The sequence below is a fragment of the Fulmarus glacialis genome, unplaced genomic scaffold, assembly GCF_000690835.1.
Source record: "Fulmarus glacialis isolate BGI_N327 unplaced genomic scaffold, ASM69083v1 scaffold29803, whole genome shotgun sequence".
Classification (NCBI taxonomy): domain Eukaryota; kingdom Metazoa; phylum Chordata; class Aves; order Procellariiformes; family Procellariidae; genus Fulmarus; species Fulmarus glacialis.
The window spans coordinates 1-59,115 of record NW_009201600.1 but is presented as its reverse complement, the minus strand read 5'-3'; the positions used below and the strand labels follow the sequence as shown (position 1 = coordinate 59,115).

General features: G+C 40.9%; 1 protein-coding gene across 1 annotated transcript; it reads right to left on the bottom strand.

Annotated features, from left to right (window-relative positions):
* Positions 1-31,106: 31,106 nt before the first annotated feature.
* Positions 31,107-58,336, bottom strand: LOC104072099 (plexin-B2-like; the record flags this gene model as incomplete). Its single annotated transcript, XM_009573996.1, has 18 exons — positions 31,107-31,401; positions 34,322-34,396; positions 35,837-35,912; positions 36,633-36,697; positions 37,198-37,345; positions 37,944-38,104; positions 39,618-39,772; positions 45,336-45,420; positions 46,320-46,420; positions 47,415-47,571; positions 50,905-51,051; positions 51,165-51,231; positions 52,007-52,188; positions 53,188-53,417; positions 55,684-55,784; positions 56,849-56,988; positions 57,451-57,627; positions 58,109-58,336. Coding segments are annotated over 18 exons (2,400 nt in total), but the record flags the coding sequence as incomplete, so codon positions are not given.
* Positions 58,337-59,115: the final 779 nt, after the last annotated feature.

Sequence of the window (59,115 nt, the reverse complement as noted above, 5' to 3'; positions counted from 1 at the left end):
CCCTTGGGAACAGACCCGCTGGCATCGAGAGCGCGCCCGCTTTGCCTGCGCTGCCTGCTGCACCCAGCGAATTGCCAGCACTGTGTGTGGTGCTTACCAGGGTTAAGTAATTACGCAGTTAAAAGAAAAACACACCATAGGATTGGCTTGAAGTCTCTCTCGACCACCAAATTGTACTTTTTAATGCAACTACAATACAAAAGGTGGTAAATCACAATGACAGAAAAGCATTTTTTAACCTACTTTAAACATATTTTACTGCTGTAAGTGTGGCATTTTACACTAGAAATTTTTAAATAATTTGGGATTTTTTTTCACTCAAGTAGTACAGTCTTAGTAGTGTCTATTTTTCACTTTGCCAGGAGAGAGAAGAATTTCCTGGGAATGCAAGAAGCTATTCGGCCTACTGGTTTATGTCCATTGGTAATATTTTATCAACTTGCAGCATTTTTCCTGTCTCATACAGAGGGGAATTCTAGCCAGGGAGTTTGGGAAGTGTGCTCGGTTTACTTTAGTGTTTGTAATATTTTTGCAAACTGTGTGCTACTCATTGGAGAAAACAGCAAAACCAAAATGAACCCCAAAGCAGTTGGAACGAATGCAATAGGAGAAAAAACAGCACCAGCTTGCTTTTGTGACCAAGGTCAAAAAGGAGAAACTGAAGGAAAATAACAGTGTAGAAATGTTCCAGAATGTAGTAGTTTTAATTTTCTTAGCATTAAGCTAAGGCTTCAGGGAACTGATGCAGCCTTTCTGATAGAAGTGATTTAGTGTCAGAAATCTGAGATAAAACTGAGTTTGTGTGGGAGGGAAATAGATGGAGGTTTAACTGAAGAACATTTCTTACAAATTAGGACAACTGAGCAGAACGGCAGCAAGGACCTAGTTCTGGTGGTTGTGGTTCTGCTGAAATACCGAGTTTTTTCTGTAAAGGCAAAGGAAAAACATCCTAATTAATTAGATTTATTTACAGCAACCGGGTTTGGGATCAAAATAATTGCCTTGAGACTGAAGTGCAGCTGCAACACACATTCCAGATGTGAAATGTAACACTGTGTTATGGCCGACCTTATTTTCTGATTTTAAACCCAGAATTGGTTAGTACTGGTAAGTGAATAAATTCATACCATCCTCTGTCACATTCCCCAAATAATCAGATGTGTTTTGGGGACAGGCAGGGAAATAGCTTCCTGCCAGATGAAAGGTCACCCAGAAAAAAGGTCATCCACTTGGGTCTGGGAGGTAGGAAACTGCTACCCCCTGGGGCATGTACGCTCACAAGATCTTAGTTTGCGTTGCGGTTTGAAGCTCGACTCAGCAACAGCTTACCACCTCGCTCCTTCAGGCGAGGGAGTCTGCCAGGAATCCCCCCCACTCCTGGGGAAAGCAGCCAGGTGTGCGCTGCCTGCTGCTGCACTTCCCCTGCAGAGAGCGCGCACGTCCCGCTTGTCCTTTTTTTATTCTCCCATAGTTCAGACCATTTTTATATTAGGCCACTGAGAGACATCATGTGAACAGCTTAGCGAAAACAAAAAATGATAAAATGAAAGAATTTGTAGAAAAGCTAAGCTTTGCCACTTTCCTCAGGCACCTAATGAGACTTCATGTTCACAAGAGCATTGAACAAGCTTTCCCATGACTCTCCCAGCTTCTTTTCCAGCAGATGGTGATGACGAGTGAGTATCTGTTTTTCTCAGTAATTTTTGAAGGAAATTGGTTATGCTGTCCCATGCTTAATACTTATTTCAAACTGAGACAATTACTCAATCTAATTAAACTGATACGTGTAATTTTTTTCATTCCTTTGTTACTCTTTCCTCAGCATAGCTGGTCAGAAATATTGCAAGCATGTGATGTACCTCCCCAGTCTACTATGATTTTTTTACCTATCAGAAATGGTTTTCTTTAAAACTCCAGCTGGCTTAATTCTTCTGAAGTGTCTTTTTACATCCGTTTTAGGTGTCTGATTGAGATATGCTGAGTAGGCCAGACTTTTAGAGGCATAAGTGCCTGAATTCCTCAGGAAAAAAAGGCAGGCCCCTTTGAGAAGCCTTTGTTTTGGAAGCAAAATTCGGTGTGTGTTTCATAGGAGGCAGCCTGGGCTTAGTGTAGACAAAACCTCCCACAGTTCATTAAGTTAGGGAAAACCGTACAAGAAACTCCAAAGTTAGCTGAAATGTACTTTATTTCCTCCTAACTTGTGCTATCAGATGTCAAACTTTCTTATAACAGGAAAGGATTTCTTTTGGCATAGGTCACTGTACTGGGTCTCCCTTCTGTAAAAATTTCAGTGCTGCCTCAGCATCACTGGGGGCTCAGAGGAGCAGGGGTTGCTACGTTCAGGCATGAACATTCAGCAACGCGTTCAATAGTAGACAGCCTGAGAGGGTAAAATGAGCCATTTTGAGCACTAACTAATGAATGATCCTTCATGAAGAAGAAAAATAATTCCTACAAGAAATAGTCCAGGTCTCCACATTACCTGCCCCAGCTTATGATTTCTCCATTAGTAGAAATGTCAAACAAGTTTGAGATGTTCCCTTAGGTGGTTTTAAACATTAGCTTTCTGGCGGAAGCCCAGGCTGGGTTGTAAGGTATTGTATAGTGCTAGGCGATGGACCAAATTTCATTCCAAGATAGACAAGGATGTTATGGAAAGGAATGGTAGTGTTTATCCTTGAATAAACAAGCTTTTTCATTTGCTCCTTAATATGTCAGAAACAGCTGTTTTACCTTTCTGTGAGCCTGAATTCTCAAACAAGGACATATCGGGGACGATATAAGAAATGGCACAGAAAAAGTAGCACAATGGTAGAATAGCCTAGCGGGAGAAAGCACGGAGTATTATTGTTCTGTTTGAGATATGGTAATTTTCTTGGTGTATTCATTTTTCAGCTATAAATACTTGTATCATGGTAACTTTAGAGATAGAATTTAATTAATGCTCTTCATGTAATGCTTTTGCATGTATAGGTGTAGTTTTAGGGCATGTGTATTCAAAACATCAGAATTAGTGAGTTTACCCAGCAGTGATATCAGAAAGTTGGGATGGTTTCTGTCTCCTGTGTGTCTCTGTCTATCCTATGTCTGTGCTGCGAGTTGTGCGAATACCTGATTTTCTCAGCCAAAAAAAAAAAAAATTAACATCAGACTAAGAACCTTCACATCATTGTGCAGAGAAGTTAGCCCAGTAGCCTGTCTGTCACAGTGACTATGGCACTTCGGCCGTAATGCTCAGAGAAAGAATAAGAGAGAGTATGTGAACAGTGATCTATCCTCCCCTGCTTTCCTGAGTCAGAGGTTGAATTAAGACTACTGTTTTGTTTTTTAATTAATTTTTACCAGTGGACCAGCCATCCCTGAATTTCTCTAATGACTTTTTGACTTCTTCTACACTTTTGGCCTGCACGGCAGCCTGTGACAATATAATTATGCACTATGCAAAGAAATACCTGCTCTCTCCTCCTAATTTGACACCTGATAATTTCAGTGGGTGCCCTGTAGTTTTTGTGTGGTGCGACGCAGTGAATAATCATTACCTCGTCACCTCTTTGGCACCATTCATTGTTTGTAGCCTTCCTCATTTGTCTTTTTCCAACCTGAAGACTCCTCATCTGTTTGGTAGTCTCTTATACAGAAACTATTCGCTGCCTTGGACCATCCTTACTGCCTTCATCTCTGCTTTTCCACTTCTACTCCCCCTGAGGTGAAAGGTCCAGACTGCATGCAAAGGCTTATCCAGCATAAACAGGTTTTTGTCAAAATAAAACACGAGAATAGATTATAACCTTGTTTTGATTTGTTCCTGAACAGGTCTGATAAAATCAAAGGGTTTGAGTCACAAAGTGGGAGAAATGGTAGTGATGTCCCTTACATATACATCTCAGTTGTCATGATGGCATGACATGACGGCATAAGTCGTGAAAGGAATGAAATCTGAGTTCAGATCCTTTCTGCCTACCTTTGAGAAGGGAACTGAACTAGTGCCTGCGCTACAGGCTGATCTAGACAAAGTCTCTTTTGTTTTAGCTGCTCTGGTTTTGCTCAGAGCTCTTTGAAAGCTGCTGGAGTAGGGACTGAACCCCATTTCACTTCCCAGTCATGTGCCTTTAACACTCGGTTAAGGAAATAGTTCCTTGCTCATGCTCTTCTCTGCGCGCCTTTGCTATGAACAGCAAACTATCAAACACCCTTAATAGCTATCAGTTTATTTCCTTGAATAAGTTTGGGCTGATGTCCTCAAGGACACGGGTTCAGAATCCTAATGACTCAGGGCTGTTTTGTCAAACAACTGCAGTTGCTGAGGGTGTAGTTGCTAATTACTGAGCTGGTACTGCAACCACCTGAGCAGTGCTAGAAGCGGCTGTTCAGGAACAGCATATCTTCATGGTAAAACAGTCACGGCACTGGCCTTTCTTTGACTACTCAGAAAAATTTCTTTGGAAGTTGAGAAGGAGGCATTGCCGGAGCTCAGCCCAGCTGCCCACACGCTCCTACCAGGAGAGGTGCTTTCATTGATCAAAGGAAGGACAGATGTTTCTTAGACAACACTTAGGCAGCAGAGAGCGTGTCAGCTTGGAACTTTCTCTTCAGCTTGAAAACTAAAGATAAAATTTCTGCTGGGTGTGGAGTCCAGCAGCTTCTGGTCCAAGCAACACACAGCTTCTGTGATATATCTGGCCTCAGTGCTGAGCCCTCCCCATGCTTCTCCCTGCTCTTGGCCCCGTCCCTCCAGGCTTTTGGAAACACAGCCACAAAGGTCCCTTACAACAAAGAAGAAAAAACATCTTTTAACATATTGCCTTTTAACTTATTAAGACAATGTCTTTTAACTTATTAAGATAAAAAAAGGACATGTGGCCTATTTTGACTGTACAAGCCTTTTAGTTAGGTGTAATTAGAGACAGCGTTGTTGGCTTCCATTAGGCTTAATTAGATGAGGATTGGTAGGCAGCTCTCTCTCTGGCCAGTACCACATGGCTCTTCGTGCCATGGAAATATTTAGCAGCAACACTCAGTGCTGTTTTCTGGCCTCTTTTAGGCCTGGAGGTTTTCACAAAATGCACGTGCTTGATGGCAGTTCACCTCATTAACAAGGAGCTGTTTCTGTACTGGCATGCCTGGATGATCTCTGGTCACTCTAGCCAGAATGGGAGATGCTAGATTTTCCAGTTCTACTTGTCCTCACAATGGTCTTTAAAAACAAACAAACACAAAACAGTGTTTGCAGCATGAAAGATGGGAGAAAGAAAAACTTGTTGGCAATTGCCTTTTTGCTTCAGGAAAAGGTTTGCATTTGCATTTAAAAGCGCAACCTTGTCTGCAAACCCAACCACCAACGCGATGTCACAGGTTGTTTGGGGACACAACATTTGACCCGTACGTGACTCAGGGTTCATCTGCAGTGCAAGAGGAGCTAGCTGAGGTTTGCACATCACCCTGACACATACCCTCTGGACATATAATTCATATCTCTGCATCTGCTCTATCATCCCTAACTTGGCAGATGAATCCAAACAATGTTGCAAGGTGCGTGTTACTCTTTTCCTCTCCTAAGAAAATCCTTGGCAAAATATAAGGATCTAAATGGTGTACAGGTGAGCAGTGTGAGCTGGTCTGAAGTCAGTGCTCCATAGAAACACCTGAAAGGCAGTATGCTGAGCTTATGACAATTGCTTCCTATATCCTCTTCTTTTATTAATAAAAGCCCAGGCTCTGCTCATCCGGACATTTAAAACATACTAATTCCCGCCCAATCTGTTTCAAAGAGTTGTTGAGAAACTGAAACCAAGAGCACTTCAGGGGTAAGATTGATGGCACAGGCATAGCTGTTGCAAAATCAGGTTGCCAGCTACCGTGTGCTGTTGTTTCAGCCTCCAAAAGTATTTCCTCTCATTGCGGGTACATGCTTAGATTCATCCTGGTGAAGTTTGGAGCTTGATGTAGATGTCTCATAGGAGTATAGCTGGAGTGGGTTCCTGCTGTGATAAGAGCCGTATTTGCAGGGCAAGTCAGATAGTACATGGGTTGAATCACTCTTTAAATATGCCTGGTTTTCCCCCTGTTGATTGTATTTTTAGCAAAGGAAGCCGTGTTCCTGATTTAGTTGCCCTGGTGAAGTGGTCACGGTCCTGCTGTTGCAGTGAGCCCTGTGCTGAAGCAAGCGCTGAAGTACGTATTGAAAGCACCCAGAGCAACGTGACATTTGAACAGAAAGAAAAGGAAATAAAGCCGTAACCATTTTAAGATGACAGATTGGTTTGCCTACCTAACATGCCAGCATTGAGCACTGTGTAACAGATAAAGTGATACAGTATTGCCCAATGTGGAATAAAATTATTCTTGCGATAATAGCTTATTTCCCAGTTGATACAGTGACATGGAAAAAAGCCATGAACCCCAGAGCTGGAACAAGGAAGGGAGGCAGAGAAGAGAGGGAAGGAAGAAAGGAGAAGGGAAGGAACATGGCAAGTAGAGAGGAAAAAAAGCTTTCCACCTTTCAACAGTGATGAGCCTTTGATTCATATAATGAAACCATCCCCACAAGGACCCTACCTGAGATGTCTTTACTTTTGTCTGTTTGAGCTCATGATAAACACTTACATGAGATTTTTTTTTTTCCACCAGAGAAACAGAATAGAGAGCAGAATGATTTTTATTGATCCAGAAAATCAAACTGCAGAGGACATTGAAAAGCGTAGTAGAAAAAGTTTAAAATCTCCACTGAGAGTATCTTACTCTGCATTTTGTTTTATCCAGGCAGATATGATAGCTCTTTTCCGATATTTTTTGTGAATTTTGCCATTCAGAAAATAAAATACAGCCATGTGGAGAAACTCAGGAGATTGCAATGCATGGACAAAAGCTTACCAGATAGAGAAAAACTGATATCCTATCACTTTTTTCCCTAATATTTCCTGCTCTATGCTATTTTGTTTTTACCAAGAGCATTTTCCCATAGCTATAATCCTAAAAAAAAATACATATGGTAAGTAGTAGAAGAAAGAATTATCAGCTACTGTGAACACATTACAGAAGAAAATAGGTGATATTTGTTTACCTGGTAGTAGCGCATCCAGGACTGGAAGTGCTACACCAGAGACATGGCAGGAACATTGTTACTGTGAAACTTTCAGTTTGTGCACTAAAGCAAATGATACTTAAGGTTGGGAAAGACCTCACAATATCAGTTTAACTGCCAGTTTTAAATAAAATTTAGCTGTGGGGAGGGGATAAGTGTTCTGTATCACAAGATCAGGGGGAGCTGTGCTCCAGAAAGCCTCTTTCTCCATCCCTTCACCCTGGGACTTGTATTTAGCCTAGCAGGTGATTCATTTTTGAAGTGACTAAAAATCCTGATGTAAATAAGTCAGTGAAAACAGGAACACAAGACTGTTTATATTAAAGGAGAATGCAGCAAGCCTGGGAAGCAATAGCATTTGTATCACATATAGCCTGACAATAACATTACCTTTGGGATAGTTACATGTATGAGTACTCCTTTACACCAGTAATTCAACTACTGCCTTGTAGCAATGTAATTACCCTGCTTTCTCTTTGAAGGCTGGCTGCGGTTTCAATTCATTTACATTCTAAAGAAATCAAATTTTTTAATAACAAAAAAAGTCTTCTCCAGGTCTTAGCAGGTCTGGAGATCTCTGCTAGGCCAGTTGCTGGCCTGAGAATTGTGGACAAATGTGATGCTCCTAAAAAGAACCAAACAGGCAATTTAAGTCCTCTGTCTGATCCACGTATTCAGAGCAACCTGCTATAGGCGGCTGTGCAGACACCCACCCAGTCGGAGATGGTTTTGTGGGAGGACAAAACATTCCCAACTGCTAGCCTGTATTCAGCCTTCTCTCAGGGGTGTTGTAGTGCTGGTTTTGCCTGGACGCTTGGAAATCGGTGGTGGGAAACAGCATCCTGCCACCAGCTGGTACAAACTGTGATGGCTGCTGTAGGTCGGAGACAAGAGCTCTGCCTTCCATTGGCAGGTTGCTGAACACCTGACATGCGAGTTTTTGGCTTCTCCCCTCAAAAATGCCAACAGTCCCAGTAATGAGAACGTGGACGACCCAACTCAATGTGGGTTTGGATGGTGTGCAGCCGAGAAGTCCTGGGCAAGAAATGTTTTCTGAATGGATTAGGGAAATACGTTGAGCAGGTGCCTGTTCAGCAAAGGCTGTGCATTCTGGAAGCAGGAGGGTCTGTGGAAAAAATGCAAATGTGAAATATGTGGAATGTGAATGTCAGGAGTGTAAAATGACTCCATACAAAAGCTGCAAATCTTTCTACCTAACTTGAGCCGTACAGAAACTGCTGTCTAGTCTAATCTAATTCCTTATAATCCCACTGTGGATCTCTGTCACCCCATCTGGTCATGTCTGTCCTCCTCCCAAGTTGTAGAGGGACTGTAGAAGAGTAGATAAGGCTGGAGAGAAACTTTTCGATAGCTTGTTAGATGATATGAATTAGAACTATATCCCACAAGTCAAATTAATGCTGTTATGGATAGCTTGAATTCTGGTATTTCCCAAGATTGCTGTAGCTCTTTCAAGAGATTTCCTGGATGCATATGGAAGGGTTCCATCAACTCCCAGATTGCATCAAAATAATTTACACACAGGCTACACAGAAAGCTGAACTCTCTAGAGATCACAGAAGTGCTAAAATGTTCAATTTCTTCTAATGTAACATTTCCAGGTGAAAAAATAAGGCATGTCCACCGAGACTTGATAACCTCAATGACCCAACAGTTTGATCTGTTCTCACTGCAATCTCTCTGTTGTTTTAACAAAGATTTTTCACATTTATGAAGGTGTCACAAGCATGATGTGGAATGAACTTGCAATATATGATTTTGAATGGTGTCTTTCATTGCCTAGGGACCTTTAAAACAGGCCCTCTGTGTCCGCTTATGGCAGTTGTATTGAAGTGGAGATGATTTTACCTAAGCAAAAGAAGAAAGTAAAATCTAGGCACGAATGCTGTTCCTGAGTCTGAATTATATTTAGCGCTAACTCCTTGCAGGCTCTATTTTCACTCTGTCAATAACAGATGTGCTGTTTGCAGTGTATGGCTGAACAAATCTATTTTCAAACGTCTCCTTGACTCCTTCACAATCTGTTGCATTCCACTGATAGTACAATAAGCTGCTCAGTTGGGAGAAGAAATATGGAAGATGGGAACAAACTTGACTTTATTATTTTGGAAAAAAAAAAAGGAAAAGAAATAAAAAAGAGGCTTGGGTTCTTTTTATTTATTCATGAATAAGTCAAATTAGGAAATCTAGTTTTGTAACTTCTGGCTCCAGGAATGGCGATAGGAACAATAATAAATATTAGTTCTTATTAGTGGAGAACTCTCTTTTGATTACTTACAACTACTTATTTGCATACACTGTTTAAATTCTACCCACACCAGAAGTGCCTTTTTAAGCAAGCACATGTGGTCTTTCTCAAGGTCTCAAGGCACTGCAACATTTAAAATTATGTACCACAAATACATGCATTAATTCTCACTTAGCACAATTATAATAAATCAAATTTTTACTCTGAAAATAAAGAAACAGATTTTATGTTAATAATTAAATGACTCATTGATATTGACAAGAACAGTATGCAGTGCTTAGAAAAATGGAAAGTATTTTTTGCCCAAGAACATTAAAATTTAAGATACAGGATTAGTTCCAAGGAATAGCTCTGCTTTATCTGACTGGGGTTTAATGATTGTCCTTTCAATGTCAGGGTAAAAACCTTCTGAAAGAGCTTTTAGAGAATGACGGAGACTTCTGAAGCACAGCACTGAAAGCTGGATTCCTAGGGCCTTCCAGATGGGCACTTCAATAATTTGGTCAAGACAAAAAAAAATTAGAAAGCAGGCTGAAGTTATGATACTTATCCAAAAATAAAACATGAGGGTTTTCCTTTTATTAAGCTTCTGAATTTTAAACCTAACAATTAGTGCTTCACCATTGGCACTGATTTGTGGGGCTGAAGCTTAGAAAGGGGTACAGTATTTCCACAAAAGCCCAAAATAAACTGGTATAAATAAATTTTGCTCCATTCCCTTCAGCTAAATGTATTGGTTAGCGCCGGGTGAGGGTGTAGCTAATTTTATTAACCCTATAAATGCAAATACATGTTTGTTCACCTGGACTAATTCCTGAGGACAATGTGGGTATGTCATTGACAGCAAACTCAGTGTGCCCAGGGTTGGTCTCTGACACTGAGATCAACTGGTATGAAACAGGCTATGTCAATACCATTAAACTCTCTTATCTGCCAAAACTGAGTCAACTCACACAGTTTGCCTCTTGGGAGTGGTATGCTAATGCCTGAATTATGGCCGAGAATTATGTGGAGGAGTGTTTCTTGGCCCCGGCCAGCAGTGTGCCAGTGCTGGTCTGAGAATTTAATGAGTGAATGTTGACCTAGCCCATGTGCCCTCAGCTGCATGCTGCGAAAGAGACCGTACACTGCACATTTTGCTGCACCTCTCGGGAAAGACCAAGGAGGAAAAGGAAGCCACTTGACCTTGCCCTGGTTCTCTCCAAACATGCAGAGTTGCTCCTCAGGCTCCCTTCTGACACTTGATACCCTAATGGTCAAAATGTGTGTGGTGGGTTGGTCCTGGCTAGCAGCCAAACTCCCACCTGGCTGCTCAGCCCCTACCCTCAGCAGGACAGGCTGAGGGGAAAATAGGAAGAACAGGAGCAAGTAAGCTCATGGGTCAAGATGAAGACATTTGGTATCCCCTCAGCTATTTCTCACACTTTTTGCTCCCTCCTTGTCCTCTGCCTGTCTGGTATTGCCTCCCCTTTCTGAAATACATTATCACAGAGGGGCCAGCTGTGTCCTGCTGTGGGTCTGTTTGAGCTGGCTGGAAATGCCTGTGTCTGGCACAGGGCAGGCCCTGGCCTCTTCTCACAGAGGCCACCCCTGCAGCATCCTGCTCTGCCAAAACGTTGCCATGGACACCCAAGACAGTGTCCTGGAAGGGCAATGGCAGAAAAGCCTGGTCTGGGGCATGCTGTCCAAGCTCTGAACACGCCTAGTGAGGTTGTGCTTAACAGTCCACGAGATGAAACTAAGAAAACAAAGGGATCATTAGTAGGATTAAATGTGCCTTTTCTCTTGGAAAAGACTTTTCCTCTCTGCCGTGTTAACAATATGCAAATAGTGATTCTCAGAAGCATACAATTTGGTCAAACATAGATGTTTTGTGGTCAGCAGAAGACAGTTTTCCTGTGCCATATTTCACACTCCTGCTCTAGACCGTAAAGGCAAGAGGCTTCCTCAGCGTGTCAACTCAAAGAAAACATCAGACCATTTTTGCCATGCATGAAGTGACTGTAGAGAAAGGAACCATGAAACACATACTTAGTTCATATTTTTTTTTCAACTTATGTCTGGCAAAATTTTAACTAGGAGGAAATCGTGCCTAATACAAGGTTTTGAGCAAATTTAACTTAACCATTGATCTCAAAACTACCAACAACTATTTACAAATATCTTACGGGACAGGAGAGGTTCTTAGATCATTTGATGTGGCTTCCCATGTGTCACAGACAATTAAGGATACCCTATACTGAAGTGATAATAGTTTCTTTATGAATGTATATTTTGTTTTCCACTAAAAGCCATGTTTGAGAAAGCATGTAGACTTAATTTGGAAACCCCAAATGATGAAGAGTAAACCTTTTCATTTGGTAGTTTGTTTCAATGGTTTATCACCTGCTTTTTCAAACCTAGTTCTACAGCTGATCTATCTCCTTGCTTGACTCCATCCCTTCGTCCCTCCTTTTTTCCCTCCCTTTTCCCTTCCTTCCTTTTCTTTCTTTCACTGCTGGTTCTTGATAGATTTTTCACTGCTGGAATTAGAAATTGTGTTACTACTCAGTATTTTCGTCCTTTGAAAGTGCTCACTTAACCACGCCTTGGTCTTCATTTTGGTAAGCTAAAAGAGACCAGGCTTGTTATCTTTGTCACTCCAGCTCTCCAAAAATTTAGTTGCTTTATCTTCTCCAGTTTGTCAACATTCTTTTTAAAAATGGGCCCCAAACCACACACAGTATTTCAGTCTTCACTCACCAATACCTATAGCATTTAAGCAGTTTACTAATCCTCTTCAACCTTCCCCGAGCTAATGTAACCTGGTTTTTGTTTCTACAGTTTTGGTCTACTTTTCTTGCATCCTTTCCCCTATTCGGTAAGTCTAGCCTTCCCTTCACCTTTCTAAAAAGGAAGAATATCCTTTGGCTATCCCGGTTTCTTTGAATTGGCTCAGATTACTATGCAATCAGAGGGTTTTGTCTGCTCTGTTCTCCATTACTGTTTACCACTTTTTCAGTCTTTGTCCCTAGAATTACAATTTACTCTTAGATCACTCGTGAAAACAGTCAAAGTCCTGATTAGTGAAACTTTCCCACAATCACTGATGGTACTCTATATCGGCAATGATGTTTTCCACAAATATGGTTAACTTTCTACCTTATTGCATTTATGTTGTATAGCACCAATTTTTAGATCAGTGTAATGTTACATAAATTCAACAGATCTATAAAAGTAAAAGATAACTGTGGGGCTATGACACATTTAATCAAAGTTGTAATATCATTTTAGAAGTAGTTCAGGTTTATTTGACAAGAGCTATTTGCGCCAAGGGAGGTTTAGATTGGACATTAGGAAAAATTTCTTTACTGAAAGAGTGGTCAGGCCTTGGAACAGGCTGCCCAGGGAAGTGGTTGAGTCACCATCCCTGGAAGTATTTAAAAGACGTGTAGATGAGGCGCTTAGGGACATGGTTTAGTGGGCATGGTGGTGTTGGGTTGACAGTTGGACTCGATGATCTCAGAGGTCTTTTCCAACCTTAATGATTCTATGATTTCCCTAAAACCATGTTGACGAGGGTCTATTACATTCCTATCCTCTAAATCTTTTTAAAGTCAAACCAATGAAAAAGGGTATTTACTGATCCCAGAAGGAAGGTAAAAGAAAGAATTTCACAGAAGGAGGTAAGTGGATGCTCATGGTACAGGAATGAGGGCAATATGGCACTGATGGTTTAGTACAGGGAAAGATAGCAATACTTCTTTAGCAACCCCTGTTCTGGTTCTTTTTGCTACCTGCAAGAAGGACTTAAGTCTCCAGATCACTTAAAGAAGGTGAGAGCATAGTGATGGGAGGTTTCTATTCCAAGTCTCCAAAAAAAAAAAAAACCAAAACCAGAGTCAAGGCATTATCTAAAATTGTTCATACAAGTAAAGAAAGGGTTGAAGAGAAAAAGATGAGATTAGCAAAACCCAAGGTTCTCCTTGCTATCCCCCAAAGGCTCTGTTTGATAAATAAGACAAATGTGAAATTGGGAATTAATGAACAAAATTTTATGTGCTGCATGCTGGGTCTAATAATGAAACATGGGCGGCTGGGCCTATCCACATTTGTGGGGCTATAAATATCAATGACAGGAGAGCAGATGGACTGAAAGGAGCAAGCTTTACTGTGGTGACTGCCACATTCCCACCTTTAGGGTTGTGGGACCCACAGTGACAACCCTGCACCTTCAGAAGCCCAGAGGTGTCACCCGCTCAGACAGCCAGAACCTGACTAGATCACATCCACTATGTCTTTCCTGAATATCACCTTTTTTCAGCTTCCTTGTCTTCTTTGTTCTCTTTCCTTATCTGGTTGTTTATGCCTTCTCTTTAATGGAAGTCTGGTTCAGCTGACTAAGCTTGAATCCTTTGCAATGTTATTCTAAGCCTATGGCCAAAAAGGCAACTAAAAGAAAAACTTGAAACAACCTGATGCTTGTATACATCTGTGATTGATAAGGCTATGCGTGCATCTGTCATTCTTCAGCAGAGAGTTACACCAGAAACAGAGGCTGCATTTATTATCTCTTGCTTTTATGTGACTTTCTCTAATTTGTGTTCAGGAAAGCCAAATCAGACTCCAGCAGAAAAAAAGCAAAATGACTCCCAGCTCCTCTCTAAGTTTTTCTCCCCTTTCCTCTTCCCCTTGCCTTTCCCCTTCTCTGCCATCTCCTCCATCTCCTGACAATGGTTCTTATCTTTAGCACCATCTCAAGTGTTGCCAAATGGAGAAAGCATTGGTCCTTTATATAATTTTTGTGAAGTTAAAAGAAAGGGGAAAAGGGATAATTCTCAAATAAAAGCTTCTGTTGATGCTTTTAAGTGCTCAACTGGTGGTAATTTTTGGTTTTCTTTTTTTTTTATCCTTAGTTTAAAAGTTTTAATGGTGCTATTCTGCCGTAGGAAAAAGTTCTCACGAAATCTCTGCACTTCAAACTTCAAACATCATCTATTTGTTTATATCTATACAGAGACAGGTTCATTCAGTACATTTGTACTCTGGACCAGTTAATAGGAAATGAACATGGTTTATTTTTATTGAGAATCCTCTGGCTTGTTACCTGGGAGGCTGAAATACTTCTTCATAAATCACAGAATCATAAGAATGGTTTGGGTTGGAAGGGACCTTCAAAGATCATCTAGTCAAGCCCCCCTGCCATGGGCAGGGACATCTTTCACTAGATCAGGTTGCTGAAAGCTCCATCCAACCTGACCTTGACTGTTTCCAGGGATGGGGCATCTACAACCTCTCTAGGCAGCCTGTTTCAGTGTCTCACCACAGTTATCGTAAAAAATGAGTTTTGTTCAGAAGCTTAGTAAGTTCTTTTCTCCTTCACAACAGACCTGTGTCATGTAGGACTATTTGGTCTTTAAAATACTGCAGTTAGCCCTTCAGCTAACTGTTGTAGCGTGCAGCTCACTCAGGGCCAGATCATCTTTTCCCGCTCATGTGCACTGATCCGGAGAATTTGGGAGGAGAAAAAGACATCTGCACAAAACAAAGTAAAAAAGCATGGAAAGGTGAGAAAGTTCCTTTCTGAGTGGGATATTTCTGATGGGCCCCTGGTTCTGTGAAAGGTCAAAGTCAAGGAAAAGGTGCCAGTCTAAAGACTTCACGCTCCTCCTCCAAACAATCAGCAAGGCTTAAGGTGATCTACTAGGAGGGCCTCTCCTTCTCCACTCCAGTCTGGTTGCATCCTTCTCTAAAGGAGAACAACAGACACCACTGCTGTAAGAACCACCCATTGGGATCAATAGGGATCATCATACGGCTCCTTCATGGGTATCATTATGGTTCACTCGTATCATTACAGGAACACACAGCAAAAATCAGATTCTCAATCCAGCCTTCTTGTACTGTTAGGCAATTTTCTTTCTTTTTGAGTATTCTCCAATGTAAAACATTCAAACCACTACTGCCTGCCAGCCTCTAAGGTACGACAGTCTGGAGGCAAACAATGAAAGTGCTTCTGGGCGTATCCACTTTGTATAATAGCACACATGGCTTTGGCTAGACTGTATTTCACAGTCTATTGCTACAGCAAGCCCAGCACTGAAAGCGGCATAACTAGCTCGGAGTATTAACGAGAGAGAATAAGTAGCGCTGAGAAGCAGGACAGGGTGGGTCGGGCATGGTGCCATGCTGTACGCAGGTTCAAACTAGTGCCATCTAATGATTCACCTCTGTAGGGGCATCCAGCTGTACTCAAGGAGTAACTGGTCTTCAGATCCTAGACCATACAAGTGCTCATCCTAGGGGTCCTTTGTAACAATTCATAGCAGTAGATAATTGAATAACTATTCTACCAGGCCTCAGAGAAAGGAGAGGATGTCACAAATAGTTGCAGCATAACTTAAGACAATATCAGTTTGTTGGAGAAGACCCAGCACCTACCATGTGTCTTCAATTCAAATTTCTGCTAGAGAAATATAGAAGCAAAATATCGCTTAGTGGAACTTATCACTGGCTATGTCTAAAACCTCCTGAGCTTCAAAAGCCCTGAAAGAACATGAATCCCACAGCTGCACCGTTTCCCATGTATATCTCCCAAGCAGGCTGCTCTTCACAGGGTTCCCTGGGGTGTCATTCTGGATCCCTCTAACGTGTTTCTCCTGGCTAGTCATGAGGCTGAAGCTTGCTCATTGCTGGAGGGTATCTTTGAGAGTTAGGAGCTTCTCATGAATGCTGTGCTTTTGCCTTGTGCTGACTAGCGAAGAAGACTTTTTAGAACTTCATTTTCATTGACTTTGGTATACAGAACATATATCTACTGAAGCATTTCACTTTATGTATTCTTTATTATTTCATCACAGTCTTCATTTTATTTCTTCATTTGTTATATTCCTTTTTTTTCTCTCATCCACTTGCAGATGTGTGTGGATGACTGCCATTCAAGGTGGCTTTTCGTTCTTTAAAGGACATAAGAAATCCACTAGGTCCAAATAACCCTGCATCTGCTCTGCGCAGAGCATGAAAATAGAGGGTATATGGAATCTAACTCCAAGTTCAGCTTCTTGGTAAAGCTTGTCCTTCAGATTTAATTGGTGCCCTAGAGGAACATGAAGGCCAGAGTCAACTTTGAGGACTGAAGTAACCAGCCTTTGGAGTTAACCTCCCTAACTATGTGTGAAACCACTATTGTGATTTCAAAGTCTCATTAAGTATTAAATATAGAGCATGCCAGAAGTGATTTTGCAGTTAATAAAAATGTTCATCCATTTAAATAATCAGACTGTAGTCTCATTACAGCTGTATTGCATGCAACATTATTTGTAGAGAAGAGTTCTTAATCATCCACTTCAATAAAATTTATAGGGAAACCAGCTTTAGTGGGTGAGTTAATTTCAAAGAATAACATGTTTGGTCTTGGATTATTCTTTCACAGCTGAAAAGAAAATCAAAGTGTTTTGAAAATTATTCTGAAAGAACAGAAAATTATAAACAACACAGAGTGAATGACTTGTAACTGCCCCTTTGCAAAAGAGAGGAAAACAGAGAACTCACAAAGCCGATCCTGCCTCCAGTAAAACTGATGTACCGACAACCCTCCTCCCCAACATAGGAATTAGACACCAAAGACTTTAAGGAACAAAAACTCAGAGAGACTTTCAAACCTTCCAGATGGAAGATTTTACCCTTTTACCCAAAGATCCTTTTACCCAGGAGACAGTGTTGACATTGCTAATGAGAGATGGCAAATATCTTTTTAACTCTCTCTGTGGTCTTCTGTGCTATTGTAAACAATATACCTAATAACAGCAGAAAGAAAGTCTTTGATGCTGTTACTGGCTGGGAGGGGGTGGATTTCAGATGACTGATGTACCGTGTTAGTAACAGATATTTTCACATTAATATGTATAGATTTGTAGAATTAAAAAGAAATCTTTTAATTTTCTAAGTAGTGCAGGCCAGGGAGTGCCATCCAAACAAAATGACGTGTTCTTCTGGCCACAAGCTCATCCTGGGAGTTAATGAAATGGGTGTTTGCCCATGGCTGTTGCCTTTTATCCTCCTGCCATGTCCTGCTATGAAGAGCCTGTCTCTGTGTTCCTGATGACCTCCTCTTAGGTAGTGGGGGGCTGCTGTTGGGTCTGCCTGAAGCCAGGCTGGACAAGCCCATCTCCCTCAGCCTCCCCTCCCAGGGCAAGTGCTCCAGCACTCAACCGTTGCCACGGCTCTACACTGAACATGTTTCACTTAATAGAGGTCTTTCTTGCACTGATTGGGACAGACGGAGTGGGCACAGTACTCTAGATGAGGTCCAACAACTTCTAAGTAGAGAGGGATAATACCTTCCTGAATTCCTTTCCAACCTGAATTACCCCATGATCCTCTGAAATGGGTGGTGGCTAGGAGGTCTAAGAGGCATAAGATAATAAGGGTGCAGGAGGTAAATAGACTTTGTGTGAGAGTAGGTGGGCTGTGTAAGGTGTGTGGGGGGGATGAAAAGATGAGGGGTGTTATAGGAGAGAAGCTGTAGAGGCAACAAGGGAGAAGTCACAATAAATAGTGCTAGAAAAACTCACCTCCAAAAGTTCAGTGAAAGGGTCCAAGGTTTTGCTAGAAATCATGGCAGTCTTCTGCAAATGGAGCTGATGAAGTGATTAACCTCAGAAGAAAATTCCTGAAACAGAACCTGGTGATTTTAGAGTATAAGATAGTGCAGGAACTTGTGCTCACTTGAGGTCTGTTTTTTATTACTATTGCTTTCAAATGCAAACACTGAGAGGAAGAAATGGGTACAAGAGTGCCTGCAGGCTTCTTGGTTTCTGGGCATGCTTTAGTGTGGCAGTCCGTGGCAAAAGCCCTCCCTCTTCTCCTGGCTGAGAAGAGAACATGAGAAAGCAAAGGGGAGGGCAACAAGTGAAACCATTCTGCTCCTCTGAGCTGGAGACCAGGCTTGTCACCAGCTGGTCAGACTGCATCCTAAGCCTCAGGATATTTTGTTTTCTTAAAGCTCGAGTTGCTGGAACTGAGAAGTGAGCCCTTTCGGTTTTAGAGAACACCTAGAAAAAATTGAGGATATTGCAAAGTTTAGGGCCTAGAGAGTAAATACTGCCAACCCTCTGTTTCACACTTTTCTCTTTCCTTTTTTTCCCCTAGCCTCAGGAGTAGTTGATCAAACTGGCCACCGTAACGGCATCTCTACCTCCTGGGATACTAATGATTGAATACACGGTTTGGGCAAACCTGTGGTGAACACGGGAGATGTAGTCTCTGGGTTTTAAGCTCTCTTTTTACCTGCTGACAGTGAGGAGCTGTGGATACTCATTTGTGCTAGGGCAGATGGTGGAGGAGGTGGGTTCTAGGCTGTTAGGGAGCTGTGGCAGTCCAGCCCCCAGGTGCCCATCTCCTGCCCGGTCTTCAGGGGCTCTATGCTGGAGAAAGAGGAGGAGGAGGAGATTTTTGCTTTCACCACAGCCATGGCATAGGACTGGAGGAAACACCTACTGGATTTGGAGCTGTTTCCTACCACAGGCAGTCTTTCTTCTCTCATGTCACTGGCTACATGCATCAACATGCTGGCCTACAAAGACGGTACAAAGGAGCGGGTGTGTGAGGTGCACTGAGAAACCGGGATGGGGCACCTGCGATGCCCCACAGAGCCACTGGCTCAGTGGGTATGTGACTGGACAAAATTATCCTTTTGTAGTGAATCATCCCTGAGGGGAGAAGGTGAGAAACACGACGTGCCCCAGCTCTGAAGGGTCGTTAGCGCAGCAAGCTCCTCGTCCTGATTCCAATGACGAACATGTTTGACTTGAGTCGTGCAAAATCTGCTTTAAAAATTCACATTTCCTTTTTCTTCCTGCCCCTAGTAGCTCTGTTGTGCTGTTTGAAAAATGACTCACCTCTCTCTGAGACCGCTTTATATTCAAACAGCTAAACTACTGCTGTTAACCAATGTTTTGTTGAAATATTGCCCCCGGCCTTGCCAGCTCTTTTGGGCAAATGCCTTTTCTGCCTTGCCTTGCAGATACATTTATGTGTCCCATCAAAGAGCACAAGCAAAAGGTTTTGAGATAATTCTTGTCAAAATGGCGGAGGCAAACTTCAGTTCAACACAAAAGTCGGGCCAGGAAGCGAAACCCCGGGAGTGCAGAGAGTGACCCGTCCCCGGCGCGGTTGCCTCTTCACGCCGGGTGTGCAGCAAAACCCACCAGCCGAACAAAAACTGTGCTGATACACTACAGCTGATGGCACCGAAGGGGCTGGGCATTTTGGCTGGTTTGGGGTATATTGTTGTTACATGTAAATAGATGTTTAGGAAATTTTTATATTCTAAACAACAACAGCTGGAGACGGAAAGACACTCATGCGAGTATATCTGAGAGTTAGCATAAAAAAACCATGATCACACACAGAAAAAATTGTACTTTCTTACTCTCCAGAACGGTTAGGAGTGGACAGGTTTATGTTGATCACAAATATTCACAGATTTTACCATCTTTCCTGCAATAACACTAAGTCTACGTTTGCTTCTGGAAAATATTCTAGATGTGTGGCATGGAGGTTAAATTTTAACTAAGCTCTTTCATGATATAGCTGTTCTCTTTCTCATTTATGTCTTGAATAAGTGTTGATAAATGTTCACATTTGCAGTAGAATTCAGAGGCAAAGAGGGTTTCATCTTGGTTTTGCAGTGACCATATCTGATCAGGGACTATTAATATTGATCATCACAACCTAATTCAAAGCAGAGAGCAAAACTCAGGGATGTTAAAGCCTCGGGCAAAATTGTCATAATTTATTGTTTTGGAGAAAACTTTATGGTTAGCTTCTTGGATTAAAAATCCCTGAGAGTTTTCCACAGGAAAGTTTTATTAAAGGCATGCAGTGTTAAATATAGTTATACGACACTCCCTGCTCACATATATAGTTACATATATATTTATGTATCTGTAAAATCAAATTTCCTTGCCGATGTTAAATGACATTTTAGATTATTTAAAGGGGGAAAATCTTTAAAATACCATATAATTCTTTGTATCAGTTGTATTGCTTTTTTTTCTAACATCTTATATTTCATTCAGCCCAACCAAATGCTTTCTCCTCCCAAAAAATCCCCAAAGCCAAAACCAGAAGGACCAGTCAGCTTCACTGGTACAACTCATTCCTGTCATCGTGTCTGCGTGGAAACATTTTATCCGATCATAACCAGTTTTGCACGATGGAAGTATTTAGCCCAGCTTGAGAAAGGTCAGTTTGGTGGTGCTGTCAGCCAGGGTAAGGCTGCCCTTGCTGCCTGGGCATCTCTATCCCGGTGGACTCAGGGAGCTTGTGGGACAGGGACGGTGTGGGAGAGGGAGCACAGGTTCCCCTGCCACCACGTCCTGGAGCACGGCAGTGCTCAGGCCTGGCTGTGGTGTGCGGCGATGAGTTTGTCAGGGCAGTGCAAGCTGGAGCTCCCGGCCTCCCCGTGACACCAGCCCCGTACGCCTCAACCCTGTAGTGGGACTGGGAGAGGGGGACGGTGCAGCCCTTTGCTCTCTTCCTGAGATGGCACCGTGTGTCCTGCAGGGTTTTGCTCACGGCCGGGGCATGGGCTTGTAAGGATCCGTTTACGCACCGCTGTGCGCTTACTGAGGTAGGTAGAGCGAGCCATACCGCAGGAATTAGAGGTGTGACCCCGTGGTTCAGGCAGGGACACCCAGTCTGGTTAAACATCAGCTTAGTGAGGAGAACAGGGCAGCCGCGGCCCTGGGGACTGCAGTGGGGCTGCGGATGCAGCCAGAGGCGAGCTGCCCTTGTCCTCAGGCGGCACCGAGCTCTGTGCCACAGGTGACAATGCCCAGCTGGCCGTCCCCTGGGCGTACATGCATCACCTGCACGTGTACATCCACGCCTGTGAGGGCATTTTAGGCAATCGTAGGTGGTGCCAAAGTTACACTCTCAAACTTGTTAGAGGGCTGGTAGAGTTATGTTCTGCCCACGTTATAGGATGGGTCAGACTACGTGCTGAGAAACACTAAAAACCTGGCCTCACATATCCCCTTCATAGATGCTGAATGTCCGTAGCTTGCAGACTGCAACTTGGGCAAACTTCTTTTCAACAAATAGCTGTATATATTTAAGCACAGGCAGGAGTTTTTCTTTGAACAATAGATTTTGAACACAGATCACCCTTGCCAGGCAGGTTTTTCTTGTCCCAACCTTGTATCTGAATTTTTTTCTCTACAAAGCCATGGAAAATTGTCAGTTTGGAGACAGCAATTTAGCTGGACCAATTTTCATTTTTCTGTACGTGGCGCGCTGCCAGCAGGTTAGATTTGGGGGCCAAGGATCTGGAACCTTAAGTTTTATTCCCAGCTGTGCCATTAACTTGTTCTCTAATCTTAGGCGAGTGGGTTTTGTTGTTGGTTTTTTTTTTTTTATTGCATCAACAGAAACAGGATAACACCTGACAGGGCTTAATTAATGCTTGCAAAACATTTCAAGATTTTTGGGTGGAGACGGGAATGATTCCAGATGGTAATCATAATGTCTAATGGCCAGGGCCAGGGCATGCCAGCCCTCCATTTGCAGAGCAGGCACTAGGACAATGATAGCAACCTGACGCATGATCCGCTTGGTTCCCTTCTCTCCCTACTTTAGCCACCTGCATCAACCTCCAGTTTCCTCTTTCGTGCTGGTCATGTTAAAGCACTAATTGTATTGATTTTAGAGCAAATGTAATTGATTTTCAAGTAAATCACCTGGAGGTTGCAGGAGACATCCAGAGTCCATGTAAATCACTAGGGACCTCCCATACGCTTCGGTGGATCCAGGGTGAGCAGGGGCAACATTTGCAAAGTAGTAATAGCCAGATCAATGCTCCAACTATGTTAATACATAAGACCACGTTGAAAAGATAAGGGAATGCAGATGGACCTGATCCGATTCATTCATCAGCTTCTTTATTGCTTAGTTATTTGGGCCCATTTATTTTCTCGTTACAGGCATGGGTGATGTGGCTGACGATAGACACAAGCCAGATCATTCTCGAATACCATGATGTCCACATTCACACAACAGAATTTGGCTTCTTCCCTGTTTTGAACAATAAACGGAGGTGAAAAAGATCGTCTTGCTAGTTACGTGAAATGTTTTAAGTGAACTTTACAAAAAAAATAGACTGGTTTACCACCAAATCAAATAGGTTTTTAGTCTAATGAATAGTGTATAAACCTGCATTGTGTCACATTCTTGGATCTTAGATCCAAGCAAAACACCCACTAGTTCTAATAAGAACAGAATTCAACACCATTTGCAAAAATAAAATATGCAGGCTTGTAAGGCTAAAATTTCCTTAGTAAAGGAATTTCCTTTAGTAAAAAAAATCCTCATTAAAACAAACAAAAAACAAACAAAAATAATCAGGAAGAAGTGGCACTGAGAATTAAAGTGTCTGGATTTGTTATCAAGAACTGCATATGTAATTTTTTTTTGCATATATATAGCCCATAACAGAGCCCAGCTATACACTGCTAGAATAACAGATCTATCTACATCAACCTCTGTGGAGAAACTTGTAAACAGAGAAGGAGCGTCACTGTGAAGTTGGGGAAAAAATAACTATGAAATTCAGCTCTTGTGTAGCATAATACGGCTGTGAGCGTGACTTACCTCTGTGGTGCAGCCATTCATCAATGAAGCTAAAAAGGTCTCATAGTTCTAAGGAAAAGGAAAAAGGGGGCAGGAAACTTGTATTTCCTTAAAATTTTAACATGTGCCTGTTCAACATTTCTGCAGGAGAACCACGATGGTCAGAGCTATAAAAGTGCAGATACTTCACGGATGATACATTGATGCACCACAGCTGTCGACATACAGATCAGTGTTTCTCAGAGCTGCTGGTAACTGCAAAGAGTAGGTGTGAACTGGGTTATGTTTCTAAGATGCTTTTTGGATTAGGTTCTTTATACCTCCAGAGTTCAGAGTTAATTTTGACCTTTGAGGTTTCTTTATTCCTCTGAGCATTGTTCTGACGTTCTATACTCTGAACTGGTATTTCAACAAGCTATGTTTAATTTACGTGCTCCTAACAATTAGCCCTGTAAGCCACTCTTGTCTCTAGACCCATACCCAGGAGCTGAGAGCACCATGAAGGGTGCCTGGACATGGCAGTGACTCTTGTTGCCAGCTCTGCTGCCACAGCACTGGACATAGATGGCTGGACCACGCTTGACCAAGGTCTGCTTATTGTGCCACACGCATGGCCAGCCATACAGATGCAGTTTTGCTGTTTCAGTGCTGGAGCAAACTCGGTTGATCGGTGCTGCCCACACCATGCCCTGGTGCAGTTCGTGTCAGGCTCAGATCCTTAGCAATAGAAAGAGGATGGAAATCTTGGAGGCACATTCCTAGTTTGCATCTAATGACTGTCCCACCTGAGAGTTAGCCTGCCTTTTGGCTTCCTGCATGTCAGCAAGGCAGAAAATGGTGCATTCACAGTGGTCCCAACTGGGGGTTACTCTTGCAGCAGCCATCGCTCAGAGCAGCTCCTTCTGGTCTTGAGGGCTACATGCCTATGGAGGCAGCCATCTCCTCCCTCAAAGCTTGGCAAGGGTCAGCGATCTGATCCTCTCCCTTCCTTGCAGTGAACTCATCAGTTCAAACTCAGCGGTTTGTCACTTGCTGGAGAGAGGCTAAAACTAGCATCCTTTCCCAGCAGATAGCTAACAGAAAGTTTTTGGCTGTGGACATGCCAGTTGGTCATCAGTAGTGGAGCAGATCTTCTGATGAGACTCTGAAATCACCTGTCAGAGAGCAGTTTGAGTTAAACAGGAGCTAACCAAAGCCCAGCCTGGAATTTTTTAGGCTCAATTAATTCCCCAGATAACCACATCAGCCATTAGCACAAACAACCCATAAACCTTTGCTGGCCCAGCAAGCGGAGCAATGGCCACGGCTGGCAGACCAGCGCAAGGGGACTGTGTGCAGGGCAGAGCCTCACAGCCCAGCTGGCAATCCCGCAGCTTACCCCAAGCAGCACATGGGTGCAGGCCCACAAAGAGACATTGCTTAAAAGTTTAAAATGAGTAATTGAGCTCTCCTTTGATTTGTGAGTTTTAACTACTGCAGAATGTGTGTCCTGCCACATTACTTCAACCTTGAAATGAAGTACAAGTAGATGTGATTCAGGCTCTAAATATTTAAAGACAGAATCTAACCTTAGATGCATTGTGTATGCTGTCATCTCAAAAACCTGATAAAGAGAGACAATGATGGACAGCACAGATTGAAATTAAATTCAAGCTCTGTATTAAAAAACTTGCTAATTCACATGAATGATTAACCACAAAGAAACTTAAGTCTGTGAGTTACAGCAGTGCTGAAGTGGTCTTTGTCGTCACTGTCTTGGTTAACTTCAAAAAAGAATAGTCCAAAACCACCTCACATGGAAAGGACATCACCTCTCCTTTCCCCTCTTTTCTCTCAGAGATGCAGCTAAACTATTAACATTTTCCAGTTAAATGGCAAACAAAACATTTCTAATCTTCCTTGCACTGGAAAGAAAGATAAAATCACAACCATAACCTAAATCAAAAGCTATAATAGCACGTGGGCAGTTACAGGCTCTTACTGTAGGTAGCCAGGTCAAAGCAATCAGCATATGAATCTTCACACACAGTGAGCAAAAACATAACTTGACACAGCTCTCTATCGAATATTATTGTAAGAGGAGGAAGTGCACCAGGGTATGACCCTATTAAATAGCAAACCTGTAGCTCCAAAATAGCACAAAACCCAGATGGATGATCTCATCTCGAGCAGTAGTGTGCCAGAATACAAATAGAGGATTGCAAATGCTTCAAGTCTACAAGGAAAGCAAAATAAGACCATGTTAAAATAAAGGGTGGACTATATATTGACGGCTGAGCAGAATGAAGGATAATAGACCTGCTGCTGCAGAAACTGATGGTACTCTTTCTGTTCCCTTAGCTGGACTTTAGTGCCTCATTATGGGACTTCTGGATATCATAACCATATACTAGCCTCACAAGACAAACCTTAGTCCACTAAAAGCAGCAATGAGGCTAAATACCCACATCAAGCAAATGAGATGCGGGTATTTAGCCTCATCTAAAGGCTAAATGATGTTAACATCTGTGTTGCTTTCTAGTTTGGGGCTAGTGTAGCGCAGCCACCAGTCTAGGGTAGAGGGTGCTGCAGACTTTAGGTGGATCTTAGATCAACTCAGAAGGGCCGTTCGTACATCAGATATGAATAGTATTGTACATAACCAGTGGGTTTTTATTAACAAAACAAACACGACTTAGTTTAGACAGATGGAAATATTTTATATTTCAGTAAGGCTGTCTGCTCTAGCATATAAAATCCACTTCTATCATTTTCCAGTGAGCTGAGCCTGGGAGGGCCTGAGTGCCCACAGGGTGCTTTGGAGATGAAAAGTGCATGACTAATCCAGACAGCGATTGTTTCCTTCCTTGGGCTTTCAGAGGAATGTAGCATTGTGGTCCAGCAAATGCCACCGAAACACAAGGTGAAAACATACATGAAGAAGGATCACATGAAGGAGGACAAGAAAACCAGCCAGATCCACAATAATAAAATTCCAAATAACATCCTGGAGGCAGTTTTACAATTGTGAGCATTGCCATGGACCCAGATGCAGCTGCAGGAAACATGGATTTTGGTTTGTTTTATATCCCGTGGATTGGCGTTCAGGCTCTGCAACTAGCAAGTATGATCTCTTACTGAATAGGAGCATAGCCACAGGAGAGGAAAGATTAAGGGTATCAAAGGAATACATTTTTCATTTCACTCCTTTCTTATTACAGTAGATTAAAAGAAAAAAAGAGAGTTTTGTTCAACATTCAATTTTGAGGAGAATTAAATAAGCCAAAAACTTTGTTCAGAATTAGAGCACTGAATAAAGGATTTCAAAAACACAGTGTGTGGTTCATGGTGGGATTTTTATTTCCTTTTAAGATGAGCCATATACAGCTGTACGAGAGCTATTGTCCTCTTTCCCACTGAAGAAATAGTTTCTTTCTGAAGCGTTCAATCTGTTAAGACACATAGGTGCTTTAAAAGAAGGAAGGCACTCAAACTCTCTTCTGGTTCAAATGGCAATTATCTGAAAAGCAGCAAAGAAACAGGAATAAATGGGTAAATGAAATCGCTTTTGATTGCCTGGCTATGAATGATAGTAGGATTTGTCTTTGGGAATGACACGCAGCAGCAAGCAGTATGCACCGGCAAGACAAAAGTCAGCCCTGAATGACTGGTACAATGGCAGTGGTCTTACATAGCACAGATGGTTATTACAGGCCTGCACAGGAGAAGCCACTTTCTTCTCTAATGGATGAAGAAATGCGCCTTGTCACTGAGCCATAAGGGGACACGATTTGAAGAAAACAAAACCCTTAAAAACTTCCTGATAATTGTGGGTCTGGAAAGTCTCTTTTCCTTCTCTTCTGCAGGAATTGTCAAACACCAGGATTTCCACCATCATTTTTAGGCCCCATCAAGACAAAGGCTAACAAAAGAGGAAGGCTGAAAGACCAACTCTAGTTTACAATTCCACCTTTCAAATTCATCATTCATCAACTGAAGGAGGGTTTCTCAAAATAAAAAAGACAGAAACACAGACTAGGTAAGCACAGAGCCTGAGAAAACAGAATCACCGATCATTTTAGCTTGTGTGCTGCTGTCATTCATTCTCCAGGGAATCCCATGCTCCAGGCAGATCTGGCAAAGCAAACCTCTAAGAAGAGAGGAGCTCGTGTAACAGAGAACCTGGAAAGCTTCAGGCGCTGAGCTTGACTGCGTTGAGCTGGGAATGAGGGATGAAAGCAAGTCACAAGGACCACAGTGCTGAGATTTCCAGTGCAACAACTCTAGTGACTCAAAGCGCCAAATTTCAACCCCTCCGAGCGTAAAGCAGAATAGCACAGGACTTGAGCCAGCAGTTAGAAAAAATGGCAGCCAGACATCCTCCTTTAAACTTCTGAAGTTGACTGTTTCTGTCTCATTGCTCTGACAGGTTACCTCTAGACAGAGGAAGAAAAAAACCCCAAACAACTTCCCCCATAAGCTTTTTCTAAGACAAGACAACAGACCTGGAAAACTCTTAAGACAAGGCTCAAGATCCAAATTCTTTAGAGAGGAAGTCCTCAGAGAACTGTTACACCATGTGCTTAGGTGCAAATGGAAAACCTGACTAGAACCTTAATTTATCAGGGCAAATGGAGGTATTGAAGCCATAGGAAGCATGTGAAAGAGGGGTTTCCTGATCACATTCAGAGATTTTTTTTTAGGCCATGCAGGTACATACTACCAGGGCATACTATGGTTGAAAATGGTTGCGTTACTAACAAGGCTTGAGAATCTGGAACAGTAAAGGACTGGCCACAAAATCTCATCAGTGCTGGTAAGTCCAGGACAGCTGAATTTCAAGCTCAGGAGCCATTTTAAGTCTTCATGCAGCTGGCTAAAAATCCTCCCATGTTACGACAGTTTGGGAATTTATGAATTTATGAATTCCAGTTTGAGTTTCTGAATTCCCTGTACGTTTTTGTTTATAGTGATGGCTCTGCTGGTCTTCAAAAGGTTGCCAGAAAGGCCAGCTTTAGAGAGTGCATGTAAACACAGCTCAGACTGAGCAGGCCGAGAAACACATGTCCAACACAGCAGCCTGCAGAAGGGGGAGGCTCAAGTACGGCTGTAACAGACTGATCAGAGAAATCATTTGAGGAAGCACTATGCCTCACATATGCAAGCTAGCCGAGCTCCTCTCCACCCATAACCACTTGCTTATAAATCTATAGCATACAGAGAGTGGCAAAAAGATCTACTAAGGTGTCAGAGGGAAATCTGGCACTAAGGAATAGAGAGTAAATTCCTGGCCAGCGACAAAAAGCCAAATTCCTGTTCAGTTGAGTGAGTTACTCCGTATTAGGCAAGCAGGGGCAGGGACCTTGTCCCATCATCTGAGATCTCTACTTGCTTGTTTGCTGGTGAGGAGACAAGCAAACCCTTTGGAGAGGCTGAAATCAGCAACGGGATTCAGACCTGCTGGTGGTGGTCGACAGCCTGCACCCACCTCTGAACTATGGCTGGGAGATGTCCAAGCAAGGGAGTTTTGTTCACAGCTGCCGCTATGGAGTAGAGCGGCTCCTATTACGCAGAGAGAAGGTTCTTGTGCTCAAAGAAGTGCCCCTTAGAGGGGTTGCAGAGGGGATGAAAAGGAGGGAGACCCCCAGTGAGCTTTTTTCTTTTATCTTGCAGATGAACCAGATGGCAGGAGCAGCAGAAACCAAAGGAGGAGCATGAAGCCTTTAAGAATCAGATGGCTAAAACGTAGGGAAAACTGAAGCCAAAAACTAGGCCTGGACAAAACGGAGCACCAGAGTGGAAAAACAAGCACTGGAGGAGCTTAGCCAGAAGGGGAAAGAATAAAATAAACCAGCTCAGTTCTTCAATTCAAATTCCAACTCTGTGCTTTCAGGAGAGGAGACTTAGAGAAATTGAAGAACTGGCATTAAGTCTCCTTTGTAGCTGCAGCTGCTCACAGTTATCTGCCTCCATGTTCCCTGGCAGATGGCACTGCAGTGCCAAAAGCCTGCAAATTTCCCAGGATGTAAAAAAAAAGGGCACCAAAGAGTGACCAATGGGTCCATCACGAACTCGCACACGCCGGCTGACACACACACTTGTCTAACAGGTAAGAAAGACCCTGCTACAGCATTGCCACAGCCCACGGCAGCTTCTGATCGCCTGCAGTTGCTCTGCATCAAGTCACTGATGGTGGGGGACATGTAATGTTCCCTCTGAAAGCCCTACTTGTTCAAGCAGGGCTTTCTGATCTCTCTGGAGATGTGCTGCTGAGCCTGTATTTTAATTGGCTTTCAGGTCCCAAGACGGATTTTCATCAGGCAAGAAGATCTCGCTACGGGATGTTGCACTACATCCTCTCTTCTCAGGAGTACTCTCATTTTTCAGAGCAAATGCCCATAAAAAGGGCATGATGTCAGGCATACCATCTGCAGGATGTGCTCTGCTCCTCCATTACCAACCGCAGACTGACAGACGCTCCTGCTCTATCACCCCTGGAGGAAGCATTACAAACCCCTTTCAACACCCACCCCCAATTTCAGTAAAGATCCCGTGACACTTGGTGGAAAAAAACAACATTGTATTTGATTTACAATTAACAGGATTTACAAATAATGACAAAGAAACAGATTAGCCATGAAATTAGGATGCCTTTGTTGATGAAGGAGTAGCTGGCAAAGCACCTTTATGTAGAAGTCATGTACCTCAGTTCTAAACAGTGGAAAATAACTTACAGCCCAGGCAGGTTCAGGAATGATTATACACAAATGCAAGAAGTCGAATACAAAACAAACCAAAAAAACCCCTCCCAGCCTACTGGGCAGGAAACCAGTTCTGGCAAGGCTTTTGATTTTTGGAAACTAAGGAAAGGCCCACTGACAAATACTAGGAAATTTTCAAAAAGGGGGGAAAAAAAAATCAACGAACAGTAAAAGTCACTGTGTGACAACCTACCGGGCAGGGAGAGCGGCAGCAGACACTGCGTTAGCTTGCTGAGAACCAGCAGAGTCCGGGCGCTTGGCAGGACAATGAACGAAGGAGTACAGATGGCAGCGCTTCATTAAAATGCTACTTTACTGCCAAAAACTTGTGAGACAAAGAGGAATAAAGTTCTCTGATGTGCAATACAGCAATTTAAGAAGACGTACCTAGCTTTTTGATTTGTACGGAGCTTACCTATATTGTAAACACACACTTTCTGACAAGTTATTTCAATTGTCTTTGCTATGGGGTTATGGTGTGTATTCAATCAAATGCAGCATTCCAAGGCTCAAAACTGACTGAGTGGTTTTCAATAGACGAGTATATGATTTTTCCAATATCATACTAGTATTTTACATCACAAATACAATAAAAACAAGTGATGGTATTTCTACGACAGTTCCAAGATTCAAATAAAAAATCATCAGAACCATTCTAAAATAAGATATTATACATAATCAAATCATGTTAAACAGCACACTCTCGGCAAGCAGCTAATTACAAGCATTCTGCTGGTCATGTTTTTCACACAGAAGTCATTCAATAGCACATAAATATTTCTTTTTCTGATCTGCTTCTTTTTACAAAACCATTCATCAGATTCACAGAATTAGTACAAGTAAGGCACATTAGCATATATCATAAAACTCACAATAATAACAAAGAGTTGTAAAGTTTTAAGGACTAGTTCCTTCTTTGCAGTGATTTCCGAACCGAATGAGACTTTATCAGTAGAACTCTCCTACACTGACATTACTCTTATTTCTGTCGCAGCCAACTGTGGTGGGTGCAGTACTGTGCATCACCATGGACATAAATAATTAAATTAAGAACCGTGTGTGGTAGCAAATCCCATTCCTGGATCTTGCAGAGAAATCAGACATGTTGTTCACGATGTTCATTATGAGCATAGACTAAGTTTTAGAGCTATATGGAAGTCAATTTCCAGTTATCAAAATAAAAGGGGATATTGCATGTGTCTCCGAGTATGTTATTGTTTTCCTAGTACAAATATTGCTTAATGTAGAAAGGATGCTATAGTATTGAATTTACTTGCATAATGAATCCTAAATACTGATGTCTCAGATTCTACTAAATTAAACAAACTATAGGTTTTCCTTCTTCCACCCCCCACCCTGCACCCCAACCAAAGGACTCTCTTTCCCACAGAAAATTCATTTACACACAACACAGCTTTTAATTAGAAGCATAATTTACAGTAAAAATTTTTTACATTACATCTCTGCTATCAAAAAAACATGAAATCTTTCATTTAAAGTTGTAATTATACATTAAAAAATAGAACACTATTTCCTTAACAGGAAGAATGAATTTGAACATCTTCAGATCAGATTTCTTTATTGCGGCTTTTGAGTCAAAGGTCAGTCACTTTATTCTCTAACGCAGCTGCTATTTGCTGTAAACGGAAGGCAAGCTGCATTTTTTGTGCAGCTGGATCCTCTTCAAGTGCATTTATAATCTGGAAGAAATAAACACAGAATGTTTAAAATCATTTAGCTTAAAATACACGACATAGTTCCCGGACCAAGTGTTCCATACTACTTTGGTTGTAAAGAGCCTTTTGCATTCATTCTATACCAAAGATAAAGTCCATCTAGTAGGCCCCACGTTCTATTTTTACACAAAGGCAATAAAAATGATAGTCTCCATTACTTTATCTAAGTTGCTGTAATGTTTCCCATTATGCTGGGATCCAAGCAAATTAATAGGTAGTACTTTATCTTGTGAAATACTACATTCCAAGATGGAACAGGCAGGGGGAAAAATGTCTTTATAGCTATTTAAGAAATAGTGCTTTTACTTGCAGTGCACCCTACAAGGCTTAAGGGTCATTTACCAGCAGTAATTAAGCCCCATCCCCGTGAGCTTTGGTTAGGAGAAGCTCCTGGGTGGTCCGCGCACAGGTGTTAGGTAGGGCAACGCAAGGTCTCTTGTGTCTATAGGCACTATGATGAAGAAAACGGTTTGGCCACCGTCAGGGAGCTGCTGGCAACTCCCCTTTGGCTCTCGCCAAGAAATGCCGAGACTCTGGCCCAGCACCACGTAGCTGAGGAAGCAAAGAGCTCGTCAGAGGAGCCCCCCAGCATCCCGCATGCAGCCTCTGCTGTACGGAATATATATATAGGAAGGTATGACTCTAACACACAAGGGATTTGAAAACAAGAGCTAGAAAAGGTCAACTGTTATGAGAAGACTTTTTTTCAAACAGAGTTTTTTAGGACTTCTCAAGATCAAATTTCAAAGGTTTCAAAAGGTTTTCATTTCCACCATCCTTTAGGGAAACTTTTCACCAACTATTAGATTTCTCCATTAGGAGAATGTGTTACACGGCAAAACCGTTCCTTTTCTAGAACTGGCTTTACTAATAAAAGTCAGACACTGTAATCAAGCAGAAACCTTTAGCTCTGTTTAAATACTGTATGAACTTGCAAGTACAAGAACTGAAGAAACAGAGTTTGCCTGTCACTACCTGTGGTTCTTACTAGTTCTTGCAGATCATTGACAATGGAGATTAATGCAGTCAGGATCAATCTAGCCAATAATTTCACTTTGAAGGGCTGGTATAGCATTTGAGTTTCAAACACTGGAGCAAATTTGTTTAGAAATAATTATTTTAATGGATTTGTTTTTAAAGCGTGAAAACATTTTTACAAGACAGCGTTAATAAACACTTATTACAGTATTTAAATTGGGTCTAATTTAATTTGGTATTGTTCCCTTAATTTAAACAATTACATCTAGCTGTAAGTCCTCAAATCTAGACTAAATAATTCATGATTATCTCTGCTGGTGAATATATCCTTCATATAAATGTGGACAATTAGAATGTACCCACTTAGTCATTGTCAAGCCCTGCAGAGATGCAGAAGGTACAGCGCATGCTGGGAACCACTGCGTCAGTAATAAAGACAAGGGCAGCTGCAAAATGTTCCAATTTATGCAAATTAAAACATTTTCACGGAAAATAAATAAGCTCGATTAATTTTACTGAATGGTTCTTGACAGATTATCTCCATAACTCTGAATTAGCAGCCTTTTCATCAGATGCACCTTGTTGTTATACAGTGACGTACGTGAAAGGAAGAGCTGCAGCTACGCACTGGGGGCTGCTGGCCTGCCACTGATGAAGTCCCACAGACGGGTGACTCCATCTGCGCCTGCCACCAAACGTGAAACCACGAATGGAAGCAGGGACACAGGGGTGTGGAAGAATCAGGGCTTTATGGTTCATCTGTCAGTCAGGGTCCCTGAGTGTTTCTGTAAGAAGTCAGGCCACGGATACATTTGGGAAGGCGTTGAAAGCCAGCGTGGTTAGCGCTGGGGCTGAGGGGCGAGGAAACCAACGCCATGGGTTGGCCTGCATTCCTCTGGCCGCTTCCTCTACTGACCCTCGTTGCAAGACTTCTCAGGGTGATTTGATTTTCCCTGCTTACATCTGTTTAAAAGCTGCGACAGGCTGGCTGCTGCTGTATAAAGCAGCTGCCGTGAAGCTGAGGATGAGACTCACTGCCTTTAGTGCTAAAGTGAAAACAGGAACTGTGCTGAGGTGCAAGACAAACCGAAGAGAGCTCACATGTGCTGTACTCCTTTTTGATTCAGCATCTGTTCTTACTTGCTTTGATTTAATTCTGAGAGTTTTCTGGAGGCATTCATTTCCATGGAAACCTTTGAATAAAAGTTTCCTTCTCTCTTTTTGTTTTCAGATTAAGTTTGGAGAGCCATAGCCACAGCCCAGCTACACTGGGATATTCTTTGTCCCCCTTTCCACAGGGCGTGAAAAACCTAAGAAATGTTTTGGACTGAATCGGTGGGCCTCCTTTTGAATCAGGCTATATTCAAAAGTTACTCTACTTTGGTTTACCTTGGGCAGGCACTTCATTTGGCACGGCAAAACAGGGACGGTAGCATGCATGGAAGTTTTAAGTGCATCTTAACTAATAAAAAAGACACGGCCCCATTCCTACAAGCAAAACAAGTTTAATGGATTGTTCCTAATAAAAAAACCCACTGGCTTGAAACCTGATATAGCTCTGACAACTACTTTTTGCTCAGTGACATTCTTTTGTCCTAATTCTTAGAAACTAGGACTGTAGAACTGAAGAGAAATTATTTTTAAACCTATTTCTCTTTCAGATCTTGTTAAACTATCACTACCAAAAACAGATAGCCCGTAATGAAATTGTTCATTTATAAGAACACACCCTTGACCAGCGTAATTGCCAAGCAAAGTGTATAACTGCAAAGTTAGAGCTTCCTGTTCAGCATTGCTTTTACCTGATTATCCAGGGAATTCCAGAAGTTGTTCCTTTAGACTGACGTTAGCCTTCATAACTTTTTACCATTGATATTAAAAAATGAAAACAAAAGCCGCAACTTACCTCATCATAGTATTTGTTAGTATACTGGTAGAGTTGGTGTAGAGCCACAAGCGTATTTAAGGAATCGGTATGTGCCTGTTAAACAACACAAGCGGGCAGCAAACGTGTCAAAATATGATCATAGACAACTGAAAGTTATGCACGTGCACAACTGCTGGATACAATAGACAAGATTTCCAAATGCAAGCTCTGCATCCTGTAACTTTTGTTAAATGACAGCTGGGGCAGAAAAAAGGGGTGAGAAAACTTTTGTTTGGTGATTTTTAGATCAAGACTTCCCTGCTGGTGTTTTTCCAGCCTGCCCACAACTCTAACACTGGAGGTGGAAAACATTTTGAACTCTGAACGTCAAACCACAGACTACAGCTAGAACATCTGTTAACAACATGGGTATGTATAACTAAAACATTTACTCAGTACAATCTACCTATTGTTGAGATATTAAGCATAGGTTCTGTCACTGTCATGGCTGTTTGAAATCCTTTCTCCAGCTCTTTTTAACTCTTTGAAATTATTCACACCTCACTACAGCAAAGGTGCAACTCATCAAGATCACGAACACGTGTATGTTTGGAAAAAGCCATCTGAATCATGAAGATGGAAAGGGGAAAGAGAGAGACAGAGAGAAAAAGAACTTTAAATGAAGCAGGAAATAGCCCTTCCATTACCTCTTCCTCTCTCCCCCCCTGACATCTAACTTACTTAGTGAATGTGCTTTACCTGTCTAAACAGATGTTTTTCATTCAAACGTATAGGATTCAAGTCTCTAGTTACGCCTTTAGTCTTTTAAGTTAGTTAAGAAAATGAAGGATTGCAAAATATTGCTACTGGCGTGAATGATTACCCAAGGCATAAAGCAGCAGAGAAACATCCATCTTCCCTTGCTCTATAAAAGTCACTTCTAGAGCTGGTCAAAATTTGCAATGTTCGATGAGTCCGTCCATATTCATTTTTATCATAATTTATAATGTAAATAGAAAGGATCAACATACTCCGCTGATGTTAAAACAGTCTACTGAATTTACTTTAAATCACCAAACGTTTTAATTTTATATACATGTCAATTTGTGTAATAAATAGAGTGAACTGGAAAACGAAATGTTGCTGCAGATGAGTTTTGTAGTGAATGACTGAAAATAGAAATGCTCTCATGAGGATGTTGATCTGCAAAATGTTAGGTCGTAAGGGCACTGAAATAAACAAACCACAAAAAATTCCCCAAACATCCTCCTTACACTAGAACTCTTCAACTAAATTAAGCAAATGAGCGAACCAGCCAGTAAGTACACTGGATTAGTGATGATAACCATTCTTGGTTCCATTCAATAATCAACATTTCAAAGGGCTAAAAGGCACAACGACACTAAACAGGAGTATTTCAGAGATTTATGAAATAACTCATTTGATGTCTGCACATACAAAAAACCCACTTGTTGAGTTAGAAAGAGAAGACAAAGAAAAACAGTGCTATACGTGGCTCCAATCTCAGGATAACAAAATGGAATTTATTCTTACCCTAGAAATCTCTGCTAGATGGGTATTCATGTCTTGGTCACTAACTGGCACCATCTGACGAATACCTTTGTAGTAACTGCAACAGATGAAAACAGACTTTCAATTAGATGAAATACAGTGTGGTTTTCTGGTAATTCTGTCTTTCAATTTTGCAGTTATTTTAAACGTTTCCTAATAACGCAGGAGATGCTCTACCACAACAGACCAATGATTCCTTTAGTAATCCTGCCTTCCAACAGTCATTAGTACCTTCACAACAGAGGCAAATTGTATCTGATTGTACAGGGCCATACCACAGGAAAGAAATCTATTTATAATTGCAGCCGATGATTATTTTAGGTCTTCAAACTTTTGAAGTCATCAGCTAAGAAGAGTTTTGTCTTGCGGCAGACCTTCCATGGTATTCACAAATTGCCAATTAGTAAATGAATAAAGTCAGAGATGGAATAGAAAAAATGTGCTTGTGAAAATGTTTTCAGGATTTGATCTCTACTGAGTTACGAAAGTGCAGCGTTGATTAGACAGATCGTATGGGTAACAACAACCACAGCAGAAAACAGCATCATATTTTGTCCTGAATAAATCTATCCATCTGTCTGCACAGACATGAACATGCACTGGGTCATAACGGCGCTCCATTTCAACCCTGCCAATGCCACCACCAAGGGAACATTTTAACATTCAGGTGTAAAATTTTTAACATTTGACAATTGACTTTGACTACCTCAGCATTCGCTTTTCCTCTTACACTAAGCCCTAACAACTCCGAATAAGCATGAAAGGAGTCTATACTTACTCTTCCACCATTTTCTTATAGTTAGAGATTTCTTTCGCGTAAAGTAATTTATTACTCGGAGAATCCTGGAAAATTTATAATAGAGAGAAACTTGGTTGATTTATGAACATTTCTAGGAAGCAAAAGAAAGTCAAGAACTTAAGATCAAGCCTTTATACTCACATGCACTTGAGCTTTACAGTTATTAACATTTGGATGCTTATTAACATTGGTGGGATTATTTGTCCTAAAAGCATGGAGTTTACACACAGCATTACTTTTCAGTTTTACAAATATATCAGTGCAAGATGATACTCAATTATTCGTGGACATAAAATGCAGTTCTTAAGCTTGCTTTTTATAAAAGCAGTTGCTATTTTCTCCTTTTTATAAACATCAATTGGCAGACTACACAGTAACACTGACACGTTCACCAACCTGTTCAGTGGTGAAATGCTAACTTCATTATAAAACTAAAAAAAACTATCAAGGCTGTATCTCCTCAGAGAATGGGTTTTGTCTATGAGGATGCCCTTTGTCTTGTCAGGCATGAGTGTAGTCAGGATGTAGAATGCAAATCACTTACTCTGCTTAATTTGTGCTCTGTTCTTGTGCAAGCATCCATGAAAGTCTGTGCAATGACTGACAAGGAAGCATCCACTACTTCGTGAACGTGAACATCAAAGATGAAATGGGGATTTTTCAGTATGTTTACCCAGAATCTAAGAGGCAGGCTACAAAGCAAGGAAAAAGATAAATAATCCTTTTTACACAATAAATATTCTACAATAAGCAAATCACATCAAATTAAGTACGGGTTTTGCATTTTGATCTTCTCGCAACAAAGAAGCTTAATTTTATATTTCAACGTTTATACAAGCTATCTGTTGTCTGGTTTCCATGTCTGAAAACCAAGCCTTTACATCTCACAGAAAAATTCATATGAGAAGAATCTCGAGTACCCCAAAATAGCACGAGATGATGTCAGTGTGGTTAGAGAAACTACCTGAGTAGTATTTTATCAGATTTTGTGCTTTGACAGCACAGTAAATCTAGTCCCATTTGCCTCTTGCTTTCCTCTTCTCTGAGGAAAGACAAAAAGTAAAGTGGTAAATCTGCCAATGACAACCCCACAGGTAGGCTGGTTTCATTTCTGCAGCTTCTAGGCTTACAGGGAATCCTTTTGATCATATAAACATATTAGCTCAATAAAAATGATTCTGAGAATTATAAATGAAATTTACTTCGATTTGTGGTAAGAGTACCAGTACATACCTGGGAATTACACTCTCATTTCTCTGCAATACAATTATTACTCTGTTCATACTGTACCTGTTTGTTTTCCAGATGTGAATGGTATCTTCATCCTTGATATCATGTTTTTCTGCTTGCTCATCAAGAAAGTCAAAGAAGTATTTCACAGCTGGTGGCACCACATGGTTCGAGTTGAGCACGCTATGAAAGAAGTTATCTACAAACTGCTGAAGTGTTCCCTAAAAGCAAATTTAAAAAAATATATTACATTTGTGTTACAGACTGAACTCGGTTGCCATCCTAGAATCTTTTATTCCTGTTGACACTAACAACCCATAATCCAGTTGCAGTCACTGATGGCCTTCATCCTGAGTGCTGAGGGTACCGGGTGACAAAAAACAAGCAACTTCTCAGTGCAGTGACCTTGCAAACTGCCAACACAGTAAACACCTTCTAGAGAACAATTTTATGTTCTAGCCTGAAAGGTTGCGACTTCACCAACTATTCTGCAGTTTGCACAGAAAGGTGTGCTTTCTGCTTGACAGAAGAAGCAGAAACTGGTTGCTAAGTATACAATACATCTACACTTCAGGGTCGTTGTGCACATAAAACAATTGTTAGCCATTTTTTAATGGTTTTGCAGCTTCCCACCTCCAGTTTATCTGACTCCAGAACACCATGCAATTTTCAGAAAGAGACTGAGAGGAAAAAGTACCAGTGAGCATTTGACTTTTTGTTTAAGGGCAAGCACTTGGGTCTCATTAGACACCCAATCTGGCCCAGCTCTATGAGCTCCACCGAGCCCAAGGAGTGAAGTGTCCCAGGAGGGCTGTATGCTTGGTTGAATTCCTGCATCTGCCTGGACCTTAGAGACTGCGACCTCAGAGACTGTCCCCTTGTTTTAGAGATGACCCCGTTGAGGCCACATGCATTTTGTGCCCGCTCAGCTGGTTGGCCCTAGAGACACATTTGAAGGGCTGCATCCTTTCTCTCACCGTCACTCCAGCTGCCAGCCGCAGAACAGGGCAGGGACCAAGAAGGCAAGGAGCCCTAAGCCACTCTGCTGTCAGCAAGGACACATCGACAGTCCTTGGGTTGTAGGGCTAGCTGTGGTCCCAGCCATAACACCTCACCAGCTCTGTACGAGTTAGTAAAGCTCCAGACTGGTGATAATCTATAAAATGGCTATTGGGAACAGAAAAGCGGCGGCTGCAAACGAGTTATTAACAGAAGAGAGGGATGTAAGCATCTTGCTGGCTCTTTGTCCTGAGTCTATGTCATCTTGTGATCCATTCTGCAGTATCAGCACTAAAAATACTCTAAAAGAACTAGTATTATTAGAAAACATTTTTATTTTTCAAGGTTATACTGCAGCATTGGTCACACACAAGAAAAGGGAAATATAAGGCTCTGTAGCAGTTTAAAAAGCGTTTGGTTCAAAAGAAAACCCAACAAAATATTATCTAAACAGGTGGCACACAGGAGAATATCCATCGTTGTCTTGCAAGAAAAATCCTTATTTAACGAACACATAATCATGGTTCTCAGCTTTGATCAGGAGTTATACTTTATCTCTTTCCCAGTAATGTTCCTCAGGGCATATTAATCACTTGAAGCCCTCAACATTATGAATATGTACATGACATATTCAAAATTGCAGCTGAACATATGACTAATAGTTGCATCATTTTCTTCAGTTGTACCTCAAAATCTATAGAAGTAAGGTGTAACCGTGGCATATCTGAGCCCTACCTTCACAGAAAGAAGTCTGGTCAGGTAGATTTCTGTAATAGCTTTGGTCCTCTCTTTTTCTTTCACGCTGCCCCGCTTCGATTTACCTTCATCTATTTCATCTACTGGCCGGACTAGATGCCAGACCTTATTTTCATCTTCCAGGAGTGCATGCCCTAGAAACAGTAATCCCAATAATTACAAAAAACGCCCCACACCCAAAGCAGCAACACAAAAATAATCATATACATAAGTACATGTAAGATCTTTGTTCCCTATCCTTAACATACCTGTCCTCTTGCCAAGAGGATCTAGATTACTCTGTTCCTGTCCAACATATACAACTCAAGTACTAAATGTTCAATAATACATAAGCTGGAAAAGCTTGCTTTTGTCAAGAGCAAAGGGAAAGGAAGAAATCACACAATAAGGAAACTCCTATTTGGTCACGTAAGCACAGTATGTGTACTTTCTGAGGTCCACACACTGAAGTACTGTACCTCTTTGTGAATTCTCGGAGACATGATCAAGTGACAGAAATTCAGCTAGGTCTGACCCAACAGCCACCACGGAAAGAGCAATCGCAGCCTACTCCAGGTACAAGGCAAGATATTGTTGTAGCAGCAGAGTTTGGCAGTGGCAATTTAAGAACTTATGATCTCAACCTTCTTTTCTAGGTATCACCATTACAATTTACATTTTCAACCCAACTGCTGAGTTCAAACTATGGTACCTCAGTTCAAACCTGCCTTTATCAGCATTTGACCAGCACCACTTGGCTGCGTAGCTGAAAGGAGGAACAACGCGTCCCTTTGCTGAGAGGACGTGAACTCCAGCAGACAGAGGTAATGACTGCAGCAAATTCGTAATCCATTATAGTAAGATTTTAAAAAATTTGTTTGTCAGTATTCATAGCTTAAGCCAGAGAAAGAGACTCACATCAAGTCTTTTACCATATAGCAGAAATAGGAGTAAGCACCTGGTTGCTAATGACAGCTCATCTGATTACAGTGCTTCGCTATGCTATCCGTGGCTTGGTCATTCACCTGGTCCCTGAGCTTAGCTCAATGATCACACAGTGGAATAAAGGGAGTCTGGCATTTCAGCATCAACACGAATGTTCAGATAAACTCTATGCTTGAGAATCTTTTGTTACAAACAGTTCTAAGAGATTACACAATTGTTTTAACTTGTAATTAATATCCCTTGAAAAAAGATTCTGTGTCACAAACTTAGCTTCAAATCTCCTGGGTTTGCTTGTTCTTCCTTTAATTTCTGAATTTTTATATCTACTTGGCATAGTCCCTAAAATCAATGGCGCTTTTCCAGTGGAAGTTACTCAATCAGTCCATTTAAAATCATTAATGTCTTAAAAATATGAAAGCTATTTTTCTCATAAAAATTGTTATTCAGCCCTATTGCACAAATTATTTTGCATTACTGCTAAGTTTTATGCTTTAATATATGTATCTAATGTAACTGAATCCCAGTTACAGCAGAAAATACCAGTTTCTAATTGCATGAACTTCGTCCTTTCAAATTTTTGGCCGTAGTAGTTTATTAACTGTGTTCCTCAACAGCTACATTAAATTTACCAGCTTGCATGTATGTTGAATATTTTACATCACAGGGGAAAAGAACATTGGTGTGTAATCTGGCCAAGCCAACACTGCCGCTTGAATCTGCTTTATATATCCTCATGAAAAGCATTAGCTATGCAGTCTTCTGGAGCCTTTACTTCTTTTTAAGCAGGTAGGGGAAAAAAAAAAATCCCACATTAAATCACGTTGTCCTTTGAGAGTTCTTAATTTGACTTGGAAGTTCATGTGAATGAAGCAAGAAAGGAATAAAACCTATCACTTTATTTTGAGGCAGCTGCGATTTCGCAATCGATACCATTCATAGCAATCATCCGCCAGTACAGTAAGAACCGCTGCTGGGCCTGAAGTCTGGAAATTCTTTTGCAATGCCTGTTATTTACTTTTGTAAATTAATAGATCAAATCACGCAGTTAGAGCAGAAACTATTTTCCAGCCTTATGTCAGTCGCTTGGTACACTTCTGCTTCCTCCTTTGATTCAAAGGAATTTATCCTCTCTTTGCCCTCCTGATGGTATATGGCCCAGTTTAACTTGGAGAGAAGCGGAACAACCAAAGGGGTTTCCACTGAGATTACTGGCCCTTATGTGCAGCTTAATTTGGCCCGTGTTTGTTTAGCAACAACAGAATTGGCTACCAGTGAAATAGTAGTTATTTCATAGGAAAGTAGAGATTAAGAGACTACAGCTCAAGCAGATGAACTTCTGCAACACAAAGATCCCACTTCATTGCTAAAAATAGCAGGAAGAAAGAGGAAGAGAAATTCAGGGGGCAACAAAACATGTCAGCAGTATGGTTGCTAAGAGAAAATAATGTTTCTGTGAGATAATATTTTCCCCAATGGAAAAGTAGGAGGTGAAGAAAATGAAAGATAGGGGAAAACACCTCCTTTTTTATTGCGGTAGTCATATCAAGCTGTAAGCGGGGAGAAGACTGCGCCCACTGGGTCAAATGCTTGCCACCGAACTCTCCGTCTTGGCCCTTGGGCATTCTTTGGCCAATATAAAATAACGCTGGGGGGGGGTTTAATGCCAAATATTGACTGTGCTACTAATTATAGTGGTATGAACCATGATGTAAACATACGGAGGCAAGTGAGATGGTGACAGGCAACGCAGCCCCTTTCCCTTTGCATGGCCTGCAGCAAATTAGCTTCCTTCCAGTCTCCTCCTGCCCTGTGAATACACCGCTCCATGGAGGTGAAGGAAGGGCTGCCCTGTACAGATCTGCTAATCAGTATTTCTGATCTGCAACCCTCTGTCTATTTTTATTCAGATTTAAAAAAGGAAAAAAAAACCCCAGAGAAAAACCCCAGAATAACAAAGCGTGTTGTTTTGGCTTACAGTTCAGTACAGAAATACTAGCATGAAATCATTGAAACCATTCTCCATCTTGATACAAATTAGTAATTGCATTTATTATCTCCAGAAGCAAAAGATGCTGCATTTAATTTGTCACAACCTCCAGCTTCTAGTGTCTTCCTGTTAGAAGCTGTGAATCAAAAGCAGCATGGAAGCAATGCCAGGTTTTAGAGCAACATCTCTGAACATGGTTTTACATTTTCGTTCTGTGCAAAGCCTAGTACTTTGGCAGACAGTCAATGGCTTCAGCTGACACTTCTCAATGCAAAAGGTGCAAGTTAATGAGAGAGACTGAATAAAAAGAAAACCACTTCATCACAAGCCTCATTCATAGAGCCAGGATAGGATTTCTATTTATTCCAACCCTGTAAATCCCTGTGTCATATAAATGTGTATGTGTGGGAGGGGAAGCCTCTGATCCTCTCCCTTTTATACACATAGCGTCTCACAAATTACTGTCACTGCAGGCTCTCGCTTTGCACTAGCTTTGTAACATTTTATAGCTTTCCAAAAGAACAAGTTGGCACCAGATAGCTCTGAGGACCCTTTGGCATTAAAGAAAATGGCCTAGCCTGGCATGAAATGTTGTCTTCCCAAATTTATACACTACCATGGTACAAGACAGGGTGTGGAGAAGACACATGGTGGAAGTTGTCTTCAATCTATACTTTGGGATCTGAATTCTCTCTGCAGATTTTTCTCTCGTGTACGAGAGCCCTCGTGTGACAGCACTGTCCCAGAAGTCTGCTTTTCCTTTACAATTTAGTATGCCACTAAGTTCAGAGTCATGTACAGACCATGTACAGATCATGTATGTTCAAAGAGCTTCATCGTACTGAATCATAGCTAAAGATATCATTGTAGAGAAGGAGGAAAGAAAAAAAAAACCCAACAAAAGAAGAAAACCTGGTCCTCTACTGCCTGCCACAAGGGTAGTGAGGTGGGGAGGATGAAGACTGGGAGCCCAGAACAGGTGACTGAACACTGCTCTATGTTAAGAAAGCAAAGCAAGCTACGGACACCACCACCAGGCTCCATTCATGGTCCACTCCACTTCTTTAGAGTGGAGGCGACTACCGCTTCAGCAGTTATCTCAGCAATCAGTGCAACCAAACTGAACGGGGACTAGGAATCAACTCCTCGCCTGGCTGCACTTCACTGGCTTTCTACGTTAACATGCTGGGTTGGCACCTGCTGTGACAGAGTAGTCACCACTTGGCCAACTATGGCAGGCACTTGCAGTAAAGGGGTGAGAGGATAGCAGCAGAGGTGTAGCCACAACCATTAGAAGACCCTTCAAGGATGCTGGAAAAAGTCTCAACAGAAAGCATCCAGGAGGACAAAGTAAAAAGTAAACGGCAAGTAATTCTGCCCATCCTAATTTCCTGGCCAAGACTCAACACAAATGAAATGGAAGTCTGCGCATTTTTGTTAAATAGCGATATATGTCAGAGCTATCAGCTGAGACCCATGTTCTTGAAAAATGTACATTTCTGGAATATTATTTCCAATCTGTTTGACTGCCCAGCCCTTAAAACCTATTAAATCTAAGATCAGTAAATCTGTTTAAAGGAATGAAACTATTAGGTGAAGCAATGGCTTTTGAAATCAGTGCTAGACAGAAAAGCATATCAAATGAGTTCACAGAAGGAAGAATGATCTCAACAATTATTGTTCCATAAATCTACCTTCTACGTTGTGTAAAATAACTGAATATAAGGATTAAAAAAAAGAGAAACCGAACATCTGAAATGTAAAGGAAACACATGTGACAAAGAACATAAATTTACAAGTAAATATTTCCATAAAAATCTGAGTGCATTTTAGGCTGTAATGTAATGCTTTTGTGTCTCAAGAGGTTTTGAGATAAAGGAAATTGGTCTAGACAGAATACTAACATGTAGAAATAAAAGCTTTAAAAGATGGGTTGCAAGCTAACAGGTTGTCTTTCGTGTTGAGAAGTCCAGCATACTGTAGCAGACAGTAATATAAGAATTATGCAACAGCTGCTTTAGTGATGTGAAAGAGAGGAAACGTTATAAGGAAATTCCTGACACTAACTTAGAGTGGATTGCAAACCTCAAAACCAAAAAAGGAATTGTGGAAAATGCTGCATCTAAAGAGATAACATGCATGGAATGAACAAAGCCAACCAACAAACCCTGGAAAAACCAAGCTAGCATAGCTGGTGAAACATCACCCAAAGGGAGGGAGACACAAAATATCAATGTACAGAGATGAGTTTGCAAGGCAACGTAGTTGTAAGAAATGCAATAAAAAAAATTACATCAGATCCATTATGTCACAGAGAGGGGAGCTGGTCTCTACTGTTGTTCATCTAGAACACTGCATTCAATTCTCAGTCTAATAAGAAGTTGAAGAAATTTGGAGACGAAAGGAAGAAAAGCAAGAGGGAAGGAGAAAAAGAGATAAAGCTTTGGAAGGATGAAACATATGGTTTGACTCTAGATGTAGTGGGATTAAGAAACAAAATATGCACGGAAATGTTTGCTAAGAGTGCTTTCTATTAAGCTGGGGTATGGACTCACAGCAATTATGGTTAAAGCCCCATTATTTAAGGCTTTTATAATGAGGACAAAGAAAACCATTGCAAGTGTGCAGTAGGTAACACAAAACAAATAAGCCCTATATAGTCTGGTGGGGAATATCTAGCTCCACAGACATGCTCGATAAACAAGATAAGACAGCAGTGTCACTCTCTCTGTGTGGGTTTTGACTTCTAGTCATTTTGGGAGGTAGTGAAGCCACAAGATACTTACTTTCCCCTGGGACATCTTGTTGATTATCCTCTGGCTGCTGGGAAATTCCCATTTTTGATAAGATGAGCGTGGCACCATCTCGGACCTTTGAAAACACAAACACAGGGATGTTATTCGAAAGAAGTATGCACTACTGAACCTCTTTCTTAACACGTAAACTGTGGTTTCAGTAATCTTTTGCTGGGAATCTAGACCTATGATTAATGCTGCCCTTCAAAGGCTTCTTGGGTAACTGGCTCTGCAATTCAGAACAGACTCCCTCCCCCTCCTTTAATAAGAGATCCCATCAACACCTCCTCTGAGATTACTGAAAATGCTAAAAGCATCTCCAAGACTTCAGTGGTTCCTCAATCTGGCATGGGCGCCCTTTGTACAAAAATGGGGTTTATCATGAAGAATCAGACCTGTCTGTTTTCTGAGGGAAAACTAACTAACTTCTATCTTTCCTAACCAGGATATTTGTTGTTAGAAAGCAATAAATAGCATACAAAGGGAAGATAAGTGGATTGCAAGTGCTTGGTAGAGTGCACAGTATGAAACCTAAAACAGACAGTAAAAAACGTCAGCATCTGCTCTCCTGACTGGGCTGTTGAACAAACCAGAGCAACCCAAGATGTATTTAGCAGCAGAGCAAAGACAAGGATAATTCTCAGGGATAGGAATTGGTAGAGAAAAGAAGAGATGAATATGAGACCTATCAAAAGGAACTTTTGAAAGTTCAAAGGGGAATTTGCATTTGGACACTGCAATGATGAGGAAACCAAAGTGCTGGCATTTAGGTGATGTGTGTTTGGTAAGATGTTTAGGCAGTATCTCTAGACCTAGCCTTTCACACTCCCAAGCTTTTACTGCCTAGACCCAGAGCTAGGGGTTTTTTTTATTCTTTATATAACACAGAAGTTTCTCTAAAAACAAATAAAGATTTTATTTATTACTAGAGAACAGTTAACAGATGCGAACAACTGCTCTGAAACACCTCCTTACATTATAATGCATTAGTGTGTTGATACGTTTCCATCTGCCATCTCTTTGGGATGTTAAATCCAAGTCTGAGAGGATCTGTGCAGTAGAACCTGGACGCCACTCTAAGGGGTAATTAAAATGAGAAAAAACAGTTTTTAACCATGTGCAAAAATAACTACTCCAAGAATGTTTCAGTTTAGAGACCTACTAACGCATTGTGGAACATTAAAAGAAGTAATTTGGCACATGCCACGATGCGTGTTTTTTATTGCTTAATAGTTTGGCCTTTATTACAGAAGTTTGCATGAACTATTCCTAATCATCCACATGACTTCTGATTATTTTCCACAGAAAGTTAAATTCCTTTGCATAAAATACTACACATATACATAATAAGAACTGCTATCAGTCCAAAATAGAGGAGTAGGACTTTGTATGGAATAGAAAAGGCAATTTTAGGTAATTTACTAGGATTTTCTGAAAAGCAAGAATTGCATCCTCTACTTTCAGATTAAGGCAGTAATGAAGATATTGCAAAACTATTAATTGAAGCTTTTATTATGAGATTATTAGGCCTTTTAAGTTACGTCATTTTCTCAAGAAGAGAACAGCAATTTAGAAATCCTTCAAGGAGGATGATTTTCAGAGGCTGGGTGGCTCATCATCTCCTGAAAGTGCCGTTCCTGTAAGTTATAATTCTTTTGCATAACCATCATAAAGGCAAGTCAAAATCAGTACCAGTTTCTGAAATTGCATCATTACTTCTCCATCAGTTAATTGTCCATGCTGCCATTATCACATTAATTAGTACCTGAGATACTGACTCTGTCAGACATGAATACATTTGTGCTAACAGTCATTAACAGGCTCTTTGCACATTAATGACAGCACACCAAAACTTTAAGAGTCAGGAAAAAGAACTCTGTAAGAAAGCATTAATTTTTAATGCATATTAAGATTGCTACAAAATGCTATATTTTTGCATCCAGCTAAACATGAATTCAACTTTTTTTTTTTTTTAAACAATAAATTGCTTTTATAGACATTTTTGGGGAAAATACAAAATCACACAACGTGTTTCACCTGCTCAATATAGTAACACAAGTAGCTACCTACCAAGAACTACACTCTCAGCTTTTGGCCACTGAGAACATGGCAGATTTCGATAGACTTGGTCTATTATCTTTTCCTTTACTTGTGATATGGTATCACAGTTCAGTACTTTCACAGGTATGGAATCGGTTCCTCCATCTTGTACATATACATTTACTGTCTGTAAAAAAAAGAAAGTACACGGTTATTAAGACAAATCAGCGCTAAATTATCTCTGAATGTGTTTTTCTGGGCAATGTAAATGCAAACAATATCTAAAATTCACTGTGCAATGATTATTGCACAGCAGCACATATTTGCAATGGGAGTATGGATTATTTGAGAGATCCTTCGCAGCCAACCGGCTGTTATGCAGCCAACCAGCTATTGTAAATTCCAGCTAATTCCTCCGACTATGCCAAAATACAAAAGATGCAGAATAGATTTACTCATGTCTAATATGCTACTATTATTGAGTCTTGGGAATTTATTAAAGAGGGATGCACAAGAACAAAGCAGCTGGACCACTGACTAGTTACATGCTTCCCATATAGCCTGATAACCTGGAACATTGAAAAGCACAAGTAATGCAGTGCCCAAACTTAAGGAGTTCCCAATAATCATTTGAGCTGCACTTTGCTGAACTCCTAGAATATTGTGTGCTTTTGCCTTCCTTTATGCTGTCTTCATGGTTGTGGTTTTACTTCTCAAGTCGAGCGGACTAGGTCTGTACATATGGTGATTTAACATGGCTCAACTGATGAGCAGTGGCTTGTTCAGCTCCCGTAACTTTACCTCCTGTGAACCAGCTGTTCATTAGGTATATATAAATATGCACACACACACACACACATATATATATGTATATATAAAAGCCATTTATATCATCTTTGGTATTCAAAGACTTCATTTACTGCTTACTGTTGTCACAATAACTCTAATAGCTCCAGGAAATATTCCTAAGTAGTTTATGCTAGTTCTAAAATATTACTGTTTTCTGATAGTATTGACATGTTTTTTTTTTAATGTTAAAGAGAATTTCTTGAAAGCCTGTAATTTGCTAAATCTAGAGTGATTTTTTTAAAAGTAGCTTCGCTATATAAGTGTCAGTTTTAATACAAGCAAAAGCAAATGAGAAAACGATGGCCAGGAAACCTCCCCAGAAAGAAAAAAACCCACCAAAACCAAAGAGATGTTATGAAAAGCCTCCTTCTTTCACTAGCTGAATCAGTACAACAGCTCAGAGGCCTCGTGGATCTTTTGCCAGTCAGGTAGCTTTGGAGGCCAGGCACATCCGAAGCATCGCAGCTCTCAGATACATACGGTCCTGCCAACCATAATGCCTGATTTTATAATCTCAAACCTCAGAAATAAACTTGCATGGCTGGTATTTTTAAACAGTGAAGAAAAGCTACGCCATACGGCAGTCAAATTAAACATGATTGCACTGTCCCTTGACAGAACTCTCAAACTAATCATGAGATTTCACCTTCCTTTTCCTATTAGCTTTATGGTAATTAGACATGATTTTGCTGCTGGTTCCGTATGCAGCATGTCAGTGTAACCAGCGATGCAAAACAGATTCATCTTTTAAATAAGAACAATTAGAAAGCAGACAACTGCTCTATACCATACTTTTCCACCGTGTCTCACTTTCGGGCAGAAGTGAACTAATTAACTCATGCTTTAACCTACCTTGGTGTACAAATGCTCCCTAACTGTTCACAGTTACCACAACAATGTCATCATCATGCCAAAGATCCTAATAATTTATAGCAATAGTAACCCCCTTCATAATCTTTCATCATACATATATATACATATGTATCTCATCATCTTCCATGCACACACATAAAATCTTTGTTTGATGGGAAATCTGTAACCAAATACTGCCACTGTACAACGTTATGAAGTTTAATATCTAGCTAGTATGCTTGTTGTGCCCACATCTGATTGCATACACAAATTTTCTGCTTTCACACTGCATTCATTTAGCTTAATTGCAGGCATTGGCTTTTTTGTGAAAAGAAACAGACTGAATAAAGAATTATTGCCATTAAGTCTTACATGACGTACAGTGCAAGTAAATTTTGTTCTCCATACACAAAAAAGAAAATATAACCAGCATTGCCAGTCAGTGTGGTTTCTATGGGTGGCACTTTCAGCTCAGATGAAGATGACAACTCAACTAATCCCCAAAATACCAATTGAACTCAAAATATTTTTTCTTGCCCAGCACACCCTTTTCCTCCAGGCAGTCTAGGTCACAGTCTAGTGATTCTGTGAGTGAAAATCCTACAGCAGTCTCTTCACATCAGCCATCCCATCAGCATCCCTTCAGAATAGACAAAATGGTGATTTTTTTTTACCAGGACTTAATAAAGCTTTTTATTAAGTTTCTCTTTCCACACTGCAGATATGTCACTGCATCTTTCTCAGTTGGAGACAACCACAAATGGTTCCTAACATGTCAATAAAAGACAAATCAGAGAGGGAAAAAAAAAATCCTGTGACGGTCTTTGAAGGACAGTCTGTGCATCTTTGATATTCATTACACCGTATCCTGAACAAAACCAGCAAGACTGTCAGAAAGAGTAAAACTAGAATTTACGCTCCCTAAACAGCTGAAGAGTGGGCTGCTTCAGTTTTTTAAAAAGACAGTGAATCTGTGTGCTGGAGTCCGGTTGAAAAAGTGGTGGAAATTTGTGGCAGTGAACAGAATTAAGTCAAAGCAGAATTCATAATAGAAGAGAACTGGACCATGGCACTGCTGATCAGATGGGGAATTCCTGGGGCAGGGATGTCCACTTCATCCCATTCGAAGCATCTAACACGGGTCTCCAGAACTGCCTGTAGAAGCAGCTTCCCCTCATCACTGTAGGGAATTATTTCCTTAGGTGGAAATAAACCCCTTTCAATGCCAGTTGGGCTGCTGTCGTGGTTTTTTGTTTTTAAGGCACAGCTGCCCATGTTCAGGAGAGTTTGACTCACACAGGAATAAGTGCAGAAACAGGTTCATAAAGTGTTTTGGAGATTGCAGAGCCATCTCACGGGACTGTAGAGGAGCTCATCCTGGTATAATAATAAAATGATCTCTAAAATGATGTTTGATATGCTGACGAGCAGCAATCACAAGGGAGAAAGACAACCCAAAGTTCAAGCATAACGTAGTGCAAGAATTCTGCAAAAATCAATTGCCAGTTAATTTAGATGGGAAAAGGGAAGGAGCCAAACACCTTGACCACTGTTCAGACAGACTTTGAAAATTATGAAAGGGATTTACTAAAATGGATTCCACACTGGCAGGACTTGGATTTAACGCTTAGAAGATACTTTATAATTCTATTTCCCTGCTTGGAGACTTGCTTTTGTCAAACTATTAACAGTCCTGTGCATGACCAGAATTTCTTTGCAGATCACAGCAGTCCAGAAAAGTATGTACAGAATTAACACTACAGGACTTAATTTTAAAAGAAAAAATTATTTTATAATATATTAATCATGCTCTGCTTACCAGCTGCGTATACTCTACATCATCTCCCAGTAAGCCTGTGTCATTCAACGTATACTTGGCTTTCTTTAGTACAGCATCCACTGGGCCTTTTTCTACCTGGTGTTTGATAGCCTTGAACAATTTATAAAGAGGCTCCCCGGCATTGTCCTGTTTAAAGGAAAGGAAATGAAATAAAGCAAAAACAAAAGATATACTCAATGCAGCATGTTTAAATATTATTGATAAAAAAAACCCCACAGGCAACAGACTTCAACTCTTACCTTGAGGTACTGATATAAACAAATAGACATCCAGTTAGACAACATTCTCTCAACAACCGTTTCAGATCTGAAAAAAAAAACCAACCCCAAGTATGGTAAGGGTACTTAATGACAAAGCTTTAAAGAAAAACATTGCTTGCTTGAAATACAATATTTTTACATGCTTAACTGCATGCAGTCTCCTAATGCAATGATTTCCCTATAGAGTCTTGAGAGCATGTACTTGCTTTAGGATAAGTGCTTTATATTGCTCATCATTCCCGGGTACCTTCAGCTCATTACTGAAAAGCACACATGCTTTATGCAAAATCTTAAATTGGGTCTATGCTGTAAGAGCTAAAAAATTAACCCAGTTGTGCAGTTACTGGGAAATAAGCTACAGATTACAAAGCTACAACATACACAGAGCAAGGTCTTTGGTAATTTATTTGGGATAACAACAGGGTTAAAAACACTAGAGCAAGACCTCACTGAATGCACAATGCAAGCTGATTATGTGTGCTCATTATGGAGATGATGTGTGGTATAAATGCTAGATCATTTGGAATAAAATTAGATTAAAAAGTAAATGAAATGTTCGGTATTGTATTTTGAAGTAAGGTAGATGTTTCAGTAATCTCGATGCAGATTCTACACTACATTATTTGAATAAGGAAATCTGTTGCCAGCAGTCGTGCCTGTGCCTTCCACAGCTATTCCTGGTGAGCTTGTCTTCCTAATATGCTTGGGCCAGGCTATTTCTGACTTTCATGGATAGTTAGCTTTTTAATACAGTCACACTGCAAAAGAAATACATTTACAGAAAACCAGAGAACTACAGAAAATATGGCAATCGTTCAAACCTTCTTAGCATCAGCTTTGGGTTTTTGGCCACAACATACTGCTCCATCAGTTCTAAGAACAGTGTCCTCATGATGTCAGTGTAGTATTCTAGTTTTCCATGTAAAGCAACTGTCAGTAAAGATGCAAAATACACTTTAGCTCGAGCAGAGAACTCCCTTTGGTTTTCCAGCGTGTGAATAAACTGAAATAGAAAACAAATGTAAAATCAAGTCAGATGACAGGTTCCTGAAGAACCTCAACACTTTGTCTGCACTAAGAAGACAAGCAATATTATTTTAATATTAATCTCCTAAGCACAGAATGGAAAAGTTTTCAGAAGTTTGAAAAAAATACTTATAAGAAAATGTTGCCTATAATTTGTTTTTAGATACACACACAGTGTACCGGACTAACCCAAGGAATGCTTATATACTTTAACTGAAGCCTTATCTAAAAAGGATGCTTTAATTACATGAAAAAAGGTGTTCTGTGACAATTTTTTAAAGGAGAAAATCAACTCCCCTCTCCCCCAAATTCCCAGTCCTTTCACATCAAATTACAAAGACACTAATCTAGGTAAACCTGGGAATGCGCTCTCATCTGCCATAAACTAATGCTACCATTAACTAGTTCAGCACTGGAGCCTCATTTAAAAAAGGAGAAAAAGTTAAAAGCCTAAATCTCTATTTAGGTGTCTGACAATCAGCCTCTGTTTTTGAGAGTGAGCAATTAGAAGTCTCTTCAGAGCTGCTGTGAGCACTCATCAATCTCGATGAATAGGCCACTTGAGGAGCCTCTGCCTCTCTGGGACAGAGATCCAGCAGATGGCTCCCCACAGGTGACTCCTGTGATAAACCAGGATGGAATCAGCATTCTCCGATCACGCTTCTTAAAAGGCTAAAACAAACTTGTAACAGCAGTTTTAATGCCAGATTGGGTAATATCTGTTTGCTTACAGCCACTGCGATGTTGACTAACTCCATACTACGTGACCTGGCACAGAAAAATGATCTTGCCTCTCTGCCCCACCAGGAAGCTCTGGCTGTGATGCCACATATCTGCAGCGGTTACTGTGGAACCAGAACTGTACGAAAATCACTTATTTTTAATGATTTTGGTTCAGTTGTGCTTGCAAACCTACTGTCTTGCACACACAGGTATGCCTAGCTAAGAGACAAGGCAAATCTACTTCAGTACTCACATTAATGAGAAATGATTTGCTATTGAGGAGGTTGGAGAACTGGTTCAAAGCCTGCTCCACAGTCTGCCGCCTGGCCTCAGGAATATCCAGCTTCCCCGTAATCATCACGTCTTTCTCTCCGTCTTTGGAGGGCAAGAAGAAGACTCTGTCCGTGTAGGTTTTGTAGTCCAGTACTGGAATTCCAGCTTCATTGATATCATTTGTCTGATCCTCCATCTCTATCATTAGATCTGGAATATGCAATTCAGTTTAAAGGTTCATTTAAAAAAAAGCCTGCAGCTTTTTTAGGCAACACGATCTCTTTGGATGCCTTGTAATGGAGAAAAAGCGACTCAACACCAAAAATTCTATTTCATCTCACGTTTTCTCTTGCTATTTTTACGAACTATCCTGTTAACTACAACCACAGCTAATCCTATGGTGACATGAGGATAACTGTCTTTAGCACAGATGGTTTCCTTGTTGCTGCCTATCTGAAAAAGGGCCTTAATGGACGTCTGGGTGAGTTCATGTATACGAATGTAGGATTGTAGCACAGAGCCAAAAAAAGACACCGCAATATTGTTTTCTTGGTTCTTTTTTTTCAGTGCACATTCTATTCCCTCTCAGTCTAGGTAGTAATAAAAGTTCTTCTAAAAAACACACAGCAATCAAGGAAAGAAAGGTTTAAAGTGTAAAGCACGCAAATTTAATTGGAAGAAAGGGGATGGCAGGAAGGAAGAAGGTTAAATGGTTCATTGGAATTGATGGAAACATTTCTGTGGGACTCAAAAGCTCTGAAGTTCTTAAAAGTGACTTTTAGGGAAAGTGATCCTCCTAGTGATTAGGGAATCATCCTTTGGAGCAGCTATTTAGCTGAAGGCTTTCCAATTACCCAATATTGCTGATTGACTAGAATACCATGTTAATTAATACAGTGACCTATTGTCTCAGTAATTTTATTGCTCTTGTTCATTCATTTACCTCTTTGTTTTATAGCATTCAGCAAAGCTGCGGGAGAAAGCATCTTGTGGTTTCCACCTTCGTGGTATTTGTACTTCCTCCCTGATGTCCCTTGGCTATCTTTGTTCCCACGTATTTTAGGCTGTCTGCACTTTGTGCTGTTGACATTACAGTTTCACAGTATGGATCCAGAACATGTTTTGACTTCAGTGTTTCATTTTACTGTCAGCCAAGATGGATGCAGTTTAGGAACTGGATTACTCCTTGGATGTGCATTCTACTTCCCCAGTGTTTGTGCTTGGTGGAGCAGAGAGGAAACCTTCAACCCAACACGCAACAGGAGTCTGTAGCCCCCTGCTAGGAGTGTCAGCAAGAGAAAGGCACCTTCTCCTTTCAGAAATGGGTATGAAGTTCCATGGGAGAGGTGGTGAGAGGGAAGGCTGTTAACCTTGATCGATCCTCTCACAGTTCAAAATGCAGTTTGAAATGAAGCCCATTTGGGAATAGTTCTTGGTTCAAACATTTGCTTCTGTTTGTGTCCAGAACCTGGAAGGAGTTGGTTTTCCAGAGAAAGCAAGCTGGTACAAGAAAAGAATATCCTGTCCCAGAAATGCCAGAAAAACAAGACTGGGAGAGGCTTCCAGCATGGCTGAAATCTTTGAGATACCCTGAGCTTCTTAAATTAGTTTGAAACTCTAACATGAAATTGTTGTTCAATTCAATCCTGCTTTTTAGCCACTGTGAATATGAAATAATCTATTTCTCTTTAGAAATAAAATGTGGGTTTTTTTTAGTAGAGATTATTTCAACATGACCCAACAGCAAGTATAATTCAGATAGTGAGGTGACATTTCATGGTAATCATTTAGGCCAGTATTTGCAATGTTTGCACTCAGATGCCTAATTTAAGCATTGCACTGCGTAGTTCAACATATAGAAATGCTGAGCCTTCACACCTCCCGCTGCCTTCCCTGGGACGATACCTCTACATTTACACAGAACAATTAGCTAGCTCCTCAAATCATGCTTAAGGTTTTCTCCCGATAAATAGGGCAAAATGCTATTTCTTTCCTGTGAGCTTGCCAAATTATCCCTTTGTATGCTGATTGTTGCAAATAAATTTTGCAGCTCTGAAAACAGTTTTTAATGTGCATACTTAGCACACACAGCCATTGTGCTAAATACTAAGTGCACGGTTAGTCACTGTAAAATATCCTTTCCTCTGTATCAATGGCCACTCACATTAATGGCTATAAGTAACCCCAATCTCAACTAGTTTCTATTTCCCAGTTGCTAACTCCGTGCTTCCTTTAGAGTAAAACTATCCTTTTTATATTAAAGTCCTTTAATAACCTCAGCTCCCTATTTTATTTTATTTACGGCTTTCATATATAATAACAAAATATCTGCTGTATGTTAGTGTCAGTAGTCAAGACTACTAAGATCTACTAATTATTTATTCCCAGAAGACAGTTTTAGCAAGCTAGCACCATTGCTCCAGCCCATCTCCTGATTGCTCAAGAGGACCCACAGGAGGGCAAATATCTGTCATACCTGTGAATTCCTTCTTGCACCGGTCTCTGACACTCTCCTCCAGGCCTTCAAGTTGTGATTTAATTTTTTCATACTCTCGTTCTGCTTGTTGGCTCTTGCGTCTTTATGGAATAGAGGTAAGATTTTAAAAGAGTTACAAACTGCAAAAGTAAATAATTTGCAACAGCTCTGAGCGGGAAGCCAAAGGACTGGAGGACTTTCTCCTGGTTTTGATTTCTTTTTAAACACTGGCAGCAGAAGGAGAATGGAGGAGGAGAACAGCAACAGTGGACCAAGTCCTCGTTCTGTGTAAATCAACCTGGCACCATCACAGGCCTGCTGCTTCAAAGCACCCATGGGCCAGTGATTTAAAATCCAATAAGCAGTAGCTACAAATGCTTTCAATCACATATTAAGTACAGAAACTCAATTTCTATGTATTGAACAAAGATTGCTTGCAACATGTCCTGCACTGGCTCTGAGCCACCCAGGAGTGTGTCTGGGACTGAATTGAGAAGGTTGCAGGAGGTCCACGAGAACATCAGTGTGATACAGCACATACTTCAGCATTGCTTTGGCTATATTGATATGCACCATAAGAGTGAAATCCACCCCCTCCTGAGGACAGTATGAGGCCCTCATTACTAACCTTAAAATTGGGCTAAGTAGGTCTTAAGTGAAATACAGACATTGTTCTGGCCCTTTGTAAAGCATGAATTTCACCATTAATCATGAAATTTTTGTGTGGGTAACACTTATCTCAGCTGGAAAGGCCAAAACGACCCCTTAGCCAAATCCATCCAGCTCAGACCTACAGTGCTGACTGAGACAGCATAAACGCTGATGGATATGTATAGAGAGTAAGTTATCTCCTTCACAAGAGGCACTTTAGCTGCCATTTCAAGAATGTATGTGTGCAACTCAGTCTGCAATTGTGCACTTAGCAAGCCTGGGAGCAATTGTTGTGCTTATGTATAAAGGACGGGCTGGGCTGACTGACACCAAGGAATTTGGTGTGCGTGAGAGGAATACATTGGTGCTCATACATATTTCCAGCTGTAACTGCCTTTCTTAACTCTGCAGCTCATAAAAAAGATGAAGATAATTTCTGTAGACTGAGCTGAAAACAATCAGGTAGTACTTTGAAAGCTTTAGGACAGCAAAAACACCTATTAAAGGAACTTACCTGTAACAGATGATAGAAATTACGATGATTGCTATCATAGGAATCAGTACCAGTGGCAAAATAACATTCAGTGGGATGTCACTCACACGTGTATCATATTCCACTCTTCCCAGGATCCATTCCCGGAGTCCAAATTTCACCTAATTAGATAAGCACAGACATTTGTCTCAAAAAGTGCAAATGGACAGTGGTTCATTTCTCAGTTGTGCTCTAATTTCTTAGTAATTGTCACTAAGTGAATTACTAGCTCAAACTGCCAAACAAAGGAAACATTTCTGAATATTTTATACTGAATTTAGGTCACTAGCACGTTATTCCATGAAGTAATTTTATTTTGCTTAGCAGAAGAAGTAAAATCCCCAGGCTGTCTAGCTACAATTTTACATTCCTATGTAATGAAGGTAGAAGGCATTTGGCAGCTTGGGACCGCTCTTTACGTGTGACGTCTTCTAGACAGCAGGCAGAAGCTGGAGGAAGAAAGAACTGCAAGGAGTTTCTTCACGGTACTATAAAAACTTTGGAGAACAAATTACTTCAATTAAGAAGCACTGTATCAGTGTCACTTACACATGATATTAAATTCTATTGAAAAAGTAACGTACAATGAATTCAGGAAGGTTATTGATGGTATCTCTCTTCTGCCGTTTCTTTGGTTGAGGCTGTACTTCTGGTGGCTCACAATATAAGTCCGTTTCAGTTAGTGTTTTTATGTTGCAAGGCTCATCACCCACAAAAGCCTGGGCCTCGTCTATCGTCATGGCTTTGTTCAGGTTACTGCCCTAGACAGAAAATACAAGGCTAAGTCATCATTGCGAAGTCTTGGGAGACAAGAAGTCCTGAGCTGCTACTTTCCATTTGGATCATTTGTAGCAGCAGATGTCATTTGTACTGCAGTATACAGAAGAGCAGAGTGGTTGGGAATTATGCAATGCCTCTCCTTTCCTTCCTGGTGCGAAAAGAGATGTCCCCTCCAGTCCTTGGGAGCTCTACGGCAGAGGGCATTTCCAAATGCCAGGCTCAGCACGAGGGGGCATCCCTGGGAACCCCAAAGTATCGCTAAAAAGATAGCAACTATTTTTGAGAAGGGGAGGGGGGAGGAAAGGGGAGCTGACAATGTTCATCATCTAGCAGAGGTAAGGGACTCTACCACGCGTTTTGGGAATGGTACCAAACAGCTGTTAAGGGTTCGAGAAAGGAAGGAAAAATTCCATACATGCTTCAAGGACAAAATGAGCAACCACCATCTCTTGACAAGTTTACCTTTGCATTAATAAGTTTGTTGACTTGTTTTTTGATGCCATCTGTGAAGTTTTCAAAGGTTGGGTCTGCAACATAGGCAAAGGAGTGGCTCTCATTTTTTACAACCAAATGATAATGATCCATTAGAATAATAGTGGTAATGTTATAGTTTTCTGGGTCTTCCAGTATGGGTGGGGAAGAAAAAATCACCGTGGTTTCATTGAGTCTTGTAACAAGCTTTCCATCAAACTGTAAGAAACAAGACAAGAAGAACACGCACATTTTAGAGTTTGACTCTTTCCTGTACATAACTGTTGATAACTTTAGACTGTAGCAATAAAACCACTGGATTTAGATCCTCTCCATACAGTAGAAATAACATAGTATGAAGTATTTTCCTAAAAGAAAATGAAACAAATTTGTGGATTGGAATAAATTCCTTCGTTCATTATGTCCTAGCAGCTGCCTGCAGAAAAAGCTTAGGCTACAGATCAGTTTCCATTGCCCCCAAATTCTGTGGCTACACTGTGGACCACACTGGGCTGATATCATTAAATTGCTCCAAGATTAAGAGATTAACATGGCAGCTTTAATCCAGATCATCTTCTGTACCATTAAGTATCTCAGGTAGATTCTTTTCTACCAACACTATAAAATACCTCGCTGAAATTCAATGCAATTACTAAGTGAAATTTCAGAATAAAATTTTCCAATTGTCAGTCAACTACTCAAGGTAACAACTGAATTAACCTGTCCTCCATCCCCAATTACACAAATGTTTTTATCCTAGAAACTCCTTCAGTCATTCAGTAACATCAACGACAGCCAACAACACTAATAGGAACCCTCAACATTTCTTCTATCACCATCTCAGTTTCTCACTTTGAGAAATGCAATTTGATAGCTTCTCCCCCACATTTCTGATATTACCATATAAGTGGAAGCAAAACAAAAGATTAGAAAAGTTTCTAGTCTTAACCGAGAATGTGTGCTGTACATAATTATAGAATCATAGAATCACAGAATCA